Raw genomic sequence first — 72089 nt, forward strand, 5'->3', positions numbered from 1 at the left:
ACATAATTTTTACTGTTTTATTGCTTAAGTATATGCTTCATATCACTAGTATCAGCATCGAGGTATGTGATACCATCGCAAAACAGCAATACTAGAAGCACGTAACAAGGATATGAAGATTGGTAATGGTAAAGTCGCAAAGGATACTGGGTAAAATATATAAACTTTTCTAGGTTGCATTTTCACACATTTCTGTAGGCATAGATCAATTTAGACTGATGAGAAACCTACCAAATGATACCAGATTTGTCAAAATCTGTGTGTGCTTACGATTGGTATGACTTATTCGACTCTAAGATAAACGTTCGTGTTGTAAAGATCTAGGAGCACTAACATTCAAATGATTATCATCGAATTATATGGTACCATCTCAAAGCGGCAAGGGTAGAGGCACATAGGTAGAATATAGAATATGATGATCCGTTGATGATCCGTAATATCGCAAGCGACACCAAGTAAAAAATATCAACTTTTTTACTTGCATTTTCACACATTTATATATTTCACAGATCAATTTAGACTGATGAGAAACCTATCAATTGATATCAAATTCGTCTAAATCGCGTTTTTAAAAAATTACTAATGTTATAACTTATTTGCCTATATGGAAAACGCTCATTGAGGAAGACATTGAGCGGACATACAGACACACAAAGATGTACTTTATAAGATGCATACACATATTATATATTGTTGTATAGCTTTCCTTATATGTTTGAGATGTTGTATAGCTTTCCTTATATGTTTGAGATCTATAATATTAAAATTGAAATATATGGTACCGTGGCAAACTGCAATGGTAGAGGCACGTATCAAGGATATGAAGATTGTTAAAGTCGCAACCGATATCGAGTCAAAAATACAAACTATTTTAATTTCATTTTCACACATTTCTGTTGGCACAGATCGATTTAGACTGACGAGAAACCTAACAATTGATATCAAATTTTGCTAAATCGGTGTTTATTACTATTGTAATGACTTATTCACCTGTTTGTTAAACGATCGTATAGAAGACATTAGGAGAAAAGACAGACAAATGAAGACGTACTTAATAAGATACACACACATATTATTTACTGTTGTACAGCTTTAATTATATTCTTCAAATTTATAGTATTAGCATCGAAATATGTTGTACAATCGAAAAACGGCAATGGTAGTTTCACGTACCAAGGATATGAAGATCGGTAATGTCGCACCCGATATTCAGTAAAAGAACAATCTTTTTTATTTTGCATTTTCACACATGTCTATTGGCAGAGATCGACTTAGAATCACGAGAAACGTATCAATTGATATCAAACTTGTCAACATCGTTGGTTGTTTGCGATTGGTATGACTTATTCGCCTATATGGAAAATATTCGGTTAGGAAGGCACTAAACGCAAGGACGTACAAATGAAGACGTACTTCATAAGACGCATACACATTATTTACCGTTGAACAGCTTTTATTATATTGTCAGGTTTATAGAATTAGCATCGAAAAAATGTGATACGATCGCAAAACGGGAATGCCAGATGGACGTAGCAAGGATACGATGATCGGTAACGTTGCAAGCGATACTGAGTGAAAAATACCAACTTTTCTATTTTGCATTTTCACCCATTTATATTGGCACAGATCTATTTAGACTGATAAAAATTTATCAACTGATATCAAACGTGTCAAAATCGTTCTTTGCGATTGGTATGACTTATTCGCCCATATGGAAAACTTTCGTATAGGTCAGATGTAGGCACACGGAAAGACAGATAAAGACGTGCTTAATAAGATGCATACACATATTTTATAATTATGTACAGCTTTAATTCTATGCTTCAGATCTATAGTATTAGCATGGAAGTATGTGCTACCATCGCAGAACGGGAACGGTATATGAACGTAGCAAGGATATGAAGATCAGTAAAGTCGAACCCAATATTCAGTAAAAAGTACACTTTTTTGTATTCTGCATGTTCACACATGTCTGTTGGCACAGATCGAGTTAGACAAATGAGAAACCTATATATTAATATGAAATTTGTCAAAATCGGTGTTTATTTACTATTGGTATGACTTATTCGTGTATATCGAAACCGTTCGTAGAGGAAGACATTGGGCGCACGAACATACATTATGAAGACGTACTTAATAAGAAGATACATAAACATATTATTTACTGTTGTACAGCTTTAATTATATGCTTCAAATCTATAGTATTAGCATCCAAGTAGGTGCTACCATCCCTAAACGGGAAGGATGGAAGCATCAAGGATACGAAGATCGGTAAAGTCGCAAGCGACAATGAGTCACAAATAGCAACTTTTTTATTATTCATTTTCACACATTTTTTTAATTATTATTTTTTTTTTTTTGTTGCACAGATCGATTAAAACTGATGAGAAACCTATAAATTGATATCATATATGTCGAAATCGGTGGTTGTTTACGATTGGTACAACTTATTTACCTATATGGAACATGTTCGTGTAGGAAGGCATTTTGGCGCACGGAAAGACAAATGAAGACGTATTTAATAAGATATATAAACATGTTATGCTGTTGTTTAGTTTTAATTTTATGCTTCAAATCAGTAGTCAGCATCGAAGTATGTTGTAAACTCCCTCTCCCCTTAGTATGCAACTGCAAGCACACTTTGTCAAATGCTAAAAGGCACTAACTTTCTTGAAAATTATAATAATCAAAAAAATTCCGGATCCGTATATTATAACGTTATAATGCGCTTTCATTTTCCGTCAGGTAGGTCTCCAGGTCGAGTTGTTATGAACAACAGGAAACAGTATCGTACATTCTTTGCTAAGCGATCGCTCAGGTGGTGCAGTGTCTGTACAGAGCGTCCGCCTTGGATGCGAGAGGTCGCGGATTCAAACCCCTGCCGAATCATACTAAAGACATAAAAATGGTACTAGCAGATGCCTCTTTTGGCGCCCATCATTAAGATATTGGTGTGAGGATAATGTGATTGGGTGGGACAAAATACTGTATGTTTGTGGCATGATGCCACATTGCTAGACATCATTATAAACTGTCACAATGCAGACATGGTAGCGATATGATTGCATTTTTTTTTAAAGCTACGTTAAAAATTACACACACACACACACACACACACACACTTTGCTTGGTTATTTGCTATTTGAAGAGATGGAATATTGTTCATATTTCAACCGCTTTTTATTAATGATCATCGATGTGACCAACATATACGATAATAATACTCCCGATGATGATGATGATGGTTGTTGTTCTGATTTCTGTATTACTACTGCTCCATGGGTATATTATATATCGAACTTGAAAGCAGAAGCACTACCAGCAATAAAGCAGCTTTGAAAACAAATCGCACTTAATCGATATCAATATATATTGACATCAAAATGAACGTCAAATGCTCTGTGCAACTGTATCGAAATGAACTATTACATGCTGGTTTTTTTTCGTTTTTTTTTTTGACAGTTTTAGACCGAAAAAAGTAGTACTTCAAGGCTCTGTCTATGGTATAAATATGTTCATGTACACTTTTCCATTGTAACTTTAAGTGTATAGACTGCAAATACGATGAAGCACAAATCGAGGACGTCGAGTGTTAGCATTGGAACAATGTTACTACTTCGGTCGAGAAGGATAACGACCTATATATGTATTCCTGCCCACTACCATGTAGGATGTATCAAACTGTATATTACTCAAGCGCTCTTTGTCGAGCGTGCTGGTGTGTGTGTACAAAAAAAAAAGGAATATAATAACTTTAACTGAAATATATACAATTAAATTCAATATAAAAGTGAAGCGGCACCTGGGAGTAAAGCAAAAATGGAAGAAACAAATTTCCGGATCGCTACTATCAACAGCAATGGGATAGACAAAGCGAAAGCAGACAAAGTAGCCAAAGAAACAAACTTTGATGTAATAATGATACAAGAAACACACTATAGAATTAAGCCAGAGTTCAAAATTTTAGTAGAAGACAAACTTAACGCAATAAAGATATGCAACAATTTTGCAAATAATGATATTAGAGTTGGTTGCAACAATAATATTTTTAAAAAGCTGGGAAAGGTTTGAGGAGGGGGGAATTTTTTAAGGGACGGTTGCTACGTGTTAAAATGTTTAATTGGCATATTATAAATGTGTACATGCCAGCTAATAGAAATAAGAAACTAATTTTAAAGAAAACTTATATACCTACCTACAACAATATTCGATGGAAAATCTAATCATAGGGGGAGATTTCAACTGGGTAACTATAAATTAAACCAGTCTAGCAGGATTGATAAATTTTACGGAAATTTTTATGATCCATTAATATATATTAATACTGCAATAACCAACCAAAAGCTATCAGACCATTTCATGCTCACTATTGACCTAAAAATGAAAAAAATAGAAAAATGTGGGCCAGGACTATGGAAACTAAATAATAAGATTTTAAATGACAAAGAATATGTCGAAATAATAATTAAAAAAGAAATTGAAACCGTCAAAAATGAAGAAAATATTAATATAATAATTGATTGGGATGTTTTAAAAAACAAAATAAAAGGAATAAATATTCAGTACTCAAATAGAGGGCGGAAAAAACCCAGAAAAAAAAGACAAAAACGAACTCAAATTAGAACTAAGCAAAACAACAAACGACGATGGAGAAAGAAAAAAAAACGATTGACAGACAAAATTAAAATCGTTGAAGAAGGCGAAAATCAGGGGAGAATAATAAGGGCGGGAAAATTTACAGAGATCTACAACGAGGCAAAAAACGTATATAAGCGAGAAGAATTTAGAAAAGGGGGTGATACAATTTTAAACAATATCAAAATAAACAATGTAACCCATACTGTAAAAGAAGATATCCTAAATAATATTTCCAAATATTATAAAGAACTATACACCACACACCACACAGAACATATACTTCAGCACAATCGACGGCTACTTAAAAAATGTCGACTGTGAGATGACATCAGCAGTACATAGAGACCAATGTGATGATGTCATCTCAGATGAAGAAATCACAAAAAGTATATCAACACTCACAAAAGTCACCAGGGAAAGATGGACTCATCGTGGAATTCTACCAAAAGTTCCACGGTGAACTGACGCCGATCTTAAACGCTTTGTATAATAATATAGTTTTAAGTAAAAATAAAATGACTAAATCTATGAGGGAGGGAGTTATCACAATTATATACAAAGGGAAAGGGAATAGAGACGAGATTAAAAACTGGAGGCCTATATCACTTTTAAACACGGACTATAAGATTTTAAGTAGGATTTTAACAAATACAGTAAAGGGTAGGATAAACAAGATAATTAATGTAAATCAAACTTGTGGGGGAGGGATATACAAAACAATATTTTAAACATTAAAACTACAATTAACTACATAAATGAAACTGGTATGATGAGTGCTATGGTACTCTTCGACCAGGAGAAAGCTTTCGACTGATTTGAACAAAACTGTATAAAGAATGTTTTTAAAAAATTTGGTTTCAGACCTAATTTCCAAAATGGACCAAAATCCTACACACTGGGATAATTAAACGGGAAATGCACGAAAGAATTTGAAATACAACGATCAGTGATACAAGGATGTCCACTATCAATGCTAGAATACGTAATGGCAATATAAATCCTACGTCACACGATAAGAAACAATCCAGATATACAAGCAGGGGCGTATTAACCATTAAGCAGACTAAGCACGTGCATAGGACACCAGGGCCAAAGGGGGCACCACAAAGTTGAGAAAAGGGTGAAAAGAAAGAAAGAAAAAAGAATGAAGATTTGTAAAAAAAACTGATACAACTAGTGCAAATTGATCATGATGTTCTGTTTCTTGATCATGGTACACCCTAGGGTTATCTTCTCAGGTGTACGTGGAAAAGAGGGGGGCACCAAGATTTGTCAGTGCTTAGGGCACCAGTGAGCCTTAATCCGCCCCTGATTATACAAGGCATACAAATACCAAACCTAAAAAAGAATAAAAAAATGCTCTAACATGCATATGATTGCAACATCTTTATAAGAGAGGGGAAATGCTATAAGCGTCGGGTTCCAAAATAAACCACAACAAGCACGAAATCTTAAAAATAGTTAACTGGAGGGGCAACCACCCTGGATTATCGCCCCCCCCCCCCCCCCCCACACACACTTACTGAGAGACACTGTAAAGGCTCTAGGGGTTTACTTTGGTAATATAAAAAAGAAGCTGTAGAAAATTATGAACATATTATCAATAAAATAAGAGAAAATGTGAAAATCTGGCCATGGCGCCATTACCTATCATGGAGCGGGCCCAAGTGGCCAAGACTTATTTATACTCAAATATTAACTACATAATTAAATCCATAGATATGGATAATACAATTTTAAACAAAACAGACAACGAAATAATAGATTATATATGGAATCATAACATGCATCATGTAAAAAAAGAGACATTATATAGGGCCAAAAGTAGAGGGGGCTTGGGGTTGCCGAGCCCTCTACTACTATAATTAACTAACATAATCAATAGATTTTAAAAAAATGCACTCAGACCCGGCTACAGCGTGAGAAGCACCGTACATCTACTGGTTCGGCTTCACCTTGAGAAACCGACCAGAGATATACAAAAATAACAAATTAATATAAAAAAAATCGAAGTGCCACGCAAACATATGAGAACTAATTTTAAAATATATAGACACAAAACATTTATGCAAAATTTAATAAGTAAAAGTCACGCTTGGATTAGGGAGGAGATAACCAAAAATATAAAATGTAGAGTAGAGCAGGACAACTGAGAGGGTAAATTGGACAAAAAATTGGAAAAATTGGGGAAAATAAGATCTGTCAAAACACAAAGTATAATTTTTAAATACCTGCACAACACCTGGCTAACAGGCGAAGAAACAATCAAACATCGTATGCTGAGGATAATGCCGAAATGCCCTTTATGTAAAACAGCGAACTTCACCAAACTACATACGATTGTCCAATGTGATAAAACTAAACATAATAGGATAAAGTTAATAATGAAAATTTGCAAAAAATATAAGTATAACAAAAATAACATTTTATTCATAGATTTAGACTACGAAAACAAAATCGTTCTAAAATGTATAGACTATATAGTAACTACGATGATATCCTGTGGACAGGTGATACAGATTTTTAAATAAGATACGTGGTAAAAATAAGAATATTAACCACAACAAGAACTCAATACGTCTTACGACGAATAGATACTTACCGTCAGGTTGATATAACGCAATTGATGTTGGAATTGGGGGAGAGAGGGGGAGGGAGGAATAGGTATTACAGACCGAAGGGTCGCGTAGCGCAATTGCGAGCTGATGCCATACCCATACCCCCTCCTCGCACCCCACAACAGCCATATTTCAAAGAAAATTTCAAATTCTATTTCAAATATTTCAAAGAAACCCATATAACTTTTTTTTTTAAAAGAGAAAAGGGAAGAAAGGAAAAAAGAAAAAAAAATAAAAGAATTTTGTAATTTAATTTTTTTTCTTCTTTCTCTGAAAGAAAATTCTAAAGACATATATAGGAAGGGATACAGGGAAAATATAAAGGGGAAGTAAATGGCGATGACATCATGGGGCTAAGTCACAGGGATCAGTGAAGTGCACAGGCCCATCATGAGTCTTAGAAAACACCCAATGTAGAACATAAACAGACAAAATAAAGACACAAATACATACTGTATAACACTTAGTTTAAAACCCTACTAACTTCTCCCGCACTGCATGGTTGACCACTATAGAATAATGTGGTCTCATAAATACGTTTGGATCTTTCAATAAAGCATAATCAGATAAACTAAATAAAGGAGGCCTAACGCGACCCAGGAAAAACACATAGAGAATAAAGAAGCGTGAACCTTGGATCGAGCGTAACCTACCTATCAACATCTTTAAAGACTATTATGAGGAACGACACATATTATCACTCGAATAATAAAATAGGAAATTATTTTTTTTAAACAAAATCTAAATAGTACACCATTCCATCGTCAAAATTAGAAAACCATAAAACAAATTAAAAGATACAATATAACATCATAAAGGAAGAAATACAGCTGGGAAAGATATTTGATCTATACTTGCTGTCTCAAACATAAAGAAAATATAGCATACACACAATATAACACCATTACATATAGCAAACACTGAGACCTAGGCGACATATAGCAAAGGTTACAAAACATTTCAAGGGAAGGAACTTCGAGCAAGGTGAGGGAAACCAGACTCGGACGAACAACCCTTTAGATAACACTATGGAAACATAAATACCCCATCAAAAATTCTAAAAACTAAATTTTTTATATAAAAGTTTGTTTTAATAAAACGTAGAACACATCTGAGGGGGAAATACACAAATATAAAATACTTTTTATTTTTTTTGGAAATGGGGGCATCTGTCCGTTGCCCCCACCCCACTCCCAAAAAGGTGTGTGTGTGTGTGTGTGTGTGTGTGTGTGTGTGTTATTATACCCATTACATTACTTGCAAAATATATACGGTGCTGACATTTTCGGCAAGAGGGAGACCTACCGATATTCTGCATATAATTATTTTAATGTTTTTCAGAGCGAGAGTATTGGGGCCTGATCTGTTCAATATATTTCTCAACTGATACAGCAGGTATAATCAGAGGCGTAGCTGGGGGTGGGGGGGTGGGGTGGGGGAAGGGGAGTACATATGTCCCCGGACGCCAAGGTACAGGGGCGCCAAAATGAGGCTTACAACGTTACATTATAATAAGTAAACAAGGGTAATATTCAAAAATGTGATTAAACGGGGAGGGGGCTGGGGCGCCAATTTTATAGTTCGTCCCCGGGCGCAAAATATCATAGCTACGCCTCTGGGTATAATAGAGACCCCCCCCCCCCCCGAGTTTGCCACAGAGCGCTCGTGTAATGTACGGTTTAATACAAAATACATGATTGTGGGCAGGAATATACAAATTTTGGTCGATATACGTGATCGTCGATATCTATTCAAACGAGGGCCATGAAATACATTAGCAAATTCCTACAGTATTTTAAGGCAGGCGATTACGAATTATTTAAACCACGTTTTTCATCTGTCTCAGATTTTATAATCATTTTGAAGTGGCTGCTTTATCTCGAGGAAAACGAGCGGTAAGTTATACAAAACAAAATCTTAATAGCAATTTGATCACTTTTGCGTCATTTGACAGTAAGAATAGTAATAAATAGAGGATAATTTCTTTTCCTACGTTAGGCCTAATACCTGGTATGTTTTTTAGTGTGGTACACACACAAAAAACAACCCCAAAACAACAATAACAACATTTTAAAAAACCCACAAAAACGAGTGCCGTGCCGAAGCCACGTGCTAAAATGCTTTATTATCATTTTTTTTTATTTATAGCATCAATCACAAATTGAAATATATACAGTATTAGCGTTGGAAGAGAAAGTTTTCTTTTTGTTATATTTTTTGTTCTCACCCTAGCGAAACACTTTCTGCAAATGACCTTAATAAAGAAAAATAATAAATTAACCTAAACCACTTTGAATGTCGACCGTATCTTTTATTTACACGGCATCATGCGCGGAAGAAAATACCAACTGAACCGGGATTTCAGACAGCAGATGAATTGAAGTTGATTCATTGAACATCATTAGCAATTGTACAATCAAACAGATGCAACAATGAAAAGTGGAACTATGAAAAATCGAGAATGTTAGATTTGCGAAGGATTTATTCCGAATCATTGTCTGTTAATAGAGAATTCATGTCAGTTGCTGTGTCGGCGATGCCCACACAGCGCGCCGTCCAAATGTGAAGTTGCGTTTTGTTGACAGACATAACACTGTGCCATAATTTATCTGATGGCATGTAAAGAAGCTGCTTAAATTATAGTATTTAAAAGTTTCTTCATTTTGTAAGAGCTCAAGAAATTAATTCTGGTTTGAAAGACAAGATGACGGTAAAACTCAGAAGACGTAGCTGTACAGTACCGTTGGTGTTGGAGACATCATAATAAAGGTAACTGCGTTAACTTCGCATTTTGTTTGGTAATTTGTTGGATATTATCTTTTGCTGATCTTCTTTGAGCTTGGAGTAAATTTTACATTCTGAACATTTTTATTTGCACTTATCTGCTTAATATGTATTGCTGGGATATCATATAGAATATGAAGTCAGTATAATGGTACTATATTTTACATATTTGAATGATAAAAGACTGGTAAATGATATAATGATAAACTACAAAATAAATAATTTGCCCATTATCCCAAATATGTTAATTAAAACAAACATTGAATGTAAATTCAGATATAATGAGCAGTTGTAAGAAGTAAGAAATAACATTTTATCCATTGAACCTGTTATGTGTTATCATCATCAGTTTTAAAATAAACACATGGAGACAAGTTTGCTTAAATTCTAAAATTAACACACACACACACACACACACACACATGGTATTTTAATCTAATACAGAAATGGTGACATTGATATATGCAGACCAATAGTTCTTTTTCTTCTACAGATATAAATTAAAAAGCCTAATTCTGAGAGTTTCACCTACAACATTCATGATGGGAAAGGGCCACTAATTAAGAGCTGACATATGTGGAAGAAAATACCATCCATGTTGAAAAGGGCTAGAGGTAATGTGAGAAAACATAATTTATCAATCTTATTTAACATATTGTTGATATTTTATCTCAACTGGTCAAAAGGCTAAGTGGGTTTATGTAATGGTCCAGAGTGTGTTATTTATTTCACATCCCCTTCTGTCTTTCAACAGTAAGAAATTAGCTACTTTGGAGTCCATAGTTCTGATCAATTTGTTTATATAAAACTTGGTTTTGGGCTTAAATCAACATCTTGGATAAATCTAATAATGAGCAAAATCCAAGTATATACATGTGATCATGTATAAGATTAGTTGAGTTTTTTAACCAGCCTAAAAGCCATACTTCCACAATATAGGCTAAAATCATTAAGTTGTCCTTGAAGTTTAATGAGTGTTAACCATTAATAATAATAAGGTGATCTTTCATCTGAGTATGTTACCACCGCATGCAATATTTATACATGTAGTGCAGTTTTTACTAAACTTAGAATACATGCTTATATAAATGAGATCTAGATTGAAGAAGTGAAGATGCATACAGATACATGAGGTTATAACCACTACTGCTGATTCAAGTTTGATCATGCTTGGCCATTGGGCTTATATAGTCAAGTTTCACAATGATGCTTATTATGAGTGTGATAAAGGTATGGTAGTGAAGTGACCTTGCATCTGATTGGCAGAGTTTCTTATGATTTGCACAAAAGTGTTTATGATCCAATTTAGATCTGACTTGTTTAATTATTTGCTTGTATGTCTGAGGCTATAAGCAAAATCTATGCATATAATGTGGTGGTTCTACATCTCACTAGCCATTCTTGCTACTGCTCTTAAAACTATTTCTCATTAATTTTATCAGACTTGGTGAATAGATTTATCTCATCAAGATATAGCAAAAGAGCAATTTTGTAAAAAATATATTCATTCATATTAAACTCAAATTCTGCATCTGATTGGTTGACCTTGCAAATACTATAAGGACTCTATTTCTGACAAAAAGATTATTTTGATCTAATGTAGCAGAAATGCTTATATGATCAAAACATTGAACATATTTGATGACAAATAAGAAATAGTTTTTCATGCAAATTTGATAAACATTGATAAATCGGTTCATATCATTAAAAGCTTGGAAGAGTTTGATTACATGCGAGACCATCACATATTAATCATTCTTTATTTAGAGAATTATTTTTGTCAGGATTTAGTAAAATATGTAAAATCAATATGGACTGGTTTTGTTATGTACAGCAACACTAGTTGTTTACTGAGTACAGAGGGAATTGGAGTAAGGCAAGGGTACATTGCAGTAGGTAACCTGGTTGACTTAATAACAGGATTTTAACACAAACATTTTTATCAGGAGTCTAGCATACTAACCATTGATTCACTGCAGATCCTGCCCCCATTAGTTACCTTTTAATACATAAAGCATTTGGGTTTTTTATGTCACAAATCCCATAGGGATTAAAATTAACATCATAGGTCTCACTGGATAGTTTCGTATTTTGACATCCCTCTAATTTTTAAGGTAGAAGGCATGAACCTAATTATCACAAGCCTAGCATTTATAAATTTACACATAAGCTAAATCTATAATGTGGTTCAGATTTACTTTGAGTTAGGCATGGAAATAGGTTGGCTTGTTGGTGACTGCCTGTCACAGTTAGATGAGCATTGGAGATCATATGCGTAACTTAGTCTGCAAATGAGCTGCCGACTTTTATTTGTGTCTGCTACAGAGGTAAATATAAAAAAATCTTGATGGTAGAAGGGTGATGAAAAGTATGCTAATTTGTTATAGTACTAGTGAACTTTATTCATGCATAAGGCACATACTGATTCTTTTAGTTGCCTTGTCACAGAAAAATATTGAAAATAGCTATTTCTAGTAAAAAATGAATGTAAAATGTACCTGCATCCTTTGACCCTACCAGAACCAAACTAAAAGCTCAAATTTGTGCAGCTGCTTTTGCTCATCACAAACATAATTGGGAGTATAACTGCTAACCCTACCCTCTAGCACACATTTAAGATCTTTAGAGTTTTTAAATACAGCCAGGAATTACATCACAATTAATACTTCCAGTTCAGTACCCACGAATGTAGTTCTAGTTTATTTTTAGAAAATTTTTTCCTCTCTCATTTTGGTGATGATAGAAGAGTTTTATTTATGCATTTTTGGTAGGGATTTAAAGGTAACTGTTTATTCTTGATAATATGAGCTCAGGGTGTTGTTGTCTGTATGTATTTTGGCGACAGTGCACAGTGAGTAATAAGGCCTTGGTGATGATCCGGAAGTGAAATACGTGTTCTGGTTACATGCTGTTATGTTGACAGTCAATGATCTAAAAAAAGAGCAGGTCAACCTTTGACAAGAACTTCACCGTGAAGTCATCTTTGAAGGTATTTTAGATTAACATATGATTTGCATTGATTGTCACACAGTGGAAAGGTCAGTACTGAGAAACAAATGTAGAGAACATATAGTAAAATTAATTGTGTACTATGTCCTGTCAGGGCAGTATTGGAGCAAAGTTTAAATTGGTATAAAATCTTTATTATTAATGATAGACACATGAAATTTTAATATGTCATGTATATTGACTTTTAAAATATAAAAATGAAATTAAAAGTAAAAAATTAATTTTTATTTTAAAAATTGTAATAAAATTTTAAAAAAATAAAAAAAAATAATTAAAAAAACCCTAAAATGCACATATATAATATTTTTGGGAATCGTATTAAATGTTATCAGCATGTATGTATTCCTACACCATATAAAAGCTCCAATGTTGGATTTTTGTCACATTTTGTCAGAGAAAATATCTTTGTAGTCAAAATGAGACCTTCATTAAAAATACATGAAGACAAAATTATAATTTGTATTGGCCATTCAGACTATTTATTAGGGGTCCAATCAGTTAATTTATGTGTTTACGATGGGGTCACTTCCTGAGTAACAAACATCTGCTTGTATAGCCTTCAGTAATTCTTTATAAACATAGTTATAAGGTATTTAGTGAGAGGACAGCGATGAAAACTTTATACTAGAACCTACTCAAGTTCTGTACTAAATCATTTTAAGCTGTCTGAGAATGAAATACAGGTCAAAGGGATAAAATATGCTTCCCCCAGGTATATTTACCCTTGGATGTAAGAAAAAAGCAAAATGATATAAGTTGAATACAAAATGCATTCCATTTCATTGTTCAGTTAGGTTAAGATATTATTGGTGTAGTGCGGCATTGTGGCCTATATGATGTTATGGGAATTCTAATGATCCATCTTGCTTTATGCATTATTAATTACTAATACTATTGTTAACTAACACTCTAAAGATTACATAAGAAGCATTCAAGCAAATTATTTGAATTTAACTTTGTACATGGTTACATATCCCACATGTACAAATATCCATCCATTTTAGAATGTTTGGGATCAAAAGTTCACATTCAGTACATCATATAGGCTGACATTGTACCTATAGTGAACCTGTAAAGCACATTTATGGCTATGTGCACTGAAAATATCCCAAAATGTTATTTTCATCATGAATATGCCTATGTATGGCAACATATTTCAATTTAGTACTTTGACAGAGTGCGGTATTGAAACATCAGCTGATATCTGATTCCACTCAATCAATGAGCTTAATAATTGGTAACCAACACTCTTCAAAATACCATATAAATGTTCAAATAGATCATTTGAATTATGTTTGCACATTTGATCTTAACAAGTACATTGTATATGTCCCACATATGCAAATTTCCATCCTTGTTTACAAGTTTTGGGGATGAGAATTTCACATTTAGCTGATGATATAGGATTTATTGGTGCTTATAGTTGATTTGTATGACCACATTTGGCTGTATTCACTTGCAATATCCAAAATTGTTATTTCCCTCATGAATAAGAATGCTTATAGTAACACATTCTAATTTAGTACATTGTCACTTGACTTTCCTGTATACTGGTATGTAATAATGTTTACACCAATGATCAAACCTCACCACCCCAACATTGCCTTAAACTTTATGATACATAGTCTACCTGATTAGTCATTTAACTTGTAAATGGCTAAATGTGCTTCTAGAAACCTCATATACTTTTAGGATGAATTTAACACTTTAATACATGGCCATTGCTTCACATTTCTGAGTGTCACTCTGTCAAGTTTAATATTTTCCCCCATGCTTGCAACCTTAATGTTAATTTGAAATCACCATATCTAACACATTTTAACTTCATTTACATAGATCTTACTGTTTTCTAGAATTAAGTGAAACATATTGTATCTTTTCAGGTCTAGCCTGGTATCTGGAACAAAGTGTTAGAGTTGGATCAGCTTGGAAGCTCTCCTGAGTAGTCTGGTGGTAATAGCATGGTTTCATAAGGGCATGTGCAGTGTACTGCCATAAGTGACCAAGATTAGTTCATATCACCACACTGATATATGGCACCTCAAAGACATGGCTTAGGTTTTCATGAGAGAGATCAGCACCATTTTTCAGTAAGGTAGAACCTCCCTAGAAACTATTTTCCTATCCCATTGCCACCTTTTGTTGTTATCGACATTGAAATGGAATGCATTTTTGCTATAAAACATGGTAGTGGTCCCATTAGAACTTTAAATCTGAATGTGCTATTAGTTATGGAAACAACTGCCTAAGTACCTGACACAATAAATGTGGAACATAGCACCTGTCAGTGTTTCTTTAGTGTGTACACCTATGTGCATCTGGACAGGCATATTGCGGTTTGCTGCCAAAATCACTATGAGCTATGATGCTTCACTACCCCTGGGGAAAATGTTATCAGTTATACAGACCCAAACTACCATTTGTTTTAAATATCATTCATTAGTCAACTTTTCTGTCTAAAATTTGTCAAACTGTGTTTTAAAACTTGTATGAAAATTTAAGTTTTCAATAAAATTTAGTTTTTAAAATTTAAATGTTTATTTAATTTGCCATTAAAACTGAATTTATCAACATTTGTAACTTTCAAACATATTTTCAGACAGGGCTTATCTTGTATCACAATTAGGTTTTTACTGCATTGAAAAATTCCTATAATTAAGGAAGATATAGCAAATTTAGTTTTGGTTTCTCAAGAGCACTTGGACCAGAACTTGCACCCTGTGGAACACCAGCACTACATACTTTCTGACAGGTGTCACATGTTTTCCTTGCAAGAAAATTCAAAAAGACTTCATGTATAAAGTTGAAATAGGTATAGCATGCAAATATAAAAGTTTGACTAAAATTGGCATAAAACATGGAGCCTGTCTGGAATTGCATCACAATTAATACTTCCAGTTCAGTACCCACGAATGTAGTTCTAGTCTATTTTTAGAACATTTTTTCCTCTCTCATTTTGGTGGTGATAGAAGAGTTTTATTTATGCATTTTTGGTAGGGATTTAAAGGTAACTGTTTATTCTTGATAATATGAGCTCAGGGTGTTGTTGTCTGTATGTATTTTGGCGACAGTGCACAGTGAGTAATAAGGCCTTGGTGATGATCCGGAAGTGAAATACGTGTTCTGGTTACATGCTGTTATGTTGACAGTCAATGATCTAAAAAAAGAGCAGGTCAACCTTTGACAAGAACTTCACCGTGAAGTCATCTTTGAAGGTATTTTAGATTAACATATGATTTGCATTGATTGTCACACAGTGGAAAGGTCAGTACTGAGAAACAAATGTAGAGAACATATAGTAAAATTAATTGTGTACTATGTCCAGCCTTCTAATTATACAAGTTTCATTACATTGGTCAATAATTAGTCACTTGTGATGACACTTGTAACTAATCAAACCACAGCAACTGAGAGCAGACTAAGCACTGATATTTATATGGTACAGTGGCAATATACAGTCTGTCTGCCGCAACACATGAAACAAACTGGACAAATCTGAAAGCCTTGAATTTGACTTTATTTATCTGTATGGTAGAACAGAACCTGAGTTGAAAAGCTTTTAAAGAAAGACCTTGATATCAAACCTAATAATAACTGCAGGAGTTATATTATGGATAATTAACCATTCTCTCAGTTTCAAACTGGGCATTCTATCCCATGGGGTTCTAAATGTAAACCAAGTGTAACTGATATCCTAATGAACTGTAAATACCATAGCAGCACAACAGCAGGGGACCAGATATGTCCAGATCCAGAAATCTAAGACCAGTTTCAAACTGATGATGAACCACATAAAAATTACACATCTGCTAGAACTTATGTTATGAAGATAACTTAAATTGCATTATTACTAATCCTCCTCCTCACATTCATCATAATTGAGAAGCATCATATATGTTTTATTGTAAAATAGTTTATGCAACATAATTCAGTGAAGACCTTTGCTGCCAATTTACCAGTGAACCATTTGTTTCAATGAACATATTTTATGTTGTAACAAGGAGCATCATTTAAACATTGTGATACACTTATCATACCTGTATATGAAATCTTAATACTAACACTTATACTTGCAATACTACTACTAATAAAAACACCTGCATTGATAATTTGATCATGTTCAATTGGACTTGTATCTAAATGATCACCAGCTGTATAAAAAGACATATTTTAATATATAGATATTGGATGGAATACTAGTTACCACAATTGAATAGTCATATGATAAATGATATATTATTTTAAACAATTTATATTTGCAGTGAAACATGCTTTTACATTATTTTCCCTTAAATTTCATTTATAGAGCAGTATACTCTGCATTCATTAAATTACTGACATGGTTAATAATACAACAACAAATACTGCAACTTCCAGAATCACAAAAATCAAAAGATATAAACAGAAACTTCCCTACATGTATCAATAGACAGAACTATGAAGATTTAGAATAGGATGTTAACAAATTAGGTATTCAAGTTAAAAAGAAAAAAATACCAAGTAAGCTTACTACCAAAAAATCAAACAATAACAGTAAATTTTAGTACATTCCCAGGAAACAGAATATATGATTTTTCTTAACTTGATCTGATACATCTTAAATCTATAGAAAATGATTCATATTGTATGACTAAAATATTATGTAAACAAAAATTCCATCACTTTTTTCAGATGGAACATGCATACCCCAACCCATCCTTCTTGATCATAAAGTATACCAGCATTCCACTATAAGATGGGGAGCTGTAGTGGCTCAGTGGTTAGCTTTCTGGACCTGTGAAATAAGGTAGGTTCAAATTCTACCATCAGACCAACCTGGGTTAGCTACCATGGTGTGTCCTTGGGCAAGGCACTATACTTAAAGTGCCTTGGCACTAAATAACTTACTTGTGTTGGTTTACCATAAAAGGCCAAACCAAACACAAAAAAACAACAACTTTAAAATATGAGTTTTGTCAATACTAAGTAAAGGAAAATCATACTGAAGAAATGTTTTTGTTAATACAGTTTAATGGATCTAAAAAATCTCTTTCTTCTGCAGGAGTTTAAAATGTTAAATTAAAAAGGTCATGGTACACATTGCTTTGTTCGTACACATCAGGCTCCGTAACCCATATCCAACTAAAAATTTTAGTAGAGTCTGAATAAAACATATTTTAATCTGGATGATAATATTCTTTCTCCATTCATATATTACACCACCAAGATTGATCCAAATAAGATTACATTTTACTATAACACTGAGGATGAGTATGCCTCTTAACAACTGACAAATGTGGAGAGAATGGAGTTAAACTGAACTTTGATTTCTTTTCAACCATAGCACAAGATGATCATTTATTATGAAAAAACCTGAATAAAGTTGGAGTTCATAACCATGACAGTCTTGATATAATATAAATTCAATATATTATTGTTGTCTTGAGGTATAGTTCTGTAATCTCACACAAGATCAGGGTATATTTTAGTACCATACAGTTAATTCGGGATTGTATTAATACCTATTCTGGTGAATGAACATTAAATAAGATTTACTATTTTGGAACCAGTTGCAATAAAGTTTACTAAACAAGAGAAAATATGACTTTACTATAATATCTAAAATGTAAAATCTGCAAACAGAATACTTGCTTGACTTTACACTTCAATTATTTATTTGAAATGAATTTATACAAATGGCATTAAATTGGGTTTCAGGCTGGTAATGACAATGGTAGTAGTGAATAGGGACGGTCTAGGGACTAGGGAACTTCCATGTTAAAAAGGGTATATCCACTATGGGGACTATGTAATTTAACATGGGAGAAAAAAAAATATCCATTCTAGGGACAAGGGGAATTTAACATGGGAGAAAGAAAAACAACTATTCACTCTAGGGACAAGGGAAATTGAACATGGGGAATAAATCGTCGGACTGTCTTGGGACTAGGGGAAATGGAACAGGGTCGGGACCCTATTTTAATAAGGTCCCGACCTGATGGGTCTATGAAAATGGAACAGGCGAAAATTAAAACAGGGAGGGGTCTCTATTTTTTTATTATTTTTTTAAACAAAAAAATAAAAAAAGGGGTAGGCAATTGAAAGTCAAGATCTTTTCGAGAGATAGGAATGGCCCTGAAAAGGGCCTTTGGTTTTATGTTAATATACCCTTAACATAAAGGGCATCTGTGACATCTTCTTCTTGACCTTAGGCTGCGCCTGACTGCAGGACCATAGATTAAGACTCTTTTGAGGCATCCTTGATGCTCCACATAAGATTCTTCGCATCCACAGGCTGGTGTCTGTCCTGTGGATAACTGTCCAGTTGGATCGGACATACATTGGTATGTCCGTCCGGAACATCATCGAAGACACAAGCGTTGAAGATTGTACGTCGGTCCACATGTTGGGGTGCTGAGTAACAAGTGAAGGAATGCAGTGAACTGTACTTATTTATAGGGAGAGGAAGGATTGAAACGGATTGAGTTTGTTGACCAATCCAAACACGCGTTACAAAATTCAGTCAGCCCACGTCCAGTCCGAAGAGAGCAGTCTGTGACGTCACATAGTCTATATAGATTCGCTAGCGCCTGTGCGCAGTCAATCTAAGCGACAGTTTTTCAACATGACGGAAACTCAGAAAACGATCAATTGGGGTGCACTGATGGTGGAGACTACCCAAGGGAACCCAGACTTACTTTCAGAAGAGGTGAATTGGGATTTTGTGGATTTTTTTACCTTGCAAGAATTTGTTCCTGAACCTTCGTCACCTTCTCCTTCATTACCGCACATGGAAAATTTTAGACAAAGACAGAAAGAAGAATTGGAGAAATTTATACAACAGCAAAAGGAAGCGGAACAAACTTTTCTCCTACAGCAACAGCAGCAAGAAGAAGAGGTAAGAAAAAAACAACAAGAAGAAGAAGCAGCAGCAAAGAAACAAGGGTGTCAAAATCAAACGGTCACGGTACTGTTAGACATTTTAGCGGAGTTAAGAAGTCTGAAACAAATGTATCAGACTTCTTTATTACGGCTGAAGAGAATACGACCTTCCCAAGCTAAACACTCCAACCCTGTGACTACGCCTACCGCACCACCCTTAGTGATTTCAATGAAATCATCATCAACAGTACGCAGTCCAGAATTAGGCCTTGGCCGTGGCAAAGTCTTAAGACAGTTAAAGTTGATTGTTTAAACTCACCCCTTACACCAAAAAAGGCCCTTTTCAGGGCCATCCACGTCTCTCGAAAAGAGATAGACTTTCAATTGCCAATAACTAAAAAAATTCATTTTACCCAATAGTACCTGTCTGTGTATGAGTGTGCGTGAGTGTAGGTTCTTATTTTAAAATCAAAACCCAAAGACACTTACCTTTTATAATTAATTTATTCTTTTATAAATATTTACAATTCACAATTCACAACAGAGCACTTTAAAAAGTTCATAGACTTATTCTGTCTCATTGTTCACTCTCTGTTTTTTTAATTTCTTCACCGTCATAGTCTTTTCCTCCTCTTCCTCCTCACTTTCTTCCCTTCTTTTCTTCTTCTGTTTCTTTTTCTTCACCTGTCTGTTTTCTTCCTCTTCTTCTTCCTCTTCCTCTGAAGAATCCCTCTCTTCTTCTGACTCCTCTTGTTTCTTTTTTGGGCAGTCTGGTGACCAATGTCCTTTTTCTTGACAATAATAACAGGTATCTTGACTTTTGTCTCTTCTAACCCCTTTTTTTTCTTTTTTGACGGTCTGGACACTCTGAAGACCAATGCCCTTTCTTCTGACAGATATAGCAAGTATCTTGACTTTTATCTTGAAAGGAAGGAGAGTAGTCCCTCGGCTGGTCTGAAGAGAATTTTCTAATGACCCCTCGCAAAGCTCTGATGAAACGTTCGATCTTGGTAGTCTCTTCCATCGTTGTGCTCAGTTTGAGAGTGAAATGAATAGTGAAAGGACAAGACACATACCCTTTATATACGCTGGTCTGCTATGACTATAAATTAGTCCATGGTGTTTAAACTTTAGTCATTTGACTTTTTTGCTATCGAGATGAAATGATCCAATTCATTTGAGAAGAAAGAAGAAGAAAGTAAGAGGCAGAAACGTGATCTATTGCCTCGTACCAGGGCTGAAGTCTTGGCACAAATTCATGCCAGTGATTTTGAAGAGGACATGAGTGAACCAGAATCCAAACCCTCTAAACAAAGTTTACCACCCTTAGTCAACCCTGAATAGTACTATGACATTCGAGAGACGGAAAAGCGTCCCTCTAGAAAATTTAGAACTACGGCTTACAAATACACAGTGAAGTTTAAAGATTTCAAGTCTGAAGTACTGTTAGAGAAAGCAGAAGGGTTCATCACCGACATGTGGGATTCTTTGCTCACCACACTCAAGCGACAATGTCAACCCAAAGAAGATGATCGCTTGAGACTTTCCATACAACATGACGGTTTGAAATCCCCTGTTTGGATCGAGTTTAGCAGCCCTGCAGAATTGACCACTTCCAAAGTCATGGACAAGATTCAACACGTGCAACAATCTAATGACCAGTTTGACATCACCGATGGAAAAGCCACACTGGACATGACCCACGTCTCTCCTCCTCAAGGGACCGGACAATGCAGAAAGACCTTATTGGTCAACAACCTTCGCATTACCAAAACAAGTCTTGTCCAAATTAACAATTTTCAAGACCACATGTGTTTAGCCCGAGCCATCGTGGTGGGATGAACCTATGCCGACAAGAACGACACGGTAGAATGGAAAAGAGCCTGGGAGAACATTCGAAAATCGAACCGAGCCAAACAACGAAATGAAGCAGAACTTCTGTTACAACAAGCATGCCTATCCAAAGACACATCCTGTGGCATTCCTGAGATGCAAAAATTGCAAGATGCCCTAGCTCCACGATACACCTTGAAAGTGCACCCTCAAGAAGTGCGCAGGTCTCTGTTGTTTCGAGGGAAAGACTTTAAGGATGGAAAATACATTCACCTCTATCATCACGATGACCATTTCGATACCATTACCACTATCACTAGATTCCTGGGATACAAATATTACTATGAGAAATGTGACTTATGATGGTTATAATAATCGAGAGCAACACAAACATTGTGGATCGAAATGCTCAGGATGTTTGGCCTCTCAACCCTGTCTGAGCGAAGGGCAAGAACCAGTGCATTGTCCTGCTTGTCTGCGCACATTTGTCAGCCCTGCCTGTTACCAACAACATCTGAAGATGCAAGGTTCACAGAAGAAATGTGCTTGTCAACTCCTGAGATTGTGCCCAATGTGTGGACAAGGTCTATGTATCAACAGTACCAAGGCACACGTATGTTCAGGAAAGAAAAAATGTCACATTTGTCACTGCATCGTGGACTTGGAACACCAATGCTACATGCAAAAATACCAATCCCAACCAGAGAAAGAGGATGGTCACAAGAAGAAGAAAGGCAATTTCATCTTTTTCGATTTTGAATGCATGCAAGAGACCGGTATTCACATTCCTAATTTCTGCGTGGCTCATCGAGCGTGCGAGAAGTGATTCAAGAACCTATCTTGAGTTATTGCCCTCACTGCAGTAAGATTCCTGGAGGGCGTGAAAAAATCTTTCAAGGACCGAACACACTAGCCGATTTCACACAATGGGTCTTAGACCCCATCGACAAGACGTGGAGCCAAGAGGACATCGAACATGGAGAATGTCATCACCATGCCACGGTGATGGCTCATAATTTCTCCGGATACGATGGACAGTTTCTTTTGAGATGCTATACGGAACGTGGCACCGAGCGTCCTAAAGTCACTTTGAACGGAGCCAAAATCATTTTCTTGCAAGTGGGACAAGTGCAGTTTAAAGATTCGATGAGCTACTTAGCCATGCCTTTGAGTCGAATGCCTAAAATGTTTGGAATGACAGAAATGGCTAAAGGGTACTTTCCACACTTTTTCAATACAGAAGCCAATCAACACGCCGTTCTACCCCATTTGCCTCAGGCTCACTATTACGACCCTGACAACATGCGTACCGAACGAGAAACTTTCTACGCTTGGTACCAGGCTCATGCCTCCGACCCTTTTGACTTTCAGGAAGAAATGCTAAAGTATCGTCATTCCGACGTGGACATTTTACGGCGATGCTGTGGAAAATTTCGAGAACTGTTCATGGAACACGGAGGGGTTGATCCTTTGAAAGAAGCTTGCACCATTGCCAAAGCGTGTTCCTTAGTCTACCGACAACGATTCATGCTTGAAAACACTGTGGCTGTCATCAGTCCTCAAACGACCAACTATGTCAAACGTCAATACTCGGTCAAAGCCCCATGCTGGTTGCATTACTTGTGCGACAAGGAAGACAAATGGATTCAGCATGCCCGCAACGGACAGGGCGAAAAGATCATCGGAATGCATTCGGTCGATGGCTGGGACTTAGAAAACCCCAAGATCATGTACGAGTTTAACGGTTGCTTATTTCACGGATGTCCCGTCTGTTACCCTGACCGCGGCACTAAAAATCAGTTCTTACAACGAACCATGGAAGACTTGTACCAGGCCATTTGTCAGCGACGCCTAAAGTTAGAACAGGAAGGATACCAAGTGGTGGAAATGTGGGAACACAAATACGATCACCGTTTGAACACCGATCCCGAGTTTAAACGCCTCATGGAAAGTTACCAGTTCATGGACCCCCTGAACCCAAGGGATAGTTTGTACGGAGGAAGGACCAATGCCACCTGTTTGCTGTACCAAGCTGATGAAGAGAAAGGAGAAGAAATCAAATACTTGGACGTGTGTTCACTGTATCCCTACGTGTGCAAATATTGTTGCTTTCCTGCAGGGCACCCACAATTGTTCACCGAACACATCGACCTAAAAAACATTCGACACTACGAAGGCTTGATCAAGTGCAAAGTTTTGCCTCCCACGAACCTATACCATCCCGTCTTACCTCGCCATTGCCAAGGCAAACTTATGTTTCCTTTGTGCCGTACTTGTGCTGAAACGTGCAACCAAGATCAACCTTGTCATCACACCCAGGAAGAACGGGCCTTGACGGGGACATGGGTCAGCGTAGAATTGTTCAAAGCTCTGAACATGGGATACCAACTGTTAGAAGTGTACGAAATTTGCCACTTTCCCAAGACACAATAATTCCACAAGGGTGACCCCACGCAGAAAGGCATTTTCGCAGACTACGTGGATGCCTTTTTGAAACTGAAGCAAGAAGCCAGTGGCTATCTGTCCTGGTGTCACACTCCCAAAGACCAAAAGACATTCAGAGAGAAATTCTGGGCACAAGAAGGCATTACTTTAGATCACTTTAGATTTGCCAAAGTGATGTTAAATTGCTTGTGGGGTAAAATGGCACAATGACTGTGTTTACCCAAGACGGAGTATTTGACCGAACCTTCCCGCTACTTTCAGATGATTCACGACAAAGCCAAAATCATGAAACACGTGGACGTCGTTCGTGAGGATTTGATCTTGGTGAATTACGAAGAAGATCTGAACTTTGTAGAAGATGACCCCTTTGGAAATGTCATCATTGCAGCTTACATGACAGCTCATGCTCGCTTAAAATTGTACGAAGCTTTAGAACTGTTAGGGGAACGTGTCTTGTACTTTGACGTGGACAGTTGCATTTATATCGATCACCCGAGTCAACAGCACCCTGACATCGAAGGAGACCGTTTAGGAGCCTGGACAGACGAGCACCCCGATGACAAGATTCTAAGTTTCGTCAGTGGTGGTCCCAAAAATTACGGCTACGAATACTGGGACAAACAAGAAGTGCACACGAAGTGTAAAGTGAAAGGACTTACTCTGAATTATCGTACCAGTCGAGTGGTCAACTTTGGCGTATTGAAAGAAGCCTTGCAGTCTAGAGAAAGTGACCACCTATCAACCCAACAAGATTGTACGTTTACCCACACACCACATCGTCAGTCGACCCTTGGAAAAAGTCTATCAAATCGTGTAGCAGAAGCGAGTGCGGCTTCCCACCCACTTTACTTTGCCGTATGGACATGTCGGTATAAAACATTGGTTGTAAGAGGATAGCCACCCACCAGAAGGATGACTTCGCCACAGCAAGAATCGAGTGAGAAATCCAGCGAGAACTCCAAGTTCAAACCCTACCATTTTCCAGTCTTCTTACCTGACTATTGTGATTGTGCCCGTCGATTGGACATGTTTCAAAAATGGCCTACGGATAGGGAAGGATTACCTTCTTCGTATGTTTTAGCTAGAACAGGATTTGTCTACTTTGGACCTGAGTCAGGATTGGGATACGAAGTACAGTGTTTCGCTTGCGGACTGAAGTTACGAATGGATCTATGTATCTACAAAGATTCAGCTATTCTGGAACATACTCAATGGTCTCTGCACTGCCCTTACCTTTCAATGGCCTTTCCACCCATTAAACTACGGTACAGTTATGACGGTACCTTAGAGACGGTACCTTCCAAAACTAGTCGTAAACACATTGCATCCTATTTCATTGTTGTTTCTTTTCCACATAATAGCTTATTTTTTTATAAAATGTTAAACTTTACTAATCTTTTTTCAAGATCACTTTAGTTTGCAATAATATATCTTGTCATTTATTGGCATTCTACATTGAATTTTGTAAACTAGCTATAAACCTGACCTAATTACTCAACTTAACTGCTGACAGAAACAGTCTACAGTAAATGTATTTCATTTCTATAGCTCGATGGATAAACATTACATCTTTTGAAGCTGTGCACAGAATAGGCCGACATATCACGAGTCAGGAAAACATGGGGGTGGTATCCCCTGTGTCCAAAATTAATATCATTTTGAATAGAATATTCTAGTGACAATTGCCTCTTTTCAAATGGTAAGCATTGCTTTTTTTTATTTTCGTCAATCTGTCAAATTTGGTATGCATTTTGCTTTAATATTTGAGATGGAAACCTTAGGTGCATAGAAATGTCAGACAGCATTGTACATCATGGATGGTGTCCAACATACTTTTATGATCATAAAACAAAATCCCATTGTTTTAGTTATGGCCACTGATTTAAAAAATATTCATCCAAGCTAAATATAATAATAATAATAATGAGGACTTTGTATAGCGCCTAATCTTTAGAAGCTCTAAGTGCTTTGCAACATTAGACAACATAAAAACATACACAATGATATGATTACAAAAACAAACACCATGAAATTAGAAAACATAAAAAACATGCTGAGAATATTTAAGGTAGTTAACATTATTAAGTCATTAAGTTTGTTTTTGCAGTCAGAATAAGTAGTTTTGAGAGCACTCTTGAATGGGATCACTGCGTCTTTGTGTCTAAGTTCAGTGGGCAATTCATTCCATGTTGCTGGGCCCTGGTATGCAAAAGAATGCTGTCCATGTGACTCTGTTTTCATAGTGAGAATAATGAGTATATGATTGTCGGAAGAGGAGTGTAAGTATCTTGCTTGTGAGGTCGGATAGGTATGTTGGACTAGAGTCTGTCAGTGAAACGTAGCACAGAGAACTAATGTTGTGTTTGATTCTGGATCGAATGGATAGCCAGTGTTGGGTACAGAGCAGCAGGGAGGTGTGCTCTGATTGTGGTACTCTAAGTATGATCCAAGCAGCTATGTTTTGAACTTTTTGAAGTCTCTGCAGTAGATATTAAGATGAACCAGACAGAATTGAGTTACCATAGTCCAGTCTTGAGAGTAGTAATGAACACACAAGTGTTTTAGTGGCATCAACTGAAAGATATCTGAGAATGGAGCTGATGCGTCTCAGCTCAAGATATGCAGCCTTGCATATGTTCATGACATGTTGGTGCAATGTGAGAGTACTGTCCAGAGTAACACCTAGGTTTTGTACTGATTGTGTGAATTTAATGTTGGCGTTGCTGATATTTATTGTGTGAGGTAAAGGATGTGAATGAGAAAGTCTTTGTGTTGTAATCAGAATGGCCTCAGTTTTATCATCATTCATCTGCAGCTTGTTACAAGTCATCCATGATTTCACATCAGAAATGCACATCTCTACACCTTGGATGGTAGCATCAACTTCAGTTGGGTGGCTAGATTTGTATATTTGGGTGTCATCAGTGTACAATTGGTGAGACACTGGATGATGATCTATGACACTTGAGAGCAGCTGAGTGTATAGAGTGTAGAGAACAGGTCCAAGAACAGACCCCTGTGCAACACCACAACATAGATCAACTGGGCTGGAGTGTAATCTATTTGCAGACACAATTTGTGTCCTGTGGCAAGGGCGACATGCAGATTGTACATTGCTAAAAAGACTGTTTGAATTCAGACAAGATGCAAGCTGGGATTGAACAACCTTTTGTAAGATTTTTTATATGAATTGGAGATTAGAAACCGGGCAGTAGTTCTTTAAATCCTTATGGTGTAGTGTTAGTTTCTTCAGCAGAGGTTTTACAATGGGAGTTTTGAAAAATGATGGAAATTATGCTGATGAGAGAGAGGTATTAATAACATCAGTTAGTGAAGGCAATACTGGATCTAAGCACTCAAGCAGCAGTAATGTTGGAATTGGATCAAGTTCACATGACTTTGGTGCACTCTAGGATGATTACTTAAAAATGCATTTATTGGTGGTGAGAGACTAAATACATGACTTGATACTTGTGTTTAGCATTAATTGGAAAGCTGAAGATTAGTAATCTTTTGACATACATATCTTAATTGTACCATTTAATTTACAAAATTCAATGTAATTTGCATTGGTAAAATGTGTAGCACAAGAAAAGTCATTATGAATCAGAGATAAATCATATCTTTGTTTTGTCTGGAGCTTGACTAATTTATTGCACATTTCTGTACACTATTTTGTCTTTAATCCAGGATTATTCACTGCATTCGGATGCATTTCATGGTGAAAATTCACCAGCTGGATTTAAAAGTGGTGAATATTGCTAGCGATTGTTCTGCAAACCCTGTATGTCACAAGGAGTCAGTGTATTCAAGGACTCATACAGTATTTACAAGTTCTCATTGACATTTCAGATGAAAATGAAGAACTGAAAAAAGATGAAAATCTCAAGTGGAAACCTTTCTGGTCAGCCATCTCATCCAAAACCTCCTGAAATGGAGAGTATTTTGCAGACTCCAAGATTTCCTCTTATCCTGCTGGTATGTTCTATTTAGTTTATCTGGTCTCTTTTTATTTTTTATCAATTGCTTTTATACCATGCCACAATTGGAAATTCTTTATCAAAAGTATGTATAAATTTCATAATTTTTCTGTCTGTTTAATAAGATGTGTTTAAGAGTACTTACTTACTCATGATGCTGTATATATGAGATTAGATGTTTTGTTAAAAAAAGAATGCATTTTGTGATATATTGTATCACTGCTTTATATACAGTGGTCATTGCAACCAGTATGCATTTTGTTTACATGCCAAAAAATCCAGTCTGATTTCTTTGTTTCTTTTTTACTGCAATTAAGGAGTAGTGATAATCTTTATACTCTTAGCTGCATCCAGAAGGACAACACCATCACCATCCCCATCCACTCTGGAGTGGAGAATATAAAGATTTCTCTCTGCCAGTTCCTCTGCAAGTATTAAGTATTGAGGATGGAAAAAAAATGTACATTATAGAATAATGAAACAAATACTACAGGTGTTGACTTTTATATAATCTCTTATTTCATTTACAGCTCTCTAAATACGAGTAGGTCAATTATACACTGTATTTATGAATTTAATTCTCATCTAAGTTAGTAGAACTGTTTTATGTTTGACAAAATGTTGGGTAATTTGTGGCCATACACTAAAAACACATTTTGTAGCATTTAAAAATGCTTATGTTCAATGCATGTAAAACTCATTGGTTTGTTGTCACTTCAGTTGATAATAGTCTTGTCATCTTGTAGACATTTTGAATGTTAGTGTTTAATGCTAAGGTCATATACACTGAGTCAACATCAAAATTTGTTTGCAAAATGGAAGATTATGACATGAAAGCACAAGCTCTTGTAGCTTAGATACTGTTATTTCAGAACATTGTGAGATGTTAATTAATTAAATTATAGGTCATAAAACATACTGTTCAAGACTTATTTGTGCAAATAAACAATGAATTGTTTTTCATTGATGTGTCGACTGTTCATCATTCCATTGTTTTTTTTTATTTTTCTTTCTGATGTATACCATTGTCTTGTGTAAGTCAGACGCCTAAACCATCTACATTGAATGCAGACTTTACAGACACCAGCAGTGAAACAACATATCCAGGGAATAAAAAAATAAAGGATTATGGGAAAAGTTTTCATATAAACTGTACAAAAACCATGTATTTCATTCCATAAATATATTTCATTGTTAAACCCATGTTCACTGTACAGATCTTTTTAAGGAGTTTATAATAATGATCTTGATCTTTCAAAACTAATTTCATCACAAATCTGTTACAGATTTCCAGTTCAATGTACTTATGAAACTGGACACAAATATTGAGAATTTGTTGGAGCAGCTGGCCCTCCAAGTTCATACACAAGGCCCAGACACAGAATATAGAGAAGAAATTCTTGCAATGCCATGTGATTCAGTGGAGGAACTAGAGGGCCTTTGCCAGAGGTTGGAGGAGAATCCCAAACTCTCCAAGAAGATGGTAAATTGGGGCTTTATTTTCTATTTAAAAAAACTGTTATAACCTTTATTTGCTGTTGTGAACCTCAATATGCATTATGCAAGTTCTGCAGTGCCTGTATAATTATTTTTGGGGGTGGGGTGAACATGTAGTGGTCGGCTGTTTTGTCTTACGGATGTAGGCCAAAACATGTTTAGAGATGAACATGTAACAGGTATTTTACTACATATACACTATTACATATTATGTGGCTACTTTAATTCAATCCTTGAGTGAATGTCATTTATGAAGTTAATAGATTCACGGTGGTTAATTTGGTTTATAATTGCTATTAGTACATTGTGTTGCATAGTTAATGTTATCAAATTTTTTTCAAGTTAGAGAAACTAAATTTGCTTGCAAAACCATGGCAAAAAATAACTATATACAAGCATATTTTGTCACATCGATCATGAAATACTACTACTAATAATAATATCAAAATCAAAAAATAGTAATATTATTATTATTATTATTTTCAGATATGCTACTTGAGCTCCCTTGGCAGGTTTACAATTGGGGATAGTGTCTGCAGGATGATGAAAAAGCTTAAAACAAAAAGACTGGCCAGAGTATAGTCCAAAGGGACGTAAAGGGAAAAAAGCATTTCAAGAGCTTGTGATATGTCAGGTTTTGATAAGTAAGTATGGCTTGATTTAAATTGTGTTTTTCATGTGACTTGCCAGAGATTTTTAAATGAATTGATAAAGTAACTTGAGACCACATTTCAAAGTACATGTTTTAAAAATATTCCATTGATTATTGCTGGCATTTAGAAAAATGCAATGCATCCTTTGTTGTGAAACTTTTTTAAAACATTGTATTACTCTTGCAGAAGCCTGCTTGAAAACTAATGGCAAAGCAAAGGCAAATGGAATGGAAGAGACCATATCAGAGACCCTCAAATATGCACCCAACCAACGCAGAATGATAAAAAACAAGGTAATCCAAATGACTCTTATTTCATCAATAGTGGATTCAGTTTCGTCTTTTAAAGCATAGTATTTGCAAAGCGGATGCATTTCTAAACTGATAACAAAATCAGCTTATCCTATTGCCCAGGACTATCAAAGCTAGAGTCCAGCTAACTACAATATGCATATATCTTGTCTGATCGGACAAGTGCCTCCATTTGGAATTTTTATTCACATGAAATATTTGGATGAAATAAATTCATCTTTGTGCAAATTGATTGCACCATCCACTTGCCAGAAATGATAAGTAAGTGCAAAGTTATCTTGTATCATGGCTTAACGATAGTAAGGGAAGCACAAGTGCAGTGAAGAAAATTTCATACATTTTTATAATGCTGATTAACATGACTTCTGCATATGTAACTAGTGCTGAGATGATATGACTTTATTTAAGCATTACAATTTTGTTTTAATTTGCAGGTGCCTGAGCAGAAGAAGTAATAGATAAACTTTACAGTGGAGTTGGAGACTGATTCTGATTCATAATCTTAATTAAATCTAGAAAATAAACATTAAAGTCATATTAAAATATCTGTTGTATTGTTTCCTTCTTTCATTTTTCTCTTAAAAACAAATGTCTGAACCTTTAGTCTGTAAATTCAGTGGATTCCTTATCAGCCCATCTACTTTTACTTTACACCATGCTACTTTAAAAAAAAAATGAATTATCCCCATTGGGGTAGGTCCCCCCAACCCCCCACCCTACTTTGTCAACTTACCTGCCACATTTAAATCTAATGGAAGGCCCTGCTGTAAAGCCTGTTAGTAAAACTACCCAACAAGAGGATTTCATACATTTGCAACTCCTAGGTGGATGGTAATGTTTTCATTTTTGTAATGTAGATTTGGACATTCTTGCCACCAGTATGGAATATGTGTTTCAGAAACACAAGCAGCTTTCATCAGATTTGCATATAGGTTTTATATGTTGTGAGTATGTTGTAGGAAGTTTTTTTAAATAACATCATATGAGATGATGCCAGTGGAAATGGCAGAAAAGTGTCTGTATTGTTCACCAACTACACCTTGTTCTTACAAAATGTGGCTGTTACACATTCCCATGATGATGTCACTGACAGCCATCAGTGAGGAATGCCCCAACAAGCATAATACAAATTGCTTCCATTGTAATTGTTACAATTCCATTCTGAACACTCCGGTGTCCTAGTGGTTAGAGCATCCGCCTCAGAAGCGGGAGGTCATGGGTTCAAACCCCAGCCAAGTCATACCAAAGACTTACAAAAATGGTATTAACAGCTACCTCGCTAGACGCTCAGTATTAAGAGGTTAGTGTTAGGACTGATCGGCCTGGTGTCAGGATAATGTGACTGGGTGCAACATCATGCTACATGTTTGCAGCATGATGCCCCAGTGCTATACATCACTATAAACTGCCACACTGCAGACATCGTAGCAATATGACTGAAAAATTATTCAAGCTACGTTAAAAATCCAATCACACACACACAATTCCATTCTACGATCCAGAACCAACACTAATTCCGTACTACAGTTCTTGCATTTCAATCCAATTTTGCTTTTGAAATGTAGTGCCACTCAATTCATAATGAACCCATTCATTTGAAACACTCGCAAATACATATTATTCCTGTCTACAACTAAAAAATATCTATATAAAAAAAACGTGTAACTGTGTTTTATGCAAGGGCATGGAGATGCACAAAAACTTGCACCTGAAGCTTGAATAAATCCCCGACTGTGGATAAGACTTTACCCATCGATTACCCCAGCTTGGGGATAAATTCCGACCGTGGTGATTTATTATATATCCTATGACTGCTCCAGCTTGAGGGCAAAATCCAAGCACATCCCTAAAAAGATAACAAGTATAGCGGCTCTTTACCTTCTGTAAATGCCACTTGAGCTTCCTGATGCTGTTGTATCTGCCATTTGACAGAATCACGAATGTGGATATATTTCTTAATTGCCTCTAGTTGTTGAGTTAGTTTAGCTGTATGAAATTCCTTTGTGCAGACTCACTCATTATTAATATTACAACAGTGATTTAATTACACATTACCTGTCAGCACACCGATGATAAGTCAGTTATTTTATAACACACCAACAAGCTTGCCCCTTGCACCCCCCCCCCCTTTTTTTTTATTTGGGCACCTGTGGACATGAATCTGCAAGGCTCAAATTGTAATTTTTAATATAAGATCTCAACATTTTTAAGGCCTTAATTTTAAAGACATCCTTAAAACCCCCAAAAGGTTATCAACTGGATCACCAGCCTTCGTTTAGAGTAACAGCAAGTATATATATATATATTTAGGTCTAAGGAAACACAATAAAAATGTTTGATTTAACAATGACATATTTGCCTCAGGTCTGTGATCCTGAAGTGAATATTAACTGTCCATTTATTTTCTTGGCTTTTCTTTACTAGGAAATTGATTATAGAGATTTCTGCGATGGTGAAGGCAATGTAAAAATTGGTTACTATAACATACTTTTTACGCCATGCTTGAAAAAATAAATCCAATGGAAAGGTTATAGTCTGAAAATCTTCATTAAATTAAGTTAATATAGGGGAAAAAACTTTAAGAGTTCATAAATATTTTTCAGTGATGAATAAAGATATAACAGAACACTTTCTGCTGTGATTTTAATAGTTTCTGAGAGCATGAAAAATTTCTAGAACTATAATGTATAAATGTTTTCAAAAGATTATATTAATATGAGGGAAAAATCTGTTATGAAATAAACCGACAAGATCTTGTATGAATTCATGTTATCTTTAAATATGATATTTGTGTGAAAATATCTGGAAGAAAAAACAAGATGGTGCCACTCACACATACAATGTGGTTGCCACAGTAGCCATATTAAGAAACTTTTTATCGCTACTTCTGAATGGATAATTGTGTCAGCGTGTCAACATGTGTACAAAATACTTATGTTGATGTCTAGCAGGTCCTGAATGAGAATTATGGTGCTGTACAGACATCCTATAAGGCCACCAATGTGGCCATCCTGAAAATCTTGTTATAACTACTTCTCCTGAATGAATCGTCATATCAGTGAAAGACTTCTTATGTCTAGTTGGACGTAAATGAAAATAGTGCCAATCTAACCTCCAATATGGCTGTTTTAATGGGCATCTGGAAAACCCCTTCCTTGCTACTTCTCCTAGATGGCTGGTCATTTTGACATTGTGCTTTCACTAGATGACCTATTTGATGTCTGGTTGGCCGTAAATGGAACTATGCATATGGTTTTGATGTCTAGTTGGTCCTAAATGTGGTTTTTGCTGCTCATAAACTTCTAATGGTATTATAGTTGGTTCCTTAATGAAACTGCTGTACAAAATTAAAAGGCCTTCTGACTTTCTATCAAGTTGGATACAATTATCTTTACCAGCTAGGATTTCTTGATCCTCTTTTTTTATACATCAACCCTTCGCATATGTAGTTAGCTAAAACAGTATTTTGAACAATTAATTGCCCTCTTGCAAATAAAATCCCAATTGCATGCTTTTACCAGTGTGAGAGCTCCTTATATAAGTAGCTAAGTATTCAGTAACTGAATTTCCACATCCACATGCATCAACTCAGAATTAAAAGTTGCAAAACATATACAAATTTGAAAATCTTGAGACGTATCACTTTGCATGGTGGGTGTTATGATTTAAATGCAACAAGGAAATTGAATTAGGGTTAATTTCTTTAAGCTGTATTCAATCATGGGTCCCTGGATTATAGAATGGTCTAGGCATACACATCACTAATCAATTCTCTCTAGTCCAACCAATGTGTGTATATGGGAAAGCTTGCCAGTAGCGTTATGTTTGTTGATTTCTTCCAATAAATATGTTGGCTGCCATGTAAAGTCTATGATGTCCTGAAAAATGGTGTTAAGCTCCATACAAGCAAGCTAAACAATCAATGATATAATGGAACAGTAGACACCATTTTAGCTAAATATGCCAAGAATTGATTTAGAGACTTGGTTAGTGATGATGACTTAAAATTGGCAAGGGATTAAAAAGATAAAAGAAATGACCTTTCATGGCACTGTAATATAACAAATGAGGAAAAACAAAAGTTTATTGCATTTGAACCTTTTGTTTTTTCACAGTTTCAATTTAAGTCATAAGGCCCCTTATTTTGCCTTACCAAACATATAGCAAGTTATTACCTCAAACCCTAGCACTAATAATGCCTCACAAGTAAGCAGTCTTTTATGAAGTCTCAGGTCTGAGTATATGTCTAGCAATACTTATGTCCAGTTTGTTTATAAAATTCTTTCTCACATGGTACAGTTTTCAGAGAGACACGATAAATTCAACAAGTGTGGTAATGAAGGGACAGGCATTCTTTATTTATGCACACATCCCAAAGGGACATTGCTATGTTTGAATCAACACTGACCTGAAGAATGGAGCATCAGTTGCATCAATTAAAATATTGTGGCCCACACAAAATACTGCAAGGACTATAATCAATTTATGAGTGCAATGGGCATGAATTACTGTAGCAGACTGGAGGAAGTAATCCGAATTTATTAATATCTTGAAGCTAAATATAGTAAAGTTTTCATCTATAATCTGTGGAATCGTTTTTGCACACAGTTTGCAGGATTTGTCTTTGGGTCATCGTTTTTCTTTTTCTTCATCTTTCTAGCTTATGGTATCTTGATAAGTCTTATGGTGCCGTGCAACTGCACTTGAAGATTACCACAACCAGTGACATTGTATCAAATCTTCTGGGATCAGATGATTCAATGCAAATTCCACATAACCTATCACCATCCTCATGTTTGCCATCTGACTTATTAAGTTATTTTGCCTAAATAATAATAAAAACAATCTGGTCTGATGTACTGATAGCGTTCTGAATGACCATAATATATTCTCTGTATCTACCCTAGAAAATCCTGAGTGGATCGCTGTTTGGTTTTAATAAACCAAAGTAATCCAATGAAAGGCATTTTACAGACACAAGTGTCTGTTTCCTGTATGCAGTGATTAAATGATAGTATTATGTCTTTATTTTTTTAAAACTGATGATACATATGATCACCTTCAATGTGCAATATTAGTTATGTTAATTAACGAGTGGGCAATATTTGAATTTCAAAGATAAAAGTGTATGCCATGATCACTTTAGTAGGATGATTTGTCAAGTGAGGTTATCTTTTCTGTTTGAATAAATATTGTTAACTAAACTATTTTCGCAAGTTATGACATAAGAATGATTCAAAGAAAGAAAATTCGTTAAATTGAACATATAAAATGTAATACTGCAACAGAGTCTAGATGAACTATTTCTTCAGAGACACAATCCAGACTCCGTGGCAGCAAAATTATCAAATATGACACAACTAAGAGACAATCACATTTTCAGTCACAATGGTTTGACAATTATCAATGGCTTGAATTCATTGACTGTGAAGGCAAAGTGATTTGCAGTTACTGCAAAAAAAGTTCCCAAACTGTCACAGATTTTAAATTCTACCAGTGGACTTGTAAGTGTAACTGACAAATTCAGGATTTAATCAAGCAAGTCTCATGATAGTATTATACCTAATAAAGCAAAATGTAGCACAGTATATTCATGACACTTAGGCCAGCATGTACAAAATATTCCTCAAGTTACAGTTGCTAGCACTCCACTAAGAAATGTCATTTTATGATAAATAAAAATGTAATGGAAAAAAAAATCGATAAAGTGATTGCACTCTTTAACATAGCCTACTACCTAACTCAATAATGAAAATGATTTGGTTCATTACATCTTTGTGTTTTATGGAATAAATGCATACATCTGATTGAATTTTAGGCAAGAGACTGAACTTTTGGGTTAAGTTAAAATGTATGTGGAACAAATGCATTTTCTAAAACTACTTGTATCAGTGTGCATTGTGACTTTTCTTTAAGATAACTCTAAATGGTACTGGGTATATATCATTTTCTTCAACTGCACACTGTTGTCTTCCATTTGATTTGATGACTTACAGCTATACTGTCTACACAGTAGGCCTCAGTATCAGGAAGAATTCTGTATACTTCAGTTACAGCTGAAATAAGTTTTGCATTAGTACCTGAATCAGACAAAAAAGGTTGTGTTCTGGTGTGTGAATAGAAATGGCTAAAAGTAATATAGACAAAAGCCATAAGAGTACACAAGTTACATATGAAAACCACCAATTCACTTGCATGTGTGGCATACAAGTTCAAAGATTTGCTTCATGTTTATTTGTGTACACACATTGTTCAACTCATAAGATATTTTAAGAGCTATTTCTCTATTGTATGCATAATTCATTTACAAATGTGATTAGTGGGCCACACCGAAGGCCATACTATTAGTTCACTTGGCAATATGGTAACGTCAGCTGAAAAGCATAATCATCCATTAAAAGAGCATTATGATATGAACATTAGGTATTTAGAACATATAGATTTTTCTTTTCCAAATGGAGTCCAAGTAATTATTGCCCAATCCAGGTATAATTTTGTACACAAGTAAAGAACAAAATAAGATAAATCTTCATTTATTTGCAATTGACAATACACTTCTTAATGAATATACACTTTTACATTTATTTTGTATCACTTGAATAAACAATATTTCTTTCAGTTCATTTTAAACTTTTATTTTATATCACTTGAGTAAACAATATCTCTTTTGTTTCATTTAACACTTAGAAACAGGTTCTTCAAGTTACAATAATCAACTCTGGAAACAATAAACAAACTGGAACTTTTGACCTAATTATATTACATTTACTAGGGTTAAAACAATAAATTCCTTAACATAATAAATTAACAGTTCCAGTTAATCAAACACAAAATCATCTTTTATACAGGGTGTGAACTGTTAATATTTACAGGATAAAGCTTATAGTTTCCAAATGGATTGAAGCTTACATGTTGCAGTTGCTGGCACATATCTATTTCCAGCATGGTTTGCATACATTCCACCTTTAATAATTTTGTTACTTCCCTACCCCACCCCATTCAGTAACAAGTATCAAAAATCAGGCTCATTCTAAGGCAAAGTCTGTAACTTGTGTACCACAGTCATCAGAGTGACAAAGATGCAAAACTTTATGATGCCTGTCAAAGGAAGAAAACAGTTTGTTGTTTACCCAAGTTTTGAACCAGTTAACTTGAATTCTCAGACCATCAATTGCTACAGCCCCACTAATTACAATTGTTAGGGAATAATGAGAACTCACCTTCAGTTATCTGTGTATATATATAATTTTAATAACCAAGAATACCGGATGTCTGGGAACATTATAGCATTCAATGGTAACGTCAGAACTGAGATGAGAGAATTAAACAAGCATAGTACATGACATAATATATCCATAAACTATTGACTGGGAAAAATACTACAGAACACCATTTCTGCTGCCAGTAAGATGTTGAACCTATATGTCATAAATATCAGGTTGGACATCTAGGACCAGTAATATTCATAATGGGCAGTACCCACCCCCCACCCCCCAAGTGAGAAGGGCCTGATTTGTAATCTAAGCCACCCAACCTATCACAGACTTTATAGTACTTGAAACAAATATTGAGTAATAGTAAAACAAACTCTGAAAGTTATTAAAACCAATTTGTTATATTTCCATAACTCTGCATAGTTAACTGTGCAAGCAGACTTAAACATATCAGTGTATGACAGTTAAATTGAGCTATAGCATCGATTAACAGAAGCTACGAATTCATCAACAAGCAGTGAACAATCATCTTCACAATAAATGTCAAACATTAGCATCCATAAGCTGTCAAGACAAGTTGTTACACTGGATATATAATCATCCATTTATTTCAAACAAGCTGTGAAAAACGAACCTCACGTACGCTATATGTACGCTGGCAATTGCAAAGGATGCTTTAATAGATTAATGTTTATCGTCGTGTCTTGACAACCATTTTGTGCGCGCACACCGGAAAGTCATGCTATATATTTGTTACTTGTGAACGTATTCGTGGGCAGTACGCTATATATTGTTCCCGGGCCGTATTCGCGGGCAGAATGCTATATGTTTGTTCTTCGTGAACGTATTTTTGGGCAGTTACTTTGTCATCTTCAACCTAAAGGTCAAAACTGCCCATGAAATTTATATATCTGCCCACGAACCGAAAACATGAATAGGACTATAACATAAGTGTATATACTTATTTGCAACATATACATAATTACTATGTAAGAAATACAACCTATGTATATGTATTTTGATTTGAAATGTAAACTATATCATGTCCTTCCCGTAAACCCACTTTCGGGATGACTGCCCACAACGCACCTAAAACGTGTATATATATATATATATATATATATATATATATATATATATATACATATTCACTGGGCTAATGGATAACCCATGAAATAGTCGTGAGAATGCAATTTAATCACCAGATTCACTTAAAAAATGCACCAACTGGCACAGTCATCTAATGCTTTCAAGCGATTTCTTACTATCATGCCATGCGCAGACTCCACATTTGTATGTAATATTATTGCCAATTACACATCTTTCTCCATTTACAACCATCAAGAACATGCCATAATCTGTTATAAATTCAAGTTCTACACCTAATACATCTTTAACCTTACATCATGTAATAATCAAGGAAATCTATGAATGACCTAACATTATGAAATCATTGCATATTAATATAAAAATTATAAGTACCCATACGTAATCAACTTCATTATGAAAAATGCTATGTTGAATTAGTATCAAAACATTCACTTATCTTACAAATTTCTGTATAAACCGAAGTACTAATTAGAATGAAGTTCAATAACTTGGCTTATGATTGAATATGAGTATGTGCCGCTTAATTAGGATAACTGTTATTATTTTATGCTTAGATTTACATTCCATTATGTCATTATCCTCCAATCAAAGTACATGAGTGGGTCCTGATCTTAGATCAAAGGCTTGTGATTGGTTATATTGGATTCATCACCTCTAATTTGTGATCCAGTTAAATTAAATCAAACAATTTGGACAAGAGGTACAACATCAGACCTGGATCCAATTGTTTACACAATACATATACTAATATTACGAAGGGTTTATTTATAGAGGGTGACTCATTTCGATGAAAATAATTTTCCCTTGACGTCCTCTAAAAAAGTAGAACCATATACATCATATACAAAGTTAATAGTAACTACTATTTAGATGAATATGTCTTTATAATAATAAATACGATTAAAATATCACCTCTTCTTAAATATGTATATTTTTCGCAGCTTTTGTAGCCGTTGTAAGCATTTTCCACAGATCTATACCAGATTATCGGAAACATTTTTAAAATTGTTAAATTCTTGACTTTCATGGATGAAGTTTTCATATGGGATGTTGATCTCAGCTGGTATTAAGTGTTGACTAACAGTTTAATTAATCCCGTAGGTACTATGGAGCAGCTGCATTTAGATGTATTGTGAAAATCAATCCGTACGTATATTGTAAGCCATTTCAGTACTGTAAATAAGGCTTTTATTATAGATATATTTCGTTTCATAACTCTGTAGTTCGAAATTACAAGTTCTGTAACACAGCAGGTAAAGGGTTAGAATGAGACAGTCTCTTTTAATGTTTATCTCTTTTTGACGATGCAAACAATGCAAATGTATGTGAATATATGGCAGATGAAATTGAGTTATAATGACAACGCTTTTAAATTGTTGAATCCATGGTGAAGATTCTCTTAGCTAAAACATCAGGGTTTAGGCATGGTATATAGAGCACAAAGATGAACAATGAAGGAGTTGATGAAAGATGAGAATATAAAAGAAGATAAAAGAAGATAAAAGGAGAAAAGGAGAAACGTAATTTAAATGTGTATGACATTGTGTATGAAGTTGTGAAAATAAGGAGGGAAGAAAGGGGAAGAAATTGAGAAATTTAGAAAAAGGGCAGACGTAAAGTGAGCAGTAATTCCTTATAGAGTAAGTTGTATCACTGATATTGTATGTAGATGGTCAGAGAGATAGGTAAATACACAAAATCATTTTTCGCATAAAAGTTTCCTGGCTTTGTAATGCAAAAAACATTTATACTCATATGATTCTTAAGTGTTATCAAATGCTATGTTTCAACAAAGCAGTAAATTCACGCATTAAAATTAAGATTTGTTTGCTCAGCTTGATATTTCATCCACAACCATACACGTGAACGTAGTGGCCAAATGAGTTTAAATTATAAAAGGTGAGGATGTATAATACAAATTTCTGCTCAAGGAACACAATACACAACTGATGACCGAAAACGCACAAGAAATGCAGAACCACACCATAAGCACTCTTTTTAAGGAAGCTATACAATAGGATACTATGAATTCATTTAATTTTGTGGTTCAGTGAAAAATTAAATTTTCACGGATACCTAATCTTGTAAATTGGGTAAATTACATCTTCATGGATACTGAATTTTGTGTGCTAGGCAAATGGTCCCATAGATCTCACAAAAAAGCATCTAGCTGCACATAGAGATTAACATTCCAATTAAAACTAAATGGTGAGTGTGAGGAAATAAATGTTCTTTTGTATTTGTTATTTGTGTGTAGGACTGATTTTGCATAACAAAATATAGTATATACGCCACAAAACAATTACCAAGTTAAGTGATCCTAGCACGAGCCATGCTAGAGGCAAGATACTCGTGTGGTTCTGAGATCACTCACCTGGCCAAAAAATTAAATAGGGCACAAGGTTAGCTTACGATAACTTTGGATCATATTCAGTAACTAAAGAAAGGAGTGAGACAACTAAAAAAACAAAGTTTCAGTAAATTAGTTTGTGGTATGCAAGGGCTTAAATGATATAGTGAATTTTGTAGCCCAATGGTGTGGACTTTTGTCGCAGTAATATCAAGCATAATAGGGTCACTACCACATCAACAAACCTCAAAATGTTGGGCATTCTGCAAATAAATGAAAATTCAAAAGATAAACAAGAGCCTTTTGTGTGAGTTGATGTTGTACTGACCGGAAATAATTTACCGGGCATTAATATAAGAGCGCTGTTTCTTTTTAACCAATAACCAGTGTTCAAACCATTGCTGATATTCTTGAGCAATAACAAGATTTCCATGCTAGCTGTTGTGACAGCCATATTTGACTCAGGAGTGTTACCATTTTCATTTTGGTACCAACTAGACATTATCTGAAGTCGTTTGGTGAAAGTCCCATGCCAACATGACCATCCTTTCGGTAGGAGTAGCTATAACAAGATTGCCAAAACGGACGTCATAGCAGCCATATTGGATATAAGATTGGCCTCATTTTCATTTAGGACCAATCAGATGTTGTAATAAGTCTCTTAGTGAAAAGCTCATGTTGATATGGTCATCAATTCAGAAGGAGTGGAGATAAGATTTTTAAGAATGGCATGTTGGTGGCCATATCGGATATCAGATCGGCATCAGTTTCATTTAGAATCTGCTAGACATCATCAGAAGTCTTCTACTAAACTCTCCATGTTGATATTACTATCCATTTAAGAAAAGAAACAATACAAATATGTTCGAGATGGTCTCTGTCTCAAGTTTCATGTCCATCATCCAAGTAGTTTATCAGGAGTAACGATAATAAGCTTCTCCTCACAGATGGACGATGGAAAACAGGCCGTCCCACAAAATCTTCTATTTCATGACCAGCAGAGCTAAAAATCAGAGGCCTTACAAAAATCATGGAACAAGTATGGATGTTCATACTCACTATTGTTAAAGAGATCAGCATAAATCCTTCGAATCAAATAGATAAATCAGATAGATACTCTTTTCACCGAAAATTACATTATTGTCATTCGACCTCCCCTCTGAGTCTTGAGGCTGGACAACATAAAACATTTACTGAACCTTCAAGAACAACACCAAAGTGTTTTCCCCTTGTTTCATCATATAAGAGAAGAAAAGAGGAAAAAGTATCATTATTGCTGCAAAAGCAAACCTCGATTAATTTTGTTATCATTCAGCGGAAAACCATCTCTAATGTTTTTCAGCAATAACATGATTTCCAAATTATTGGTTGTGGTGGAATTGCTGTTTATCATATTTTAACCATTTTCATTTAGGGCATACAATACATGATAAGAAATCTTCTGATGGAAACATCAACCTGAAATGACTTTATATTATTTTTGGAATAATGATATCAAGATTTTCAAGATGGCTGCTATGATGTTCATATTCGACATCAGATTTTCCCCAATTCCATTTAGGACACGCTAGACATCATAAGAAGCATTGTGGTAAAGCACAAGATCGGTATAGCTAGAAATCTAGAAGTAGCAACAAAATTGTCAAGATGACCATTATTGTGGACATATTGGAAGTTAGATCAGCCAAAAGGTCGTTGTCCGGAATTCCTTGAATAAGTCACAATAGTCCCAGAATACTATTATAGTTCAATGCTCACTGTCATTTTCCAATGTATAGGCCAAACAAATGTTTAACCTCTCATATAATGTATACATACATTATAAAAGAGGTTTGCAGATTTGATGTTGCAACAAAGACAGGAGAAATAAAATTGACCTAAATTGCCCAGCTACATGTACTTGCATGCCAGCAAAACGCGCGAAAAGGCACATTGCTACTACTATCTACTGGACAAATCACAAATTACCAACATCATAGAAGGACTCAAATCATTTAATCCATCCAATGTGAATTAAAATAATTATTCTATGATACCATCTGACCGACCGAGCAGATCAATGGGAACAAAAAATAAATTAAACAAAAAAATAAAAATAAATCGTGTCAATATATTTACTAATACTTATATTATTAGTAAGTGTAATCACATCCAGCTCAATGATGCATTCTTAATATTATAAAATAAAACATATCCGCGAACGAAATTTCAGCTGAAGATATTTACTTCAAATTATAGCCATGAATAAAATTTACAGAAATATAGATATGCATAACATGTCAAATGCAGAAACTGCATTTATCATTGCTATTAAAGCAATTCAATCGAAAAGTGCTGGTTCCGCATTTGATTGTTGTATTGAATAATCCATTAGCTTTATGGGTTGCTCCTAAACAGGTTTTTACAACATTGCAGATATAAACTTTGCTTTTCGTGAGATTTCATTAAACCTAGAATAGTGCAAAGTCTCGGCTGAGCAATGTGAAGTCATATTTATTGGCAGCAAGACTCCAGAGGCAGAAGTTACCTTTCCCGATTGGTAATAGAAAATTCACAACATCACCAAGCCATAACTGAACCGAAATAACAGAATATATAATGCAACGTTGGTGCAAGCAGCTTGACGGTAGCATCCAGGAGATTACGGTACGCATGTTTCAACCTTGATATTAAAACGAATTATTAAAATCGCCCAGAGTTTATTAGTAATCTCCTTGCAAGAGCCGGAGGCCATGAACTTGTAAAAGAAGACCCTGTACATACTGAAACGCTGGTGTTACCTTCAATGTCGTGAAATTAATAGCCGATAACGTAAGGTATTCAGCTTGATGTATGCCTGGTCCTTATCTTTGAGATTCAACGTAAACTCTTAATAACGTTGTTGATGTTATCGTTAACAACAACGGCACTGTGACATTGCAGTGTGTCAAAATCTATTTCATGGACCTTCATGTGAATCGTGCTAACATAATGTGGGAACGGCGTTGAATCTGTTACTAAGGGGTACCGAAATACAGCATAACCAGAAACCCGATGCCGTCACAAACCTACCTTTTCGCTTATATTTGCAACTGGACACACCCGTTAGTGTGATGGTCTCAACGTTAACAGAAACTCTTCGCGGCATGCATACTTCGCCATATGCTGATTTGCTGAAATGTATAATGCCCTGTACTATGACTTTCTGAAATGTATAATGCCATGTAATCTGAGTTCATAAAAGGTAACATACTTTAATTGGGTTTCCTAGGAGGAATCTTAACCGGTAGTCTGCTATCCTGCTTCGTATAACACCCTGTATTCTGATTTTATGACAAAATATCATTCCCTGTACTTCGATGTCCTAGGATATGTTATCTCATGAATTCTGATTTATTGGTAATATATCATATTCTATCATGCTCCCTGATTTCCTGGAAGCGTCAGAAATGTACAAAAATCTTCTATCCGTGTACTTCTGTGACATATAAATAATGTAAATGCATGTGTTTGGCATAAACTGAGTGCATTGAATCTTATTAGGTATAAATCATGTAAATACGCGTGTTTGGAATGAATTGGTTGCATTCAGACTTTTTAGCTATGAATAATGTAAATGCATGTGTGTTTGGAATGAACTGGGTCTGTCCAATCTTATTAGTTTAAATCATGTAAATACGTGTGTTTGGAATGAACTGAGTGTATTCAATTTTAGTAGCTATAAATCATGTAAATACATGGGTTTGGAAATAAGTTTGTCATTTCTGTCCTGTATATTTTGTCGCTAGTTATTGAGTCAGTCGTTCTATCAATTTCGTCCCCTACCCAGTTGAAATATCCCCCTATTATTAAACTTTCCATTGAATAAAGTTGTAGATAGTTTTCCGATAAAATTTAGTTTTTTGTTTCTGTTTGCTGGCATATACACATTTATTATGTGCCAGTTTAACATTTTTACATGTATTAAACGACCTTTGAAAAACTCCTTCCTCTATCCTTTTCCAGCTTAACCCCGGTTTGTTTTTGATAATCGTTGCTACTCCTCTTCTGATATCATTACTAACATGATTATTAGGTATAACCATTGCATTTAGTTTGTCTTCAAGAAATTTTAGCTCCGGTGTAATTCCATTGTGGGTTTCTTGTATCAGTATTACGTCAAAGTTAGTTTCTTTGGTAATTGTTTCTGCTTTCGCCTTACCTATCCCGTTGCTGTTGATAGTAGCGATTCGGAAGTTTGGTTCTTCCATTTTTGCTTCACTTCCCAGGTGCCGCATCACTTTATGTAAACTATTTGTCCTTATATTCTAGTTCAGATATTTTTTTAAGTTTAGTTTTGTATAGGGTTCTGGGCTGCCTCCAGAGCCTCATTTAATAGGTTGTTGTTTTCTGTAGTTTGTGAGATGTACATTTTTGATTCGTTGTCGTTGTCGTTTTCCATATCCGTTCCATTGTCGTTGTTTCTCTCATTGTCATTGTCATTTCCATATCCGTTTTATTGTCCTTGTCTTTTTGTTCATTTGAAGTTTCTTCGTCTGTGTCTTTGTCTTTGTCATTAGTATTCGTACCCATTCTTTTTATTATTTTGGTCTTTACTGGCGGGATTATTGTCTGTTGGGTTTGATTTTGGTCTGGTCCAGCAGCACTCCACTCCCTATCTGGGGATGAGCTTTGTAAGGACGTATTGTATTTGCCTTTCTGGGACGGTACAGGGGTCGACGTCATAGGTTTGATTCATATTACGTCCACCGGCCCTTCATTTTTCTTCCTTTCACTTTCTTCACTTTCTTTGGCGTTATCCGCATCAATTTGTTACAGGAAATATGGATTGGTTGTCAGTATTTCACTCTCCTCTTTGTGTGATCCCGGGTGGCAAGTCTTTTGGGAGTGGTAAAATCCTCCCACTCCAGATCTTTGCCTTCCGTAGTATTTATGGTAGGTGTATGCGTATTACCATATTGTGTAGTGGAATCTAGTTATGAAGTTATGGGATCCCCTTCATCCTACTTTTCAAATTCAAGTTCTATTTCAGCCTCCTCGACTGGTTTGGGTACCGCCGCACTTGCATAAGCTTACTGTGCCATTGGTTCTTTGCAATTTTTGGATGCATGCCCAACCTTACGGCAGCGTGTGCAGGGTCGCTCATATGTACATCCCCTGTACTATGTTTTAAGCAAGAAACCTAACCCATAGAAACGGTCGCCATTTTTTCGTTTTTGATGGGGATTTTGAATTTCTGCCTTATTTTGTCCACTAGGACTTCATTGTCGATCTCCAAAGGGAGCTCCGAGATCATGACGTCACTTCCTCTGGGCTCTAACCCTCGGGTTATTGGGGGTGCCTCTGATAATGTTGCTGTAGGCCCTTTTGTACGTCATAGTACCTGCTTGGGCCATCTTACTAACAAGATTTCACAATGTTTGCAAGAAATTATGAAATTATGGAAACAAGGTAACAGATGAGAGAGATTCTTGAAACTAGTTATCAATTAATCCCAGTGTAGGCAAGGTGAGTTGTACTCATGTGGTTCCACGCTACTGCGTAGGACTAAATTACTGTGAAATATGAACACAAATATATATTGCAACGTTGGTGCAAGCAGCTTGACGATAGCATCCAGGAGATTACGGTACTCATGATTCACCCTTGATAATAAAAGGAATTATTAAAATCGTCCAGAGTTTATGAGTAATCTCCCTGTAAGAGCCGGAGGCCATGAATTCCGTTTACTTTCGTAAAAGAAAACCCCATAGATACTGAAAAGCTGGTGTTACCTTTAGTGTCGTGAAATGAATAGCAGATAAGATAAAGTATTCAGCGTGTGTGTCAAAATTTATTTCATGGACCTTCACGTGAATGATGCTAACATAACGTGGGAACCACTTTGAGTCTGTTACTAAGGGGTACCGAAACACAGCATAACCAGAAACCTGATGCCGTCACAAACCTAGCTTTTCTCTTATGTTTGCACCTGGACACACCCGTTGGTGTGATAGTCTCAACGTTAAGCGAAACTCTTCGCGGCATGCATACTTCGCCATATGCTGATATCCTGGAATGTATAATGCCCTGTACTCTCATTTCCTAATGTATAATGTTATGTAATCTGAGTTCGTAGAAGGTAACATACCTTTATTGGAGTTCCTGGGACGAATCGTAACCGGTAGTCTAATGTCCTCGTATAATACCCTCTATTCTGATTTTATGACAAAATATCATTCCCTGGACTTCGATGTCGTAGGATATGTTATATCAAGGACTCTTATTTATTGGTAATATATCATATTCTATTACGCTCCCGGATTTCCTGGAAGTGTCAGAAATGTACGAAAAGCCTTTATCAGTGTACTTCTGTGACTTTTCAAGTTTCACATTTTCTGTGTTAAAGTCACTTTGTAAAATATTCCTTATTTAAGGTATGTTTGCAGTTGTAAGTTGTTTATGTTGTGATCATATACCTTTGGAAAGAGAGTGTGATTTTCGTACGTGTTCTATTAGCAGGGCAACAGCTGTAAGACTATGTTGGCATTTCCAATCCATCTTCAAAACCAGTTTACAGAAGCGATGCTTAGCAACAATATAAACTATTTTGTTCATAAAATGTCTTGCAAAGTGACATGTATATATCTAGAAGAACACTTTACTCATGAATTTATGTACTAAACATAATACTAAACAATGAACGTCAGGTTCAGACTTGTATGCTTTAAATGGGTCATCAAACAATTTTAAATAAAACTACAAAAACAAATATATAAATAAATTGGATTCGCGAGTTTTACAGAACGCTTCAACATAAAAATAAAAACGTAGAAGAAATAGGTTTCTTCACGTATCGAATGTTCGAACTCTTGTTTAGCAGAATGTAGCCTTAAAAGAAGGTATATATACAATACTTGAAATTGAAAAGAAAAAATCAAAATTAAAATGCAGTACGTTTTAACAAAAGGTAAACAAATAAAAAGTATATAAAAAAGTACATCAAGCTAGTTTCGAACACGAGATCTCTTGTCTGGAAGTTGGAATCATAAAGAAAGTTTCAATATAAAAAATAAAAAATTACATAAAATGATTTTAAAAATGGAATGCCGAGAGTTTCGAACTCTCAAGCACTTCTTTGGAATTATATATATATATATATATATATATATATATATATATATATTATATATATATTTAATATAATATATATATATATATATATATATATATATATATATATATATATATATATATATATATAATATATATATATATATATATATATATATATATATATATATATATATATATATATATATATATATATAATATAATATATATATATATATATATATATATATATATATATATATATATATATATATATATATATATATATATATATATATATATATATATATATATATATATCTATATATATATATATCTATATATATATATATATATATATATATATATATATATATATATATATATATATATATATATATATACATATTCACTGGGCTAATGGGTAACCCATGAAATAGTCGTGAAAATGAAATTTAATCACCAGATTCACTTAAAAAATGCACCAACTGGCACAGTCATCTAATGCTTTCAAACGATTTCTTACTATCATGCCATGCGCAGACTCCACATTTGTATGTAATATTATTGCAAATTACACATCTTTCTCCATTTACAGCCATCAAGAACATGCCATAATATGTTATAAATTCAAGTTCTACACCTAATACATCTTTAACCTTACATCATGTAATAATCAAGGAAATCTTTGAATAACCTAACATTATGAAATCATTGCATATTAATATAAAAATTATAAGTACCCATACGTAATCAGCTTCATTGTGAAAAATGCTATGTTGAATTAGTATCAAAACATTCACTTATCTTATAAATTTCTGTATAAACCGAAGTACTAATTAGAATGAAGTTCAATAACTTGGCTTATGATTGAATATGAGTATGTGCCGCTTAATTAGGATAACTGTTATTATTTTAAGCTTAGATTTACATTCCATTATGTCATTATCCTCCAATCAAAGTACATGAGTGGGTCCTGATCTTAGATCAAAGGCTTGTGATTGGTTATATTGGATTCATCACCTCTAATTTGTGATCCAGTTAAATTAAATCAAACAATTTGGACAAGAGGTACAACATCAGACCTGGATCCAATTGTTTACACAATACATATACTAATATTACGAAGGGTTTATTTATAGAGGGTGACTCATTTCGATGAAAATAATTTTCCCTTGACGTCCTCTAAAAAAGTAGAACCATATACATCATATACAAAGTTAATAGTAACTACTATTTAGATGAATATGTCTTTATAATAATAAATAGGATTAAAATATCACCTCTCCTTAAATATGTATATTTTTCGCAGCTTTTGTAGCCGTTGTAAGCATTTTCCACAGATCTATACCAGATTATCGGAAACATTTTTAAAATTGTTAAATTCTTGACTTTCATGGATGAAGTTTTCATATGGGATGTTGATCTCAACTTGTATTAAGTGTTGACTAACAGTTTAATTAATCCCGTAGGTACTATGGAGCAGCTGCATTTAGATGTATTGTGAAAATCAATCCGTACGTACATTGTAAGCCATTTCAGTACTGTAAATAAGGCTTTTATTATAGATATATTTCGTTTCATAACTCTGTAGTTCGAAATAACAAGTTCTGTAACACAGCAGGTAAAGGGTTAGAATGAGATCGTCTCTTTTAATGTTTATCTCTTTTTGACGATGCAAACAATGCAAATGTATGTGAATATATGGCAGATGAAATTGAGTTATAATGACAACGCTTTTAAATTGTTGAATCCATGGTGAAGATTCTCTTAGCTAAAACATCAGGGTTTAGGCATGGTATATAGAGCACAAAGATGAACAATGAAGGAGTTGATGAAAGATGAGAATATAAAAGAAGATAAAAGAAGATAAAAGGAGAAAAGGAGAAACGTAATTTAAATGTGTATGACATTGTGTATGAAGTTGTGAAAATAAGGAGGGAAGAAAGGGGAAGAAATTGAGAAATTTAGAAAAAGGGCAGACGTAAAGTGAGCAGTAATTCCTTATAGAGTAAGTTGTATCACTGATATTGTATGTAGATGGTCAGAGAGATAGGTAAATACACAAAATCATTTTTCGCATAAAAGTTTCCTGGCTTTGTAATGCAAAAAACATTTATACTCATATGATTCTTAAGTGTTATCAAAAGCTATGTTTCAACAAAGCAGTAAATTCACGCATTAAAATTAAGATTTGTTTGCTCAGCTTGATATTTCATCCACAACCATACACGTGAACGTAGTGGCCAAATGAGTTTAAATTATAAAAGGTGAGGATGTATAATACAAATTTCTGCTCAAGGAACACAATACACAACTGATGACCGAAAACGCACAAGAAATGCAGAACCACACCATAAGCACTCTTTTTAAGGAAGCTATACAATAGGATACTATGAATTCATTTAATTTTGTGGTTCAGTGAAAAATTAAATTTTCACGGATACCTAATCTTGTAAATTGGGTAAATTACATCTTCATGGATACTGAATTTTGTGTGCTAGGCAAATGGTCCCATAGATCTCACAAAAAAGCATCTAGCTGCACATAGAGATTAACATTCCAATTAAAACTAAATGGTGAGTGTGAGGAAATAAATGTTCTTTTGTATTTGTTATTTGTGTGTAGGACTGATTTTGCATAACAAAATATAGTATATACGCCACAAAACAATTACCAAGTTAAGTGATCCTAGCACGAGCCATGCTAGAGGCAAGATACTCGTGTGGTTCTGAGATCACTCACCTGGCCAAAAAATTAAATAGGGCACAAGGTTAGCTTACGATAACTTTGGATCATATTCAGTAACTAAAGAAAGGAGTGAGACAACTAAAAAAACAAAGTTTCAGTAAATTAGTTTGTGGTATGCAAGGGCTTAAATGATATAGTGAATTTTGTAGCCCAATGGTGTGGACTTTTGTCGCAGTAATATCAAGCATAATAGGGTCACTACCACATCAACAAACCTCAAAATGTTGGGCATTCTGCAAATAAATGAAAATTCAAAAGATAAACAAGAGCCTTTTGTGTGAGTTGATGTTGTACTGACCGGAAATAATTTACCGGGCATTAATATAAGAGCGCTGTTTCTTTTTAACCAATAACCAGTGTTCAAACCATTGCTGATATTCTTGAGCAATAACAAGATTTCCATGCTAGCTGTTGTGACAGCCATATTTGACTCAGGAGTGTTACCATTTTCATTTTGGTACCAACTAGACATTATCTGAAGTCGTTTGGTGAAAGTCCCATGCCAACATGACCATCCTTTCGGTAGGAGTAGCTATAACAAGATTGCCAAAACGGACGTCATAGCAGCCATATTGGATATAAGATTGGCCTCATTTTCATTTAGGACCAATCAGATGTTGTAATAAGTCTCTTAGTGAAAAGCTCATGTTGATATGGTCATCAATTCAGAAGGAGTGGAGATAAGATTTTTAAGAATGTCATGTTGGTGGCCATATCGGATATCAGATCGGCATCAGTTTCATTTAGAATCTGCTAGACATCATCAGAAGTCTTCTACTAAACTCTCCATGTTGATATTACTATCCATTTAAGAAAAGAAACAATACAAATATGTTCGAGATGGTCTCTGTCTCAAGTTTCATGTCCATCATCCAAGTAGTTTATCAGGAGTAACGATAATAAACTTCTCCTCACAGATGGACGATGGAAAACAGGCCGTCCCACAAAATCTTCTATTTCATGACCAGCAGAGCTAAAAATCAGAGGCCTTACAAAAATCATGGAACAAGTATGGATGTTCATACTCACTATTGTTAAAGAGATCAGCATAAATCCTTCGAATCAAATAGATAAATCAGATAGATACTCTTTTCACCGAAAATTACATTATTGTCATTCGACCTCCCCTCTGAGTCTTGAGGCTGGACAACATAAAACATTTACTGAACCTTCAAGAACAACACCAAAGTGTTTTCCCCTTGTTTCATCATATAAGAGAAGAAAAGAGGAAAAAGTATCATTATTGCTGCAAAAGCAAACCTCGATTAATTTTGTTATCATTCAGCGGAAAACCATCTCTAATGTTTTTCAGCAATAACATGATTTCCAAATTATTGGTTGTGGTGGAATTGCTGTTTATCATATTTTAACCATTTTCATTTAGGGCATACAATACATGATAAGAAATCTTCTGATGGAAACATCAACCTGAAATGACTTTATATTATTTTTGGAATAATGATATCAAGATTTTCAAGATGGCTGCTATGATGTTCATATTCGACATCAGATTTTCCCCAATTCCATTTAGGACACGCTAGACATCATAAGAAGCATTGTGGTAAAGCACAAGATCGGTATAGCTAGAAATCTAGAAGTAGCAACAAAATTGTCAAGATGACCATTATTGTGGACATATTGGAAGTTAGATCAGCCAAAAGGTCGTTGTCCGGAATTCCTTGAATAAGTCACAATAGTCCCAGAATACTATTATAGTTCAATGCTCACTGTCATTTTCCAATGTATAGGCCAAACAAATGTTTAACCTCTCATATAATGTATACATACATTATAAAAGAGGTTTGCAGATTTGATGTTGCAACAAAGACAGGAGAAATAAAATTGACCTAAATTGCCCAGCTACATGTACTTGCATGCCAGCAAAACGCGCGAAAAGGCACATTGCTACTACTATCTACTGGACAAATCACAAATTACCAACATCATAGAAGGACTCAAATCATTTAATCCATCCAATGTGAATTAAAATAATTATTCTATGATACCATCTGACCGACCGAGCAGATCAATGGGAACAAAAAATAAATTAAAAAAAAAAATAAAAATAAATCGTGTCAATATATTTACTAATACTTATATTATTAGTAAGTGTAATCACATCCAGCTCAATGATGCATTCTTAATATTATAAAATAAAACATATCCGCGAACGAAATTTCAGCAGAAGATATTTACTTCAAATTATAGCCATGAATAAAATTTACAGAAATATAGATATGCATAACATGTCAAATGCAGAAACTGCATTTATCATTGCTATTAAAGCAATTCAATCGAAAAGTGCTGGTTCCGCATTTGATTGTTGTATTGAATAATCAATTAGCTTTATGGGTTGCTCCTAAACAGGTTTTTACAACATTGCAGATATAAACTTTGCTTTTCGTGAGATTTCATTAAACCTAGAATAGTGCAAAGTCTCGGCTGAGCAATGTGAAGTCATATTTATTGGCAGCAAGACTCCAGAGGCAGAAGTTACCTTTCCCGATTGGTAATAGAAAATTCACAACATCACCAAGCCATAACTGAACCGAAATAACAGAATATATAATGCAACGTTGGTGCAAGCAGCTTGACGGTAGCATCCAGGAGATTACGGTACGCATGTTTCAACCTTGATATTAAAACGAATTATTAAAATCGCCCAGAGTTTATTAGTAATCTCCTTGCAAGAGCCGGAGGCCATGAACTTGTAAAAGAAGACCCTGTACATACTGAAACGCTGGTGTTACCTTCAATGTCGTGAAATTAATAGCCGATAACGTAAGGTATTCAGCTTGATGTGTGCCTGGTCCTTATCTTTGAGATTCAACGTAAACTCTTAATAACGTTGTTGATGTTATCGTTAACAACAACGGCACTGTCACATTGCAGTGTGTCAAAATCTATTTCATGGACCTTCATGTGAATCGTGCTAACATAATGTGGGAACGGCGTTGAATCTGTTACTAAGGGGTACCGAAATACAGCATAACCAGAAACCCGATGCCGTCACAAACCTACCTTTTCGCTTATATTTGCAACTGGACACACCCGTTAGTGTGATGGTCTCAACGTTAACAGAAACTCTTCGCGGCATGCATACTTCGCCATATGCTGATTTGCTGAAATGTATAATGCCCTGTACTATGACTTTCTGAAATGTATAATGCCATGTAATCTGAGTTCATAAAAGGTAACATACTTTAATTGGATTTCCTAGGAGGAATCTTAACCGGTAGTCTGCTATCCTGCTTCGTATAACACCCTGTATTCTGATTTTATGACAAAATATCATTCCCTGTACTTCGATGTCCTAGGATATGTTATCTCATGAATTCTGATTTATTGGTAATATATCATATTCTATCATGCTCCCTGATTTCCTGGAAGCGTCAGAAATGTACAAAAATCTTCTATCCGTGTACTTCTGTGACATATAAATAATGTAAATGCATGTGTTTGGCATAAACTGAGTGCATTGAATCTTATTAGGTATAAATCATGTAAATACGCCTGTTTGGAATGAATTGGTTGCATTCAGACTTTTTAGCTATGAATAATGTAAATGCCTGTGTGTTTGGAATGAACTGGGTCTGTCCAATCTTATTAGCTTAAATCATGTAAATACGTGTGTTTGGAATGAACTGAGTGTATTCAATTTTAGTAGCTATAAATCATGTAAATACATGGGTTTGGAAATAAGTTTGTCATTTCTGTCCTGTATATTTTGTCGCTAGTTATTGAGTCAGTCGTTCTATCAATTTCGTCCCCTACCCAGTTGAAATATCCCCCTATTATTAAATTTTCCATTGAATAAAGTTGTAGATAGTTTTCCGATAAAATTTAGTTTTTTGTTTCTGTTTGCTGGCATATACACATTTATTATGTGCCAGTTTAACATTTTTACATGTATTAAACGACCTTTGAAAAACTCCTTCCTCTATCTTTTTCCAGCTTAACCCCGGTTTGTTTTTGATAATCGTTGCTACTCCTCTTCTGATATCATTACTAACATGATTATTAGGTATAACCATTGCATTTAGTTTGTCTTCAAGAAATTTTAGCTCCGGTGTAATTCCATTGTGGGTTTCTTGTATCAGTATTACGTCAAAGTTAGTTTCTTTGGTAATTGTTTCTGCTTTCGCCTTACCTATCCCGTTGCTGTTGATAGTAGCGATTCGGAAGTTTGGTTCTTCCATTTTTGCTTCACTTCCCAGGTGCCGCATCACTTTATGTAAACTATTTGTCCTTATATTCTAGTTCAGATATTTTTTTAAGTTTAGTTTTGTATAGGGTACTGGGCTGCCTCCAGAGCCTCATTTAATAGGTTGTTGTTTTCTGTAGTTTGTGAGATGTACATTTTTGATTCGTTGTCGTTGTCGTTTTCCATATCCGTTCCATTGTCGTTGTTTCTCTCATTGTCATTGTCATTTCCATATCCGTTTTATTGTCCTTGTCTTTTTGTTCATTTGAAGTTTCTTCGTCTGTGTCTTTGTCTTTGTCATTAGTATTCGTACCCATTCTTTTTATTATTTTGGTCTTTACTGGCGGGATTATTGTCTGTTGGGTTTGATTTTGGTCTGGTCCAGCAGCACTCCACTCCCTATCTGGGGATGAGCTTTGTAAGGACGTATTGTATTTGCCTTTCTGGGACGGTACAGGGGTCGACGTCATAGGTTTGATTCATATTACGTCCACCGGCCCTTCATTTTTCTTCCTTTCACTTTCTTCACTTTCTTTGGCGTTATCCGCATCAATTTGTTACAGGAAATATGGATTGGTTGTCAGTATTTCACTCTCCTCTTTGTGTGATCCCGGGTGGCAAGTCTTTTGGGACTGGTAAAATCCTCCCACTCCAGATCTTTGCCTTCCGTAGTATTTATGGTAGGTGTATGCGTATTACCATATTGTGTAGTGGAATCTAGTTATGAAGTTATGGGATCCCCTTCATCCTACTTTTCAAATTCAAGTTCTATTTCAGCCTCCTCGATTGGTTTGGGTACCGCCGCACTTGCATAAGCTTACTGTGCCATTGGTTCTTTGCAATTTTTGGATGCATGCCCAACCTTACGGCAGCGTGTGCAGGGTCGCTCATATGTACATCCCCTGTACTATGTTTTAAGCAAGAAACCTAACCCATAGAAACGGTCGCCATTTTTTCGTTTTTGATGGGGATTTTGAATTTCTGCCTTATTTTGTCCACTAGGACTTCATTGTCGATCTCCAAAGGGAGCCCCGAGATCATGACGTCACTTCCTCTGGGCTCTAACCCTCTAGTTATTAAGGGTGCCTCTGATAATGTTGCTGTAGGCCCTTTTGTACGTCATAGTACCTGCTTGGGCCATCTTACTAACAAGATTTCACAATGTTTGCAAGAAATTATGAAATTATGGAAACAAGGTAACAGATGAGAGAGATTCTTGAAACTAGTTATCAATTAATCCCAGTGTAGGCAAGGTGAGTTGTACTCATGTGGTTCCACGCTACTGCGTAGGACTAAATTACTGTGAAATATGAACACAAATATATATTGCAACGTTGGTGCAAGCAGCTTGACGATAGCATCCAGGAGATTACGGTACTCATGATTCACCCTTGATAATAAAAGGAATTATTAAAATCGTCCAGAGTTTATGAGTAATCTCCCTGTAAGAGCCGGAGGCCATGAATTCCGTTTACTTTCGTAAAAGAAAACCCCATAGATACTGAAAAGCTGGTGTTACCTTTAGTGTCGTGAAATGAATAGCAGATAAGATAAAGTATTCAGCGTGTGTGTCAAAATTTATTTCATGGACCTTCACGTGAATGATGCTAACATAACGTGGGAACCACTTTGAGTCTGTTACTAAGGGGTACCGAAACACAGCATAACCAGAAACCTGATGCCGTCACAAACCTAGCTTTTCTCTTATGTTTGCACCTGGACACACCCGTTGGTGTGATAGTCTCAACGTTAAGCGAAACTCTTCGCGGCATGCATACTTCGCCATATGCTGATATCCTGGAATGTATAATGCCCTGTACTCTCATTTCCTAATGTATAATGTTATGTAATCTGAGTTCGTAGAAGGTAACATACCTTTATTGGAGTTCCTGGGACGAATCGTAACCGGTAGTCTAATGTCCTCGTATAATACCCTCTATTCTGATTTTATGACAAAATATCATTCCCTGGACTTCGATGTCGTAGGATATGTTATATCAAGGACTCTTATTTATTGGTAATATATCATATTCTATTACGCTCCCGGATTTCCTGGAAGTGTCAGAAATGTACGAAAAGCCTTTATCAGTGTACTTCTGTGACTTTTCAAGTTTCACATTTTCTGTGTTAAAGTCACTTTGTAAAATATTCCTTATTTAAGGTATGTTTGCAGTTGTAAGTTGTTTATGTTGTGATCATATACCTTTGGAAAGAGAGTGTGATTTTCGTACGTGTTCTATTAGCAGGGCAACAGCTGTAAGACTATGTTGGCATTTCCAATCCATCTTCAAAACCAGTTTACAGAAGCGATGCTTAGCAACAATATAAACTATTTTGTTCATAAAATGTCTTGCAAAGTGACATGTATATATCTAGAAGAACACTTTACTCATGAATTTATGTACTAAACATAATACTAAACAATGAACGTCAGGTTCAGACTTGTATGCTTTAAATGGGTCATCAAACAATTTTAAATAAAACTACAAAAACAAATATATAAATAAATTGGATTCGCGAGTTTTACAGAACGCTTCAACATAAAAATAAAAACGTAGAAGAAATAGGTTTCTTCACGTATCGAATGTTCGAACTCTTGTTTAGCAGAATGTAGCCTTAAAAGAAGGTATATATACAATACTTGAAATTGAAAAGAAAAAATCAAAATTAAAATGCAGTACGTTTTAACAAAAGGTAAACAAATAAAAAGTATATAAAAAAGTACATCAAGCTAGTTTCGAACACGAGATCTCTTGTCTGGAAGTTGGAATCATAAAGAAAGTTTCAATATAAAAAATAAAAAATTACATAAAATGATTTTAAAAATGGAATGCCGAGAGTTTCGAACTCTCAAGCACTTCTTTGGAACACGGGTATCGTAAAGAAAGTATGAGGATAAAAAGAAAATGTAAAATAAAATATTATAACGTTGTGTGAGTTCGAAATAATTTAAAGAACTAGTATGCGTGATTCAAAATAACTTTTGGCAAACACAGAAAGACACACATAAAGTCAAAGACACACACAGACACACACACACATATCTATATCTATCTATCTATATATATATACATACATATATATATATATATATATATATATATATATATATATATATATATATATATATATATATATATATATATATATATATATATATATATATCTATATATATATATATATCTATATATATATATATATATATATATATATATATATATATATATATATATATATATATATATATATATATATATATATACATACATACATATTCACTGGGCTAATGGGTAACCCATGAAATAGTCGTGAAAATGAAATTTAATGACCAGATTCACTTAAAAAATGCACCAACTGGCACAGTCATCTAATGCTTTCAAACGATTTCTTACTATCATGCCATGCGCAGACTCCACATTTGTATGTAATATTATTGCAAATTACACATCTTTCTCCATTTACAGCCATCAAGAACATGCCATAATATGTTATAAATTCAAGTTCTACACCTAATACATCTTTAACCTTACATCATGTAATAATCAAGGAAATCTTTGAATAACCTAACATTATGAAATCATTGCATATTAATATAAAAATTATAAGTACCCATACGTAATCAGCTTCATTGTGAAAAATGCTATGTTGAATTAATATCAAAACATTCACTTATCTTATAAATTTCTGTATAAACCGAAGTACTAATTAGAATGAAGTTCAATAACTTGGCTTATGATTGAATATGAGTATGTGCCGCTTAATTAGGATAACTGTTATTATTTTAAGCTTAGATTTACATTCCATTATGTCATTATCCTCCAATCAAAGTACATGAGTGGGTCCTGATCTTAGATCAAAGGCTTGTGATTGGTTATATTGGATTCATCACCTCTAATTTGTGATCCAGTTAAATTAAATCAAACAATTTGGACAAGAGGTACAACATCAGACCTGGATCCAATTGTTTACACAATACATATACTAATATTACGAAGGGTTTATTTATAGAGGGTGACTCATTTCGATGAAAATAATTTTCCCTTGACGTCCTCTAAAAAAGTAGAACCATATACATCATATACAAAGTTAATAGTAACTACTATTTAGATGAATATGTCTTTATAATAATAAATAGGATTAAAATATCACCTCTCCTTAAATATGTATATTTTTCGCAGCTTTTGTAGCCGTTGTAAGCATTTTCCACAGATCTATACCAGATTATCGGAAACATTTTTAAAATTGTTAAATTCTTGACTTTTATGGATGAAGTTTTCATATGGGATGTTGATCTCAACTTGTATTAAGTGTTGACTAACAGTTTAATTAATCCCGTAGGTACTATGGAGCAGCTGCATTTAGATGTATTGTGAAAATCAATCCGTACGTACATTGTAAGCCATTTCAGTACTGTAAATAAGGCTTTTATTATAGATATATTTCGTTTCATAACTCTGTAGTTCGAAATAACAAGTTCTGTAACACAGCAGGTAAAGGGTTAGAATGAGACAGTCTCTTTTAATGTTTATCTCTTTTTGACGATGCAAACAATGCAAATGTATGTGAATATATGGCAGATGAAATTGAGTTATAATGACAACGCTTTTAAATTGTTGAATCCATGGTGAAGATTCTCTTAGCTAAAACATCAGGGTTTAGGCATGGTATATAGAGCACAAAGATGAACAATGAAGGAGTTGATGAAAGATGAGAATATAAAAGAAGATAAAAGAAGATAAAAGGAGAAAAGGAGAAACGTAATTTAAATGTGTATGACATTGTGTATGAAGTTGTGAAAATAAGGAGGGAAGAAAGGGGAAGAAATTGAGAAATTTAGAAAAAGGGAAGACGTAAAGTGAGCAGCAATTCCTTATAGAGTAAATTGCATCACTCATATTGTATGTAGATGGTCAGAGAGATAGGTAAATACACAAAATCATTTATCGCATAAAAGTTTCCTGGCTTTGTAATGCAGAAAAACATTTATACTCATATGATTCTTAAATGTTATCAAATGCTATGTTTCAACAAAGCAGTAAAGGCACACATTAAAATTAAGATTTGTTTGCTCAGCTTGATATTTCATCCACAACCATACACGTGAACGTAGTGGCCAAATGAGTTTAAATTATAAAAGGTGAGGATGTATAATACAAATTTCTGCTCAAGGAACACAATACACAACTGATGACCGAAAACGCACAAGAAATGCAGAACCACACCATAAGCACTCTTTTTAAGGAAGCTATACAATAGGATACTATGAATTCATTTAATTTTGTGGTTCAGTGAAAAATTAAATTTTCACGGATACCTAATCTTGTAAATTGGGTAAATTACATCTTCATGGATACTGAATTTTGTGTGCTAGGCAAATGGTCCCATAAATCTCACAAAAATGCATCTAGCTGCACATAGAGATTAACATTCCAATTAAAACTAAATGGTGAGTGTGAGGAAATAAATGTTCTTTTGTATTTGTTATTTGTGTGTAGGACTGATTTTGCATAACAAAATATAGTATATACGCCACAAAACAATTACCAAGTTAAGTGATCCTAGCACAAGCCATGCTAGAGGCAAGATACTCGTGTGGTTCTGAGATCACTCACCTGGCCAAAAAATTAAATAGGGCACAAGGTTAGCTTACGATAACTTTGGATCATATTCAGTAACTCAAGAAAGGAGTGAGACAACTAAAATAACAAAGTTTCAGTACATTAGTTTGTGGTATGCAAGGGCTTAAATGATATAGTGAATTTTGTAGCCCAATGGTGTGGACTTTTGTCGCAGTAATATCAAGCATAATAGGGTCACTACCACATCAACAAACCTCAAAATGTTGGGCATTCTGCAAATAAATGGCAACTCAAAAGATAAACAAGAGCCTTTTGTGTGAGTTGATGTTGTACTGACCGGAAATAATTTACAGGGCATTAACATAAGAGCGCTGTTTCTTTTTAACCAATAACCAGTGTTCAAACCATTGCTGATATTCTTGAGCAATAACAAGATTTCCATGCTAGCTGTTGTGACAGCCATATTTGACTCAGGAGTGTTACCATTTTCATTTTGGTACCAACTAGACATTATCTGAAGTCGTTTGGTGAAAGTCCCACGCCAACATGACCATCCTTTCGGTAGGAGTAGCTATAACAAGATTGCCAAAACGGACGTCATAGCAGCCATATTGGATATAAGATTGGCCTCATTTTCATTTAGGACCAATCAGATGTTGTAATAAGTCTCTTAGTGAAAAGCTCATGTTGATATGGTCATCAATTCAGAAGGAGTGGAGATAAGATTTTTAAGAATGGCATGTTGGTGGCCATATCGGATATCAGATCGGCATCAGTTTCATTTAGAATCTGCTAGACATCATTATAAGTCTTCTACTAAACCCTCCATGTTGATATTACTATCCATTTAAGAAAAGAAACAATACAAATATGTTCGAGATGGTCTCTGTCTCAAGTTTCATGTCCATCATCTAAGTAGTTTATCAGGAGTAACGATAATAAACTTCTCCTCACAGATGGACGATGGAAAACAGGCCGTCCCACAAAATCTTCTATTTCATGACCAGCAGAGCTAAAAATCAGAGGCCTTACAAAAATCATGGAACAAGTATGGATGTTCATACTCACTATTGTTAAAGAGATCAGCATAAATCCTTCGAATCAAATAGATAAATCAGATAGATACTCTTTTCACCGATAATTACATTATTGTCATTCGACCTCCCCTCTGAGTCTTGAGGCTGGACAACATAAAACATTTACTGAACCTTCAACAACTACAACAAAGTGTTTCCCCTTGTTTCATCATATAAGTAAAAAAAAAATCAAAAAAAAAATCGTGTCAATATATTTACTAATACTTATATTATTAGTAAGTGTAATCACATCCAGCTCAATGATGCATTCTTAATATTATAAAATAAAACATATCCGCGAACGAAATTTCAGCTGAAGATATTTACTTCAAATTATAGCCATGAATAAAATTTACAGAAATATAGATATGCATAACATGTCAAACGCAGAAACTGCATTTATCATTGCTATTAAAGCAATTCAATCGAAAAGTGCTGGTTCCGAATTTGATTGTTGTATTGAATAATCCATTAGCTTTATGGGTTGCTCCTAAACAGGTTTTTACAACATTGCAGATATAAACTTTGCTTCTCGTGAGATTTCATTAAACCTAGAATAGTGCAAAGTCTCTGCTGAGCAATGTGCCATCATATTTATTGGCAGCTCGACTCCAGATGCAGAAGTTACCTTTCCCGATTGGTAATAGAAAATTCACAACATCACCAAGCCAGAACTGAGCCGAAATAACAGAATATATAATGCAACGTTGGTGCAAGCAGCTTGACGGTAGCATCCAGGAGATTACGGTACGCATGTTTCAACCTTGACATTCAAACAAATTATTAAAATCGCCCAGAGTTTATTAGTAATCTCCTTGCAAGAGCCGGAGGCCATGAACTTGTAAAAGAGGACCCTATACATACTGAAACGCTGGTGTTACCTTCAATGTCGTGAAATTAATAGCCGATAACGTAAGGTATTCAGCTTGATGTGTGCCTGGTCCTTATCTTTGAGATTCAACGTAAACTCTTTATAACGTTGTTGATGTTATCGTTAACAACAACGGCACTATCACATTGCAGAGTGTCAACATTTATTTCATGGACCTTCATGTGAATCGTGCTAACATAATGTGGGAACGGCGTTGAGTCTGTTACTAAGGGGTACCGAAATGCAGCATAACCAGAAACCCGATGCCGTCACAAACCTACCTTTTCGCTTATATTTGCAACTGGACACACCCGTTAGTGTGATGGTCTCAACGTTAACAGAAACTCTTCGCGGCATGCATACTTCGCCATATGCTGATTTGCTGAAATGTATAATGCCCTGTACTATGACTTTCTGAAATGTATAATGCCATGTAATCTGAGTTCATAAAAGGTAACATACCTTAATTGGATTTCCTAGGAGGAATCTTAACCGGTCGTCTGCTATCCTGCTTCGTATAACACCCTGTATTCTGATTTTATGACAAAATATCATTCCCTGTACTTCGATGTCCTAGGATATGTTATATCATGAATTCTGATTTATTGGTAATATATCATATTCTATCATGCTCCCTGATTTCCTGGAAGCGTCAGAAATGTACAAAAATCTTCTATCCGTGTACTTCTGTGACATATAAATAATGTAAATGCATGTGTTTGGCATAAACTGAGTGCATTGAATCTTATTAGGTATAAATCATGTAAATACGCGTGTTTGGAATGAATTGATTGCATTCAGACTTTTTAGCTATGAATAATGCAAATGCATGTGTGTTTGGAATGAACTGGGTCTGTCCAATCTTATTAGTTTAAATCATGTAAATACATGTGTTTGGAATGAACTAAGTGTATTCAATTTTAGTAGCTATAAATCATGTAAATACATGGGTTTGGAAATAAGTTTGTCATTTCTGTCCTGTATATTTTGTCGCTAGTTATTGAGTCAGTCGTTCTATCAATTTCGTCCCCTACCCAGTTGAAATATCCCCCTATTATTAAACTTTCCATTGAATAAAGTTGTAGATAGTTTTCCGATAAAATTTAGTTTTTTGTTTCTGTTTGCTGGCATATACGCATTTATTATGTGACAGTTTAACATTTTTACATGTATTAAACGACCTTTGAAAAACTCCTTCCTCTATCTTTTTCCAGCTTAAACCCGGTTTGTTTTTGATAATCGTTGCTACTCCTCTTCTGATATTCATTACTAATATGATTATTAGGTATAACCATTGCATTTAGTTTGTCTTCAAGAAATTTTAGCTCCGGTGTAATTCCATTGTGGGTTTCTTGTATCAGTATTACGTCAAAGTTAGTTTCTTTGGTAATTGTTTCTGCTTTCGCCTTATCTATCCCGTTGCTGTTGATAGTAGCGATTCGGAAGTTTGGTTCTTCCATTTTTGCTTCACTTCTCAGGTGCCGCATCACTTTATGTAAACTATTTGTCCTTATATTCTAGTTCAGATATTTTTTTTTAAGTTTAGTTTTGTATAGGGTTTTGGGCTGCCTCCAGATCCTCATTTAATAGGTTGTTGTTTTCTGTAGTTTGTGAGATGTACATTTTTGATTCGTTGTCGTTGTCGTTTTCCATATCCGTTCCATTGTCGTTGTTTGTCTCATTGTCATTGTCATTTCCACATCCGTTTTATTGTCCTTGTCTTTTTGTTCATTTGAAGTTTCTTCGTCTGTGTCTTTGTCTTTGTCATTAGTATTCGTACCCATTCTTTTTATTATTTTGGTCTTTACTGGCGGGATTATTGTCTGTTGGGTTTGATTTTGGTCTGGTCCAGCAGCACTCCACTCCCTATCTGGGGATGAGCTTTGTGAGGACGTATTGTATTTGCCTTTCTGGGACGGTACAGGGGTCGACGTCATAGGTTTGATTCATATTACGTCCACCGGCCCTTCATTTTTCTTCCTTTCACTTTCTTCACTTTCTTTGGTGTTATCCTCATCAATTTGTTACAGGAAATATGGATTGGTTGTCAGTATTTCACTCTCCTCTTTGTGTGATCCCGGGTGGCAAGTCTTTTGGGAGTGGTGAAATCCTCCCACTCCAGACCTTTGCCTTCCGTAGTATTTATGGTTGGTGTATGCGTATTACCATATTGTGTAGTGGACTCTAGTTATGAAGTTATGGGATCCCCTTCATCCTACTTTTCAAATTCAAGTTCTATTTCAGCCTCCTCGACTGGTTTGGGTACCGTCGCACTTGCATAAGCTTACTGTGCCATTGGTTCTTTGCAATTTTTGGATGCATGCCCAACCTTACGGCAGCGTGTGCAGGGTCGCTCATATGTACATCCCCTGTACTATGTTTTAAGCAAGAAACCTAACCCATAGTAACGGTCGCCATTTTTTCGTTTTTGATGGGGATTTTGAATTTCTGCCTTATTTTGTCCACTAGGACTTCATTGTCGATCTCCAAGGGGAGCCCCGAGATCATGACGTCTCTTGCTCTGCGCTCTAACCCTCGGGTTATTGGGGGTGCCTCTGATAATGTTGCTGTTGGCCCCTTTACTTCAGTTTGTGTCATGTCAAGTAGGGGGTGTCATAACATGTAGGGTATACAATGAACTTGTTTCTCCCCCCATTTTGTATGCCCTCGATTCCTTTAATGGGTTTGCCCTTCGCCTTAAGGGCGGTAATAATGTCAGACTGCCTGTGGCATTCTGCTATATTCCCGAAATCTAACATCTGGCACCCTCTAGGGTGGGGGGCAATAAGGATGTTTCTTCCATCTCCTTTCTCGATATGTACATGAAAGTACTGTTCGAGTCGTGCCCTTTTGTACGTCATAGTACCTGCTTGGGCCATCTTACTAACAAGATTTCACAATGTTTGCAAGAAATTATGAAATTATGGAAACAAGGTAACAGATGAGAGAGATTCTTGAAACTAGTTATCAATTAATCCCAGTGTAGGCAAGGTGAGTTGTACTCATGTGGTTCCACGCTACTGCGTAGGACTAAATTACTGTGAAATATGAACACAAATATATATTGCAAAGTTGGTGCAAGCAGCTTGACGATAGCATCCAGGAGATTACGGTACTCATGATTCACCCTTGATAATAAAAGGAATTACTAAAATCGTCCAGAGTTTATGAGTAATCTCCCTGTAAGAGCCGGAGGCCATGAATTCCGTTTACTTTCGTAAAAGAAAACCCCATAGATACTGAAAAGCTGGTGTTACCTTTAGTGTCGTGAAATGAATAGCAGATAAGATAAAGTATTCAGCGTGTGTGTCAAAATTTATTTCATGGACCTTCACGTGAATGATGCTAACATAACGTGGGAACCACTTTGAGTCTGTTACTAAGGGGTACCGAAACACAGCATAACCAGAAACCTGATGCCGTCACAAACCTAGCTTTTCTCTTATGTTTGCACCTGGACACACCCGTTGGTGTGATAGTCTCAACGTTAAGCGAAACTCTTCGCGGCATGCATACTTCGCCATATGCTGATATCCTGGAATGTATAATGCCCTGTACTCTCATTTCCTAATGTATAATGTTATGTAATCTGAGTTCGTAGAAGGTAACATACCTTTATTGGAGTTCCTGGGACGAATCGTAACCGGTAGTCTAATGTCCTCGTATAATACCCTCTATTCTGATTTTATGACAAAATATCATTCCCTGGACTTCGATGTCGTAGGATATGTTATATCAAGGACTCTCATTTATTGGTAATATATCATATTCTATTACGCTCCCGGATTTCCTGGAAGTGTCAGAAATGTACGAAAAGCCTTTATCAGTGTACTTCTGTGACTTTTCAAGTTTCACATTTTCTGTGTTAAAGTCACTTTGTAAAATATTCCTTATTTAAGGTATGTTTGCAGTTGTAAGTTGTTTATGTTGTGATCATATACCTTTGGAAAGAGAGTGTGATTTACGTACGTGTTCTATTAGTAGGGCAACAGTTGTAAGACTATGTTGGCATTTCCAATCCATCTTCAAAACCAGTTTACAGAAGCGATGCTTAGCAACAATATAAACTATTTTGTTCATAAAATGTCTTGCAAAGTGACATGTATATGTCTAGAAGAACACTTTACTCATGAATTTATGTACTAAGCATAATACTAAACAATGAACGTCACGTTCAGACTTGTATGCTTTAAATGGGCCATCAAACAATTTTAAATAAAACTACAAAAACAAATATATAAATAAATTGGATTCGCGAGTTTAACAGAACGCTTCAACATAAAAATAAAAACGTAGAAGAAATAGGTTTCCTCACGTATCGAATGTTCGAACTCTTGTTTAGCAGAATGTAGCCTTAAAAGAAGGTATATATACAATACTTGAAATTGGAAAGAAAAAATCAAAATTAAAATGCAGTACGTTTTAACAAAAGGTAAACAAATAAAAAGTATATAAAAAAGTACATCAAGCTAGCTTCGAACACGAGATCTCTTGTCTGGAAGTTGGAATCATAAAGAAAGTTTCAATATAAAAAATAAAAAATCACATAAAATGATTTTAAAAATGGAATGCCGAGAGTTTCGAACTCTCAACCACTTCTTTGGAACACGGGTATCGTAAAGAAAGTATGAGGATAAAAAGAAAATGTAAAATAAAATATTATAACGTTGTGTGAGTTCGAAATAATTTAAAGAACTAGCATGCGTGATTCAAAATAACTTTTGGCAAACACAGAGAGACACACATAAAGTCAAAGACACACAGACACACACACACATATCTATATCTATCTATCTATCTATCTATCTATCTATCTATATATATATATATATATATATATATATATATATATATATATATATATATATATATATATATACATATTCACTGGGCTAATGGGTAACCCATGAAATAGTCGTGAAAATGAAATTTAATCACCAGATTCACTTAAAAAATGCACCAACTGGCACAGTCATCTAATGCTTTCAAATGATTTCTTACTATCATGCCATGCGTAGACTCCACATTTGTATGTAATATTATTGCAAATTACACATCTTTCTCCATTTACAGCCATCAAGAACACGCCATAATATGTTATAAATTCAAGTTCTACACCTAATACATCTTTAACCTTACATCATGTAATAATCAAGGAAATCTTTGAATAACCTGACATTATGAAATCATTGCATATTAATATAAAAATTATAAGTACCCATACGTAATGAGCTTCATTGTGAAAAATGCTATGTTGAATTAGTATCAAAACATTCACTTATCTTATAAATTTCTGTATAAACCGAAGTTGTGAAAATAAGGAGGGAAGAAAGGGGAAGAAATTGAGAAATTTAGAAAAAGGGCAGACGTAAAGTGAGCACTAATTCCTAATAGACTAAGTTGTATCACTGATATTGTATTTAGATGGTCAGAGAGATAGGTAAATACACAAAATCATTTTTCGCATAAAAGTTTCCTGGCTTTGTAATGCAAAAAACATTTATACTCATATGATTCTTAAATGTTATCAAATGCTATGTTTCAACAAAGCAGTAAAGGCACGCATTAAAATTAAGATTTGTTTGCTCAGCTTGATATTTCATCCACAACCATACACGTGAACGTAGTGGCCAAATGAGTTTAAATTATAAAAGGTGAAGATGGATAATACAAATTTCTGCTCAAGGAACACAATACACAACTGATGACCGAAAACGAACAAGAAATGCAGAACCACACCATAAGCACTCTTTTTAAGGAAGCAATACAATAGGATACTATGAATTCATTTAATTTTGTGGTTCAGTGAAAAATTAAATTTTCACGGATACCTAATCTTGTAAATTGGGTAAATTACATCTTCATGGATACTGAATTTTGTGTGCTAGGCAAATGGTCCCATAAATCTCACAAAAATGCATCTAGTTGCACATAGAGATTAACATACCAATTAAAACTAAATGGTGAGTGTGAGGAAATAAATGTGCTTTTGTATTTGTTATTCTTGTGTAGGACTGATTTTGCATAACAAAATATAGTATATACGCCACAAAACAATTACCAAGTTAAGTGATCCTAGCACAAGCCATGCTAGAGGCAAGATACTCGTGTGGTTCTGAGATCACTCACCTGGCCAAAAAATTAAATAGGGCACAAGGTTAGCTTACGATAACTTTGGATCATATTCAGTAACTCAAGAAAGGAGTGAGACTACTAAAATAACAAAGTTTCAGTTCATTAATTTGTGGTATGCAAGGGCTCAAATGATATAGTGAATTTTGTAGCCCAATGGTGTGGACTTTTGTCGCAGTAATATCAAGCATAATAGGGTCACTACCACATCAACAAACCTCAAAATGTTGGGCATTCTGCAAATAAATGACAACTCAAAAGATAAACAAGAGCCTTTTGTGTGAGTTGATGTTGTACTGACCGGAAATAATTTACAGGGCATTAATATAAGAGCGCTATTTCTTTTTAACCAATAACCAGTGTTCAAACCATTGCTGATATTCTTGAGCAATAACAAGATTTCCATGCTAGCTGTTGTGACAGCCATATTTGGCTCAGAAGTGTTACCATTTTCATTTTGGTACCAACTAGACATTATCTGAAGTCGTTTGGTGAAAGTCCCATGCCAACATGACCATCCTTTCGGTAGGAGTAGCTATAACAAGATTGCCAAAACGGACGTCATAGCAGCCATATTGGATATAAGATTGGCCTCATTTTCATTTAGGACCAATCAGATGTTGTAATAAGTCTCTTAGTGAAAAGCTCATGTTGATATGGTCATCAATTCAGAAGGAGTGGAGATAAGATTTTTAAGAATGTCATGTTGGTGGCCATATCGGATATCAGATCGGCATCAGTTTCATTTAGAATCTGCTAGACATCATCAGAAGTCTTCTACTAAACTCTCCATGTTGATATTACTATCCATTTAAGAAAAGAAACAATACAAATATGTTCGAGATGGTCTCTGTCTCAAGTTTCATGTCCATCATCCAAGTAGTTTATCAGGAGTAACGATAATAAACTTCTCCTCACAGATGGACGATGGAAAACAGGCCGTCCCACAAAATCTTCTATTTCATGACCAGCAGAGCTAAAAATCAGAGGCCTTACAAAAATCATGGAACAAGTATGGATGTTCATACTCACTATTGTTAAAGAGATCAGCATAAATCCTTCGAATCAAATAGATAAATCAGATAGATACTCTTTTCACCGAAAATTACATTATTGTCATTCGACCTCCCCTCTGAGTCTTGAGGCTGGACAACATAAAACATTTACTGAACCTTCAAGAACAACACCAAAGTGTTTTCCCCTTGTTTCATCATATAAGAGAAGAAAAGAGGAAAAAGTATCATTATTGCTGCAAAAGCAAACCTCGATTAATTTTGTTATCATTCAGCGGAAAACCATCTCTAATGTTTTTCAGCAATAACATGATTTCCAAATTATTGGTTGTGGTGGAATTGCTGTTTATCATATTTTAACCATTTTCATTTAGGGCATACAATACATGATAAGAAATCTTCTGATGGAAACATCAACCTGAAATGACTTTATATTATTTTTGGAATAATGATATCAAGATTTTCAAGATGGCTGCTATGATGTTCATATTCGACATCAGATTTTCCCCAATTCCATTTAGGACACGCTAGACATCATAAGAAGCATTGTGGTAAAGCACAAGATCGGTATAGCTAGAAATCTAGAAGTAGCAACAAAATTGTCAAGATGACCATTATTGTGGACATATTGGAAGTTAGATCAGCCAAAAGGTCGTTGTCCGGAATTCCTTGAATAAGTCACAATAGTCCCAGAATACTATTATAGTTCAATGCTCACTGTCATTTTCCAATGTATAGGCCAAACAAATGTTTAACCTCTCATATAATGTATACATACATTATAAAAGAGGTTTGCAGATTTGATGTTGCAACAAAGACAGGAGAAATAAAATTGACCTAAATTGCCCAGCTACATGTACTTGCATGCCAGCAAAACGCGCGAAAAGGCACATTGCTACTACTATCTACTGGACAAATCACAAATTACCAACATCATAGAAGGACTCAAATCATTTAATCCATCCAATGTGAATTAAAATAATTATTCTATGATACCATCTGACCGACCGAGCAGATCAATGGGAACAAAAAATAAATTAAACAAAAAAATAAAAATAAATCGTGTCAATATATTTACTAATACTTATATTATTAGTAAGTGTAATCACATCCAGCTCAATGATGCATTCTTAATATTATAAAATAAAACATATCCGCGAACGAAATTTCAGCTGAAGATATTTACTTCAAATTATAGCCATGAATAAAATTTACAGAAATATAGATATGCATAACATGTCAAATGCAGAAACTGCATTTATCATTGCTATTAAAGCAATTCAATCGAAAAGTGCTGGTTCCGCATTTGATTGTTGTATTGAATAATCAATTAGCTTTATGGGTTGCTCCTAAACAGGTTTTTACAACATTGCAGATATAAACTTTGCTTTTCGTGAGATTTCATTAAACCTAGAATAGTGCAAAGTCTCGGCTGAGCAATGTGAAGTCATATTTATTGGCAGCAAGACTCCAGAGGCAGAAGTTACCTTTCCCGATTGGTAATAGAAAATTCACAACATCACCAAGCCATAACTGAACCGAAATAACAGAATATATAATGCAACGTTGGTGCAAGCAGCTTGACGGTAGCATCCAGGAGATTACGGTACGCATGTTTCAACCTTGATATTAAAACGAATTATTAAAATCGCCCAGAGTTTATTAGTAATCTCCTTGCAAGAGCCGGAGGCCATGAACTTGTAAAAGAAGACCCTGTACATACTGAAACGCTGGTGTTACCTTCAATGTCGTGAAATTAATAGCCGATAACGTAAGGTATTCAGCTTGATGTGTGCCTGGTCCTTATCTTTGAGATTCAACGTAAACTCTTAATAACGTTGTTGATGTTATCGTTAACAACAACGGCACTGTCACATTGCAGTGTGTCAAAATCTATTTCATGGACCTTCATGTGAATCGTGCTAACATAATGTGGGAACGGCGTTGAATCTGTTACTAAGGGGTACCGAAATACAGCATAACCAGAAACCCGATGCCGTCACAAACCTACCTTTTCGCTTATATTTGCAACTGGACACACCCGTTAGTGTGATGGTCTCAACGTTAACAGAAACTCTTCGCGGCATG

At 35.1% G+C, this 72089-nt stretch overlaps 1 protein-coding gene across 5 annotated transcripts; it reads left to right on the forward strand.

The window, feature by feature from the left end:
* Positions 1 to 9437: 9437 nt before the first annotated feature.
* Positions 9438 to 31174, forward strand: LOC149787052 (uncharacterized). 5 transcript variants are annotated; one of them, XM_089977590.1, is made up of 10 exons: positions 9447 to 10025; positions 10534 to 10654; positions 14933 to 15139; positions 17721 to 17835; positions 28041 to 28166; positions 28513 to 28602; positions 29463 to 29651; positions 30152 to 30309; positions 30505 to 30611; positions 31064 to 31174. In XM_089977590.1, exons 5-8 carry the CDS (start codon positions 28065 to 28067, stop codon positions 30245 to 30247), a joined length of 477 nt encoding a protein of 158 aa, XP_089833716.1. In that variant the 5' UTR covers positions 9447 to 10025; positions 10534 to 10654; positions 14933 to 15139; positions 17721 to 17835; positions 28041 to 28064; the 3' UTR covers positions 30248 to 30309; positions 30505 to 30611; positions 31064 to 31174. The 5 variants fall into 5 exon arrangements, with proteins under 5 accessions (XP_089833719.1, XP_089833716.1, XP_089833714.1 ...); XM_089977588.1 differs by having other exon boundaries at positions 9448 to 10025; positions 14933 to 15144; XM_089977593.1 differs by lacking the exon at positions 14933 to 15139 and having other exon boundaries at positions 9438 to 10025.
* The last annotated feature ends 40915 nt before the right edge of the window (positions 31175 to 72089 follow it).

Source organism: Sinohyriopsis cumingii, chromosome 12 (assembly GCF_028554795.1).
Source record: "Sinohyriopsis cumingii isolate HCF-2022 chromosome 12, ASM2855479v2, whole genome shotgun sequence".
Classification (NCBI taxonomy): domain Eukaryota; kingdom Metazoa; phylum Mollusca; class Bivalvia; order Unionida; family Unionidae; genus Sinohyriopsis; species Sinohyriopsis cumingii.

Coding starts and splice junctions, on each gene's coding strand:
- LOC149787052 (XM_089977593.1), top strand. CDS start 28,065: ATGAAAATCTCAAGTGGAAACCTTTCTGGTCAGCCATCTCATCCAAAA. Junction 28,603..29,462: donor TGCCAGTTCCTCTGCAAGTA/TTAAGTATTGAG, acceptor ACAGATTTCCAG/TTCAATGTACTTATGAAACT. Junction 29,652..30,151: donor CCAAACTCTCCAAGAAGATG/GTAAATTGGGGC, acceptor TATTATTTTCAG/ATATGCTACTTGAGCTCCCT.